The sequence below is a fragment of the Aotus nancymaae genome, unplaced genomic scaffold (assembly GCF_030222135.1).
Source record: "Aotus nancymaae isolate 86718 unplaced genomic scaffold, 86718_ANA_hifiasm-v0.15.2.pri h1tg000064l_1, whole genome shotgun sequence".
In the NCBI taxonomy this organism is placed as follows: domain Eukaryota; kingdom Metazoa; phylum Chordata; class Mammalia; order Primates; family Aotidae; genus Aotus; species Aotus nancymaae.
Window position 1 is genome coordinate 9,298,857 of NW_026988479.1, and position 72,089 is coordinate 9,370,945.

At 42.1% G+C, this 72,089-nt stretch overlaps 1 protein-coding gene across 2 annotated transcripts; it reads right to left on the reverse strand.

Moving 5' to 3' along the window:
- Positions 1 to 1,705: 1,705 nt before the first annotated feature.
- On the reverse strand, positions 1,706 to 34,560 carry PPP2CA (protein phosphatase 2 catalytic subunit alpha). Of its 2 annotated transcripts, XM_064366327.1 has the most exons (7): positions 34,429 to 34,560; positions 11,806 to 12,015; positions 7,284 to 7,457; positions 6,125 to 6,214; positions 5,474 to 5,635; positions 3,869 to 3,987; positions 1,706 to 3,285 (listed from the first exon to the last, which is right to left on the reverse strand). In XM_064366327.1, the coding sequence occupies exons 1-7, from the start codon at positions 34,528 to 34,530 to the stop codon at positions 3,213 to 3,215; spliced, it is 930 nt and encodes a 309-aa protein (XP_064222397.1). In that variant the 5' UTR covers positions 34,531 to 34,560; the 3' UTR covers positions 1,706 to 3,212. The 2 variants fall into 2 exon arrangements, with proteins under 2 accessions (XP_064222397.1, XP_064222396.1); XM_064366326.1 differs by lacking the exons at positions 11,806 to 12,015; positions 34,429 to 34,560 and adding an exon at positions 11,641 to 11,753.
- Positions 34,561 to 72,089: the final 37,529 nt, after the last annotated feature.

The following is a 72,089-nucleotide window of genomic DNA, read 5'->3' on the forward strand; positions in this document are numbered from 1 at the left end:
TCTCCTGTCTCAGCCTCCTGAGTAGCTGGGATTACAGGCGCCTGCCACCATGCCCGGCTAATTTTGCATTTTTAGTACAAACAGGATTTCACCATATTGGCCAGGCTGGTCTCGAACTCCTGACCTCAGGTTATCCGTCCACCTCAGCCTCCCAAGGTGCTGGGATTATAGGAGTGAGCCACCGTGACCAGCCGAGTTTTTAACCCTAGATGTAAATTAGAATCACTTGGGAAACTTAAAAATACCTATGCCTGGGCCCTCCTCCAGCAATTTAAATCAGAATCTCTGCAGGCAACAAAGCTGAGACCCTCAGAAATAACTATCCTTTTCCTGAACTAAGTCCTTCTTGAAACTACTCTCACATTGACAAATTTTAAAAATACCTATTACAGGCCAGACATGGTGGCTCATGCCTGTAATCCCAGCACTTTGGAATGCTGGGGTGGGCAGATCATGAGATCAGGAGATCTCTACTAAAAATATAAAAATAACTGGGTGTGGTGGCATGTGCCTGTAATCCCAGCTACTCAGGAGGCTGAGGCAGAATAGCTTAAACCAAGGAGTTTGAGGTTGCAGTGAGCCAAGATTGCGCCACCGCACTCCATCCTGGTGACAGTGCGAGACTCCCATCTTAAGAAACAACAAAAAAACACAACAAAAAACCTATACAGACTAAGAATCCTTTTTTAATTTTTGAGACAGGGTCTGGCTCTGTCATCCAGGCTGGAATATAGTGCCACAATCTTGGCACACCGCAACCTCGCCTCCTGGGCTCATGTGATCCTTTCACCTTCGCTTTCTGAGTAGCTGGGACTACAGGTGCTATGCCACCATGCCCCACTAATTTTTGTATTTTTTTTTTTTTTTTTTTTGTAGAGATGAGGTTTTGCCATGTTGGCCAGGCTGGTCTTGAACTCTTGACCTCAAGTGCTCCGCCTGCCCCGGCCTCTCAAAGTGCTGCAATTACAGGCAAGAGCCACAGCGCCTGGCCTGTTTCTTAGAATAAAGCTCTCTAAAAGTTTATTAATGAAAATCCTATTCTAATGCTACTAATTGAGAAATCAACTAACACCCAACTGTGATTCCCAACAAACCATATATATTTTAAAGAAAATTACCATACTTACCATTTTCCTTACCATAGCCATTTTAAAAGAAGGTAGGGTACTAACGCTTTCTAGTTTAGATGGCCAAAGCCCAGTCAGTCTCTATAATTAAACAATTATTTTAAACCCTATTCTAAAACCAAGCTACTCTTGTCACAAGCCCCATTATGCTAACCACAAAATTTAAGAGAATTTGTGCCTGGACGTTAACACCACATGTCAATTACAATATGCGTATTCCTTAGTCAATTCTGGTATCACAGGACCTGAAAAAGAGCTGCTTGGTGTCTAGATTACTTGGGCATTGATTAAAACCACTGCATACAGATAGGCTATTTGTTCAGTTGGAGAGAAAGGGCATAAAGTGACAGAGCAACAAAAAGACACACACACAGAGAATGTATTTCTTGTGAAAGAAAAGAATGAAATGAAATGTAGAAACCTTAATGGCCTTTTGCTTTGGAAAATTAACTCCACAAGCCACCAAAAATACTAACAATTAGGTCAGAAAAGACATTAAATATGTGTGTGTTCCTCAAGCACCTTAGAGAAAGTGGATATGCTATAACTTCCCTTTTGGTTCCAGATTCAACACAGCACAAAGGAAGAAAATTTTTATTTACTATACTCACAAGTATGATTAAGTGTTCTTCTTTACTCTGGTACGTTAAAATATCAAGTATTAGTTCCTACAGAAGAACTATTTTTAACATCTAATCCTCTTCAAAGGACAAAAGGGGGAAAAACTCATTAAATACTGAACACTGACATTTCAAGTACCATTTTTGTCTTTGGGTGAATGTACATAAGACTAAACCATGATCCAACAATAGTTTCCATTTGGTTTCACTACTATCACTCAAAGAACTTGACACAGACTAATGCTTTAACAGCTTTCTTATCTGAGACAGATTTAACTCTAAGAACATATGACTTAACAACGTACAAAGATTTGTTAGGAATTTGCCAATCTGTCAATCATTTTAAAGAGTCCATATAATATACATAGCATATAATATTCATAACCAGAAACTGCACTAAGTAAACACATCATTTAGTTTGTTAAGCTCTACCTGAAAACATGCCGTTTTATTAAAACAAAACCCAAAGACTCAAATCTCAAGTTATATGGTTTTACAATGAAGTCTTACTGAAGCAGCACAGATTTTCTGTCTTACAAACAAGTTAATATGCATGAAGAACCCACAAAGTGCACACCAACAATGTGACAAATTGTAATATGTGAAATACAAATAAATCCTGGAGTTAATCTGAAAAATGTCAAGGAGTTACCAGAGAGGTTATGTAGTACCCTTGATTTTTATTTTACCTACAAGTCTACAAATTCTAAAATTTACTCAATGGATTTAATTTTTTAATAAACAGCACCAGTCTTGCCCATTGATACAATTAAAATTTGACCTTCTCAGTTCTTAGTTCACAAGTTTATTATGAAAAACACTGCAGTGCTCTTGTGCAGTCACATCGTCTTACAGGAAGGGGAAAAAACAGTTCTGTTCAAAACAACTCACCAGGTTCTGACAATAACAAAGAACAACATAGGGCTGAGATTCGAGTAAGGAATAAACTGAGTGCAGACAAATCATATAATTAAATTAAATGGTATCCCTGAAAATAAAAAGAACAATTTCAAAACTCACAAGTAGAGGGGAGGCCTTGGTACTTATTTTTAAAAATGTTCATTAAGCTCCAATGATTGTTTGCTGCTATCCTTATCTACAGTCATGCTGAGTAAAGCTATACTAAATGGAAGTTAAATTGTATTCACGAGGTGTTAATGTTTACATCTTATTATCTGCAGTCTCTCAGAGAAAGCAAAAGTAACTACAAATAGCGCTATGCCAGAAACTGGTTTCTTGACCAACAATGTCGCTTCAGCATGCAATGAACTGGTTCATTCTAAGTGGTCACGGCTGTTGATGACAAGAGGCTTTGTATATTTATATGGCACATCTTTTGGTCCGTGTGAAAACAAGTTTTTTGAATGTTAACTATTTTCTGACACTTTGGAGTTACTGTTGCTCTTCCCATTTCCATTAGGTCAATATATGGTTCATGGCAATACTGTACAAGTTTAAAATTTCATTACAGGAAGTAGTCTGGGGTACGACGAGTAACATGTGGCTCGCCTCTACGAGGTGCTGGGTCAAACTGCAAGCTGAAAAACAAGACGCATTCATAATTTATGTTCCAAGACATCCATATATTGACAATTAAAATCAAGAACATGAGTCTTCCACACTTTACACTTCCTATCCAATTTCAGCTTGTCTCAATGTAATAGAACCCTAATGATAATGGTCTGTTAACCGTACTTCCCTTTAAAGAGTCAAGCAACTTCAGTCACAGAAACTATGCTTTTATGAAAACATGGTTTTAAAAGTGAAAAACCTAGTCATTTATACTAGGGTCTATACATAATAAGTTCCTGTTGGTGTGTTTCAATGTAAGTCCATTAAAAAAAAAAACCTTAAAAATAAAAGTTGGAATCTAGCATAGCATAATCACTTAAACTTTAAACCTCCCATTTAGAACTATGTATTCAAGCTGGGCACTGTGGCTTACACTTGTAACCCCAACACTCTGGGAGGCCAAAGTGAAAGGATCACTTCTGCCTAGGAGTTCGAGACAAGACTGGGTAATACAGTGACACCTTCTCTCAAAAAAAAAATAAATAAACAAAACAAAAACCTACATATTTACCAATTCAATCAACTGTTCAGGCAGGTAGAAGTACTTACAAAGAGTATTTTAGAGTATCGTCAAGTTCCATGATTGCAGCTTGGTTACCACAACGATAACAATAGTTTGGAGCACTGAAAATCGTTACTACATTTCGGTCATGGCACCAGTTATATCCCTACAAGGAAAAGGAGATAAATATCTTACTTTACTCCCTCATTTACAACTAAATGTTACTTCACTCGAGAGAAAATCTCTACTCATTCCCACCCCTGCCAAAGAGGCTTAAGAAATGTTAATGCTTTTTTTCTGGATGACTTACGAATTTGCGGTAATAATAATCCCTTTTCATATAACCTGTAAATATCCCTTTTTATTCAACCTGTAAGACACACATGATTTGTTTTCCCCCTAATTACAAAACTCAGTTTTTTAGTACTAAAAAGAAAAAAAGAAAAAAAAAGCCTTTAACAAACAGCACAACCACCAAAGAATAAACTGCTTCTTATGTATCTGACTTGCTGAAAATGGTACTGTCTCATTAGCCTCTTCTACTGCAGCAGCCTTAAAACGTGATTTAAGAGTAAGTATTTATGTGGCCATTCCCTAGAGAGGTAGACACCTAATCCTGGAGACCAGAAACTCACTAATTTTCTTGTCATAGGTAAAGGCCTATTAGTGTGGTTCACTGCCCAGGAACAAATAAAACATGCCTCTAGTCTTTCCAGCTTTGCTTCCTCAAAGTCCATCCATCTGAATGTACAAGCTACTGCTGTTACTTTTTGTTTTGTATTGTTCACAAATTTATCTTTAGCAAAGTCAGATTTTATCGATACCCACAGAGTTGTACTGGTATTAAACTAATTAGGACTTTATTTTTTTTAAATATGCTCATCAGTGTGCCATGTCAAGAACCTTAGCCTTGGTCGGGCACGGTGGCTCCCACCTGTAATTCCAGCACTTTGGGAGGCCAAGGTGGGTGGATCACAAGGTCAGGGGATCAAGACCATCCTGGCCAATAAGGTGAAACCCCGTCTCTACTAAAAACACACAGATTAGCTAGGCGTGGCAGTACATGCCTGTAATCCCAGCTACTTGGGAGGCTGAGATAGAAGAATTGCTTGAACCTGGGAGGTGGAGATTGCAGTGAGCTGAGATGGCGCCACTGAACTACAGAACTACAGCCTGGCAAAAGAGCTAGACTCCATCTCAAAAAAAAAAAAAAAGAAACGTTAGCCTCTTTCCCTGCTATTTTCTTCTTTCAACTCACCTGTAATCCTACCAACCAAAGGACCATTTAAAACATTTTAGTGTATTTCTTTCCAGTCTCTCCTACATACATACATGTTAAATGTATGAAATAAACAGTGGGATCATAAAATATTATACACACACTCCAACTCCCTACATCTTACTTTCCCACTCTTAAATCCCAAGCACTTCCATTCAGAATTCTCTGAAAACATGTTAATGGTTAATTAATTGTAATCAAAAGCTTGAGCTTTTAATTCTAGTGTGCATCTACTGAAAAGGCTAAGGCTATAATGGCAAACTTATCAGAAGGAATAGACGGAATTTCTCACAAAAGTCATTGATTTAAAATCCCTAATATCTTTCCTTAAGTTTACTAAGAAGCAAGTCATATTTCAAAGAACAGAGCATACCTCCATCACTAGCTGGTGAGCTCTAGACACCAACGTGAGGCCATTGGCATGATTAAATGTCTCAGAAATATCTTGTCCAAAGGTGTAACCAGCTCCCCGAGGAGATATACCCCAACCACCACGGTCATCTGGATCTGACCACAGCAAGTCACACATTGGACCCTAAAAAGTAATTTCAAGTTATAAACTGCCTTTTACAAACATGGTTAACACAGTATTTGAGTAATTCAACAGAAGCAGCACCTAAGTCACCTTTTTTGAGTGATGTTTGTGGAAAATGCTAATAGATTGTACAGCTGAAGTCAAACAGCTGCATCAAGTAAGATGTATTTTCTAGTAGTCTTTAGAGACACAGCTGACATCCATAGGACCCAACAGCAACATGCCCTAATTAATCTGCCTATATTATGCAAATTTCAGAGCTACGAAGACAGACAACCTAGGTCCTAATAAACCCAGCTCCATAGCTGTTGTGATCTTGGCAGGTTTCTTAATGTCAGCTTCTTCTGAACAGGGAAGACAAGAGTGCTCACACCTCAAGTTGTTTTTGAGAATTAAATGAGAGAATACATATAATGAACTAACTTACAATTAAACTTCTCCACTCCCTAATACATTTTCTGAAAAGATTTTATCAAATAAAAGTCATACCTCATGGGGAACTTCTTGTAGGCGATCGAGTGCTCTGATATGATCCAGTGTATCTATAGATGGCGAGAGACCACCATGTAGACAGAAGATCTGAAATGAGTGGTTTAAAAATGTTAACCTCACCTAGAAAATTGGTAAACATTCTTGGCTGGGCACAGTGGCTCATGCCTGTAACCCCAGCACTTTCAGAAGCTGAGGGAGGAGGACTGCTTGAGGCCCAGAGTTTGAGACCAGCCTGGGAAACATAGCAAGACCCTGTGTCTCTATAAAATTTTTTAAAAATGAGCTGGGCGCCCCCATCACTTGGCCCCACTGGTGTTTCTGTGCTCTGCCTGAATGAGGGTTGACTCTGCAGGGTACATCTTTGCTCCAGCCCACTCTAAACTACTGAGTACACTCCCATTCTTCCTAACAGACCATTGCTGTCACACCCAGACTCCACCTTAAACAGCTCCTTTGAGAAAACTTCTTGGATATTAATCCTACTCCCTGCCAGACACTAATGTCTTCATACTCAAAAAATTTTCTTTTAAGTTATTTTGTGTACATATCTACCTAAACCAATAATTAGCTCCTTACATCTCCCAGGCTTGTCCAAAAACAGTCTGAGAGGATACATGGGTTATACCATCCACCTCTGTGATCCCACCATATAGTTCAGTGCCTGATGCAAATAATAAATTGGTCAAATTAAAATTTTTTTAAAGTTTGAATGAATGCTATCAATTTCTACTAAAATACATTCCCAAAGGGGTGTAAGAGTGGAGTCAGCTGGGTACAGTGGCTCACGCCTGTAATCCCAGCACTTTGAGAGACCAAGGTGGGTGGATCATGAGGTCAGGAGTTCAAGACCAGTCTGGCCAAGATGATGAAACTTTGTCTCTACTAAAAAAATACAAATAAATTAGCCAGGTGTGGTGACAGTTAACCTGGAATCCCAGCTACTGAGGCAGAGAATTGCTTGAACCCAGGGAGGCAGAGGTTGCAGTGAGCAGAGAGCATGCCACTGCACTTCAGCCTGGGTGACAGAGCAAGACTCTGCCTCAAAAAAAAAAAAATAAATAAAAATAAAAAAGAGTGGAAAGGGTCATGAGCACCTCAACATTAAAGAAAGCAGAGTCTCTGAAATAACCAGCAAAGAGTTTTAAGATCCACATACCTGCCCATCCACCAAGGCAGTGAGAGGAAGATAATCAAAAAGATCTGTAAAATATTTCCAAACATTTGCATTTCCGTATTTTCTTAAACACTCATCATAGAAACCATAAACTTGTGTGATCTGTCTGCTCTCATGATTCCCTCGAAGAATGGTGATGCGTTCACGGTAACGAACCTAAAACAACAAAATGGAAAACATAATCAACTAGCTTTCAAGAACCAATGACAATCCAGGAAACTTTCTATAGAAAAAAATCCAGAATTACAATTTTGTTGAAGAGCCAGCACATATCCTCTATCATACTGAACCAAAACCGCAGCTCTACAAAGTTTTTAAATCCCCATGGGGTGTTTGCTCACCTCATCTCAACTAAAATCAAACTCCCTCTATCACCAACTTTATACCAACCATAATCAATGGGATATAAAACCCCACATATAAATTACTTTACAGTTCAATAATTTTTCAAAAATTTATGGTTATGCAACAATCACCACAATCCAGTTTTAGAAGCTTTCCATTATCCCGAAAAGATCCCTCCTGCCTGTCTGTAGTCACTCTCCACTCCCACTCTAGCTCCTGGCAACCACTGAGTTACTTTCTGTCTTGAGTCTGTCTTTTCTAGAAATGTCATATAAATGGAATACAAAATGTAGTCTTTTGTATCTTTTGGCTAAATATCACTTAAATATTTTTGAGGCTCACCATGTTGTAGCATAGATTAGTGGTTTGTTCCTCTTCATAGTGCGCAGTCCTTCAATGTATGGCTATATCGTTTCTTTTGTTTCTCTATTCACAGGTAAGATACCAGGGTTTTTGGCTAATATGAATAATGTTGCTATAATCATTTGCATGCAAGTTTTCCTGTGGACATATGCTTTCATTTCTCTTGGAAAGATTCCTACAAATTTAACTGTTGGGTCATGTGGTAATGTTTAACTTTTTGAGAAACAAAGTTTTTCAAAGTGGCTAGACCATGTTATACTCCCACCAGCAATGCACGAAGATTTTAATCTCTAGTACTAACCAACACTTGGTATTATTTACCTTACTGATTACAGCTATTCTAATATGTGTGAGGTAGTATCTCAGTTACTTTAATTTTCATTTCCCTGATTACGAAAGATATCAAGTATCATTTCATGTGCTGACTGGCCACTCATGTATCATCTTCTTGGGTCAAGTATCCATTCAAATATTTTGCCCATTTAAAAAGTATCTATCTTATATTGAGCTGTAGAAGTTTAATATATAATATTTGAGGCCGGGCAGGGTGGCTCACGCCTGCTGTCCCAGCACTTTGGGAGGCCGAGGCCAGAAGATTATGAGGCCAGGAGTTCGAGACCAGCCTGGCCAACACAGAGAAAACCAGTCTCTAGTAAAGATACAAAAAATTAGCTGGGCGTGGTGATGCACGCCTGTAATCCCAGCTACTTGAGAGGCTGAGGCAGGACAATCGCTTGAACCCAGGAGGCAGAGGTTGCAGTGAGTGGAGATCACGTCACTGCACTCCAGCCTGGGTGACAAGGCGAAACTCCATCTCAAAAAACAAAAACAACAAAAAAACTGAATACAATTACTTTTTTTCTGGTGTCATATTTTGAAGAAAAATAATCTTAATTTTGATTAAGTCCAATTTTTCCATTTTTTATGGATCATCCTTTTGTTATATCTAAGAATCTTACCTAACCTAAGATGACAAAGATTTTCTGATTTATTCTAGAAGTTTTTTTTATAGCTTTAGCTCTTACGTTTAGTTCTACCATACATTTTGATCCATTTGCTTCAGCACCATTTACTGAAAGAACATCCTTTCCCCAGGTATTCTTTTGCTAAGGTTGCCACAATAAAGCATCAAAAAATAGGTGGCTTAAACAACAGAAATTTATTTCCTCACAGTTCCAGAGGTAGAAGTCCAAGATCAAGGTGTCAGCAGAGTTAGTTTCTTCTGAAGGCCTCTCTCCTTGATTTATGGATGCTTATCTTCTCCATCTGGCTTATCTTCTTCCCCATCTGCCTGTGTCCTTACCTCTAGTAAGTACATCACTTATACTGGATTAGGGTCTACCCATGTGACCCCACTTTACCTTAATTAACTGTCCAAATACAGTCACATTCTGAGGTGCTGTGGGTTAGGACTTAGACAAATGAATTTTGGGGGCTATAATTCAGTCCATTACACCTTCATGAATTAGTCTTTTTTTTCCTCCAGATAGGGTCTCACTCTGTCACCCAGGCTCAAATGCAGTGTGATCATAGCTCACTGCAGCCTCAAATTCCTAGGTTCAAGCAATCCTCTCACCTCAGCCTCCAGAGCGGCTAGGACTATAGCACATGTCCCTGTGTTTGGCTAAAATTGTTTTCTGAAGAGATAGGGTCTCACTAGACTGCCCAGGCTGCTTGCATAAACTCTTAAAGGTAGCACATTCATTCGTCTTTGAGCACTAGAATTCATCCTGGGTTTTTAGCACAGGTTAGCTCCTTTCATAGTATTTAGTGTCACTGCAGAAATGTTCCACCATCTAGTCCAACTCCTTCATTTTACAGATGCAGAAAATAATAACCTCCAAAACTGTTTTGTAGCACTCTACACAATTCAGATATTCATCACTATACATTCAGCTCTTGCTAAATCCACATCTCATTGCTTCTCTAATATTAGAAAAGTCTGTGACAGCCGTTTTATCATTTTGAATATTCTTAAATAAAAATGAATCTGTTGCCAAGGAAGAGAAAAAAAAATCTCCCCAAGATTTTCGGGTAAAGTCAAACAATTTATTTCAAAGGAAAGGCAGAGAGGCCTGCCACCCTAAAAGCTGTTTACCACTTTTTGCTTCATGTTCAGATCATCGGTACATTTTGCAAAGCTACAACTGGTATGTAACACATGTAAATCTGGAACTTGCTTTCTTCAGTTCTAGATTTTTGGTTTTTCAGAAACACAGGGGTCTTGCTTTGCCACCCGGCTGGAGTACAGTGATGCAATCACGGTTCACTGTAGCCTTGACCTCCCAGGTTCAAGTAATCCTCCCACCTCAGCTTCCTGAGTAGCTGGAACTACAGGTGGGTAGCACTGCACCTGGCTAGTTTTTTGTTTTTTTTCCCCCAAACTTTTTGCAGAGATGGGGTCTATGTTGACCAGGTTGTTCTTGAACTCCTGGACTCAACTGATCCTCCTTGCCTTCCCCAGCCTCACAAAGTGTTGAGATAACAGGCGTGAACCACCGCACCCAGTCTATTCTAGATTATTGCATCTTTATTAATGGCTGAAAACTATTCAACTTAGATAAACCATAATGTACATATTCACTGTTAAGTTTTAGATAAAATGTTTTCTTGAATTTCTTCCTCAGAAAAATTCTTTTTTTCTTGAACTTCTTCCTCAGTTTTTTTTTTTTTTTTTTTTTTTTGAGACAGGGTCTCACTGTCACCCAAGCTAGAGTGTAGGGTGGCAAGATCACGTCTCACTGCAGCCATGACTTTCTGGGCTCAAGCAACTCTCCCCACCTTAGTCTCCTGAGTAGCTGGGACTACAGGCCTGTGCCACCCCATTCAATTTTTTTTTTTTTTTGAAGATGGGATCATGTTGCCCAGGCTGGTCTCAAACTCCTGGACTCAAGCAATACGCCCACCTTGTCCTAACCACGCAAAGTGCGGGATTACAGGCATGGGCCACTGTGACTAGCTGATGTACACATTTTGACATTTGGTATGTTTATACATTTACAATACTTCAAAAGTTATCTAAAAACACAAATATAATTACATTACCTCTCCATATCTCAATTTACTGACCTTAAATATCTATTTGATCAGCCCTCTAACATTTTTCTTTTCTTTTGTGAGATGGAGTCTCCCTCTGTTGCCAGGCTGAAGTGCAGTGGCACAATTTCAGCTCACCAAAACCTCCGCCTCCTGAGTTCAAGCAATTCTCCTGCCTCAGCCTCCAGGGTAGCTAAGATTATAGGCACCTGCCACCACACCCAGCTAGTTTTTGTATTTTTAGCAGAGGTAGCATTTCACCATGTCGTCCAGGCTGGTCTCAAACTCCTGACCTCAGGTGATTGCCTGCCTCAGCCTCCCAAAGTGCTAGGATTATAAGCATGAATGAGCCACTGCACCGGCCTATTTTTTCAAATGATATGACTGAGACAATCATTCCCTTCCTTTTGATTCTGTACCATCCCCTTACTCAGAATGCAGATGCCTATGATTTGTAAGTCCAAAACTCAAACATATATATTCCTAAATGTAGAATTTTAAAATTTAACATTCAGATAGAGAAAATAATTGGGAAAAAAACATTCAAGAGAACTGTCTTACCCATTTCAACATGCCCCAACAAAACTGAAATTACCTTAAGAGCTACAAGCAGTGTAACTGTTTCAACTGAATAATATCCTCTGTCAACATAATCTCCCATAAACAAGTAATTTGTATCTGGGAGAAAATAATTAGGAAAAAACATTCAAGAGGACTGTCTTACCCATTTCAACATGCCCCAACATAAAACTGAAATTACCTTAAGAGCTACAAGCAGTGTAACTGTTTCAACTGAATAATATCCTCTGTCAACATAATCTCCCATAAACAAGTAATTTGTATCTGGTGATTTGCCACCAATTCTAAACAGTTCCATGAGATCATGAAATTGCCCATGTACATCTCCACAGACAGTGACTGGACATCGAACCTCTTGCACGTTGGATTCTTTCGTCAGGATTTCTTTAGCCTATGGATGGGAGACAAAAATAAGGCAATACATTTGGCATTAAACAATATTAACAAAGATATGTTTACTTACACTTAATGTAGCTTAAGGGGCAGACTCAGTATCAGTATAAGATAAAATTGCAGACATTTATGATCCCATTATAATAAGTGAGATATGACTATAATCCGTTAGCTAATCTTACCCTGTTAGCTAGGAAAACAAATGTGCGTAAAGGTGCACAACCTATTCCTATCATCAAGACCAGGAGTTTTCTTTTTTTAAACCTATCAAATTGCCATCTAATTAAATACTAACGAGATCATTATTAGCAATCATATAAAATCAATGAAAACAGAACAGGACATTCAGGTAAGTACTTCTTTACCTTTAGAGTTCTAATATAATGTGGCACTCAAGGATTCTTTTTTTTTTTTTTTTTGAGACAGAGTCTTATTCTGTTCACCACCCAGGCTGGAGTACAGTGGTATGATCACAGCTCACTGTAACCTGGACTTCCCGGCTCAGGAACTCCTCCCACCTCAGTAGCAGGGACCACAGATACACACCACCATGGCTGGCTAATTTTCACAAACTTTTTTGTAGAGATGGGGTCTCACCACATTGCACAGGCTGTTCTTGAACTTCTGGGCTCAAGTGATTCTCCAGTCTCATCTTCCCTAAGTGTTGGGATTACAGGCACAAGTCACCTCATCTAGGCCCTGTTTAACTTTTTAAAAACATGTTTTTAACCAGGCACAGTGGCTCATGCCTGTGAGAAAATCATGTGCTCAACCATCTGAGTGACTATTATGTGCCAGGCCCCGTGCTAGCAACTGGACATATAGTGGTGAACAAGATGGCTCATTCCTACTGCAGTAGAGGGGAAAAGGACCACAAACAAGTAACCAAGCAAAAAGTACACTGTGTTAAGTGGCACAAAGGAAAGGGAGAGGGTAACTGGAAGAGACCATTTTACATAAGATATCAAAACAAATTACCACAGAGAATTGTTGCTAAAGAGCCAGGACAACCACAGATGACAAGAACTGGGTTCAAGACAGTGGTATACACTCTTAGCTGTACATTAAAAACCCTAATGGTGACCAGGTTCAGTGGCATACATCTGTAATCTCAGCACTTTGGGAGGCCGAGGAAGGTGGATCACTTGAGGTCAGGGGTTTGAGACCAGCCTAGCCAACATGGTATAACCGTCTCTACTAAAAACACAAGAAAACTAGCTAGGCATGGTGGTACATGCCTGTAGTCCTAGCTACTTGGGAGGCTGAGGCAGAAGAATTGCTTAAACCTGGGAAGCGGAGGTTGCAGTGAGCCAAGACTGTACCACTGCACTTAAGCTTGGGCAACAGAGCAAGACTCTGTCTCAAAAAACAAAAACAAAACACCAATGCCTGTCCCTTCCCCTGATCAAGTCAGAATTTCAGTGAGTGAAATCAAATCATTAATAATTTTTAAGCACCCCCACCCCTCCTTTCTTCAACGTGCAGCCAAGTTAAAGAACCGCTATTTTCAAGTCTTCAAACATTTTTGGGAGCCTATTTCAGGACACCCACCAACCACTGACATCTCTAAAGTGATCTAACATTTTACCAAGTTTAGAAGAAATTTCCACTGTGCTTCAAAAAGAGATATCTTTTTTCGGCTTACACTGTGATTCACGCTTGTAATCCCAGCACTTTGGGAGGCTAAGGCGGGTGGATGGCTGGAGCCGAGGAGTTCGAGACCAGCCTGGAGTACAATGGCATGATCTCAGCTCACTGTAACCTCCACCCACCAGGCTCAAGCAATCCTCCCACCTTAGCTTCCATTAATAACTGGGACCACAGGTGTGTGCCACTATGCCTGGCTAATTTTTTGTAGAGATTAGGTTTCACCATGCTGTCCAGGCTGGTCTCAAACTCCTGAGCTTAAGTGATTTGCCTGCCTCTGCCTCCCAAAGTGCTGGATTATAGGCGTTAGCCACTGCACCCAGTCTGAGATACCTCTTAAGAAATATGTACAACCCATTATTATTAAATTCTACTTCATTTTGAAATTTTTCTCTCCAGAGTAATTCCAACGTCCCCTGATTTATTATCACTAAAAAACAAATTCACTAGGCATATTCCATTACAAAATCTGTCTGGCATTAATAATTAATACCACATCTAGTGTTTTTAGCACTTATCGTGTATTAATGAAAATAACTGAATGAAATGGTAAGTCCTACACTGTGAATAAACTTCAAGTTATTCAGAAGTTTTAAAAGGGCATGACGTAAGAAAACAGATGACAGGCCAGGTGTGGTGGCTGATGCCTGTAATCCCAGCCCTTTGGGAGACCAAGACGGGTGGATCACGACGAGGTCAGGAGTTCAAGATCAGTGTGGCCAACATAGTGAAACCCCATCTCTACTAAAAATACAAAAATTAGCTGAGTGTGATGGCACATGCCTGTAGTCCCAGCTACTCAGGAGGTTGAGGCAGGAGAATTGCTTAAACCTGGGAGGCAGAGGCTGCAGTGAGCCAAGATCACACCACTGCACTCCAGCCTGTTGAGAGCAAGACTCCGTCTCAAAAAAAAGAAGAGAAAAAGAAAATAGATGGTTACGTAGCATGTAAATCTTGCCATCATGTAATTTTCACATTTAAATCTATTAGAAATTAAATGTTAATGTACATCGGTGTATACCTGTTTACCTGTAAGGGTAGTTTCTGTATGAATAATAAAAAGTTGACTTTTAGGACTGCCTGAAGTTCCTTACTACAATTGACTCAAAATTTCTATTCAAATCATGAAAGGAAAATTAAGTCTAAATGCTGTTACTTTTATTTGAATTTAGGCAAATCACAATGATAAACAGATAAAAAATTTTGGCACAGACAAAAAAGAAATGCCCCCTCTACACAATCCCACCCCCTTTGGACAAAGTAACCAATGAAATTTTAATGTATAGACGCTCCTCAATTTATAACACAGCTGCATCCAGATAAACCTATCATAAACATAAGCAAGTCAAAAGTGCATTTTCAGCTTACAATGTTTTCAATTTATAATACATTTATCTGGATATAGCCCCATCATAAACTGAGGAGCATACTGAATGTCTATCATTTTCTCACCATCATTAAATGGAAAAATCAGATTGTATATCCTTTTAAAACGTCGTTTACAAATTTTACATATATACTGCATGTCTACAAAAACAATAGTTTTCCTTGCATTTTTAAACTAGAAACAATATTGTTCAGCAGCCTGCTTTTCTAACAATATTTAATAATATATAACATTTATCGAGAGAGCTAGTTAATTTATCATAGTGGATGCAGAGTATCCCCTTACCGATTACAAAGCAGAGGTGTGTGGAACTACAGCAATATATCTCCCTAGTATTTTCTCCTCTGTATACATATGCAGCACATTTCCTGAGAGAAGATACTATGAGTAAACTTAACTAGTGTATCTACAAGTTTGCTTTTTAAATGTTGAATTAGCAAACTGTCCTTTAAAATTAAAAAAAAAAGTTAACTCAAGTGAAAATTTTAACGTGTGAATCTAGGGCAGCCAATCAAAGCTCTTTCTTCCCTTCCTGCCAAAATTCACAGACCAGAACAAGTATAATTAAATACTGGCGATAACAGTGGTATGTAGAAGCAATCATCCCTCAGACCAGGACAGAGTGAAAAAAAGAAAAATTAAAAAAAAAAAAAAAAAAATCACCCAGCCAACTATTAAGTAGATTTTAACAAAAATGCAACCTTGGAAAGAATCAGTTTTAAGCATGATTTTAGGTTTTTTTTTTTTTTATGGTCTCAACTTACCAGCTCTCAGATAGTTACTACAATAAAACAGACTACACCAGAACACAACAACAATAAAACCTACAGATGTTCATTTAAAAGATCAAGCGCTGGGCGCGGTGGCTCACGCCTGTAATCCTAGCACTCTGGGAGGCCAACGCGGGTGGATCACCTGAGGTCGGGAGTTCAAGACCAGCCTGACCAACATGGTGAAACCCCATCTTAAAAAAAAAAAAGATCGTTTTGGGCCGGGAGCGGTGTAATCCCAACACTTGGGGAGGCTGAGTCGAGCGGATCACTTGAAGTTCAAGACCAATCTGGCCAATATGGTTAAACCCCGTCTCTACTAAAGATACAAAATAACTGGGTGTTGTGGTGCATGCCTATAATCTCACCTACGTGGGAAGCTGAGGCATGAGACTCACTTGAACCCAGGAGGTGGAGGTTGCAGCGAGCCAAGATCACACCACTGTACTCCAGCCTGTGTGACAGAGCAAGACTCCATCTAAACATTTATATATATATATATATATATATCTCATTTTGGCAAGTGCAGTGACTCACGCCAGTAATCCCAACACTTTGGGAGGCAGAGGCGGAAGTACTGCTTCACAAACTCAGGAGCTCAGAGACCAGCCTGGGCAACAACATAATGAGACCCCTCTCTACAGAAAATAAAATATAAAATTAGCCATCCATGGTGGTGCACACCTGCAATTTCAGGTACTCAAAAGGCTGAGTTGGGAGAATTGCTTGAGCCCAGGAGTCCAAGGATACAGTCAGCCATGATCACTTGACCCCAGGAGGGTCAAGGACACAGTGAGCCATGATCACATCACTGCACTCCAGCCTGGTAGACAACTCTCTCAAAAAAAAATTTTTTTAATAAAACAAGATAAGCTGTGCTATTACAAGGAGTTAGGTCTTGTAAATCCTGAAAGCACCTATTAAGAGTGGCTTTATGGACCACCCCCAGACCTTTAGCAATCATCATTTTCAAAGGTGGCTATACAATCTCAACTCTTTAATCTCTTTAATATTCAAAATAAATGGTAGAACCAGACTTTTAAAACAACTTAATTGACATTTGAGATTTTTTTATTTTTAATAACTACCTTTCTACTCTGGCACTTTGACTTTTTTTTTTTGAGACAGAGTTTTGCTCTTGTCACCCAGGCTGGAGTGCAAGGGCTCAATCTCGGCTCACTGCAACCTCCGCCTCCTGGGTTCAAGCAATTCTCCTGCCTCAGCCTCCCGAGTAGCTGGGACTACAGGCATGCGCCACCATGCCCAGCTAATTTTTGTATTTTTAGTAGAGACGGGGTTTTACCATGTTGACCAGGATGGTCTCGATCTCTCGACCTCGTGTTCCACCCGCCTCGGCCTCCCAAAGTGCTGGGATTAAAGGCGTGAGCCACCGCGCCCGGCCTACTTTGACTTCTATAAAGTCTCACGTCACCTGTTATGAACTAAAAGACAAGCAAAAGCAAAACACACATACCAAACCTTTTGCTTCCCTTAAAATATTTTTCCAGGACCTCGAATATCTTAGCTAATACGATTAACATCTGGGAAAAAAATCATTTTTAAAAAATGAAATTAGGGCCAAGATCAGTGGCTCACACCTGTAATCACAGCACTTTGGAAGGCCAAGGCCAAGGATGGATCACTTGAGGTCAGGAGCTCAAGACCAGCCTGACCAATGTAGTGAAACCCCAGCTCTACTAAAAAGTCAGGAATGGTGACAATACACTTGTAATCTCAGCTACTCCAGAGGCTTAGGCAGGAGCATCACTTGAACCCAGTGAGCTGAGATCGTGCCACTGTACTACAGCTGGAGTGACAGAGCAAGACTCCGTCTCAAAAAAAGAATGTAATTAGTACCATACTGGTTTTGATTTATCAGAACCCTTCTGAAATTCAGTCAAATGGTATAGACTAAAATGAATAAATTCAAGCAAAGATTTGGTACAAACTTCTGAGAACAAGGTTAACACTGGAATGAGGCTATTCTCTTAATAAGATCTTATCACAATTAACTGTGGGAAGTTAACATTCTGCCCTAGAATCCAAAAAATATGCAGATTCACTTGAAGGAAAGCAATCTTTGAGGATACTTTAAAAATTTTTTTTTTTTTTGCGACAAGGTCTTGCTCTGTTGTCTAGGCTGCAGTGTGGTACCATCATGGCTCACTGCAGCCTTGATCTTCCAGGCTCAAGTAATCCTCCCACCTCAGCCTCCAGAGTAGCTGGGACTACAGGTATGTATACCACAGAGGACACTATCTTATTACCGATGTCCTCTCAGCATTCTGGTTTGGATTCAGAAATCCCATAACTTTATTTCCAATCTACTATAAAACAATCAAGTTGTAAGATAAATGACCCACGGACTCAACATTCTTGAATACAGGCCATCATCACCACCATAGTAACATGAAATTACAAACAAATCAAGCTTAAACTAGACCTCATAAATCGCTAGACCTCATAAATCATCCATGCTATTTTTCATGGAAGACATTTTTTTTAAGACACAGTTTTGCTCGTCACCCAGGCTGGAGTGCAATGGCGCAATCTCACCTCACTGCACCCTCTGCCTCCTGGGTTCAAGCAAGTCTCCTGCCTCAGCCTCCTGAGTAACTGTGTTTATAGGTGTGTACCACCGTGCTCAGCTAATTTTTTTTTTTTTTTAAATAGAGACAGGATTTCACTGTGTTGGCCAGACTGGTCTTGAACTACTTACCTCAGGTAATCCACCTGCCTCGGCCTCCCCAAGTGCTGGGATTACAGATGTGAGCCACCATGCCCAGTGACAGACGATTCTGAAAAGTACATGAACCGGCTAGGCGTGGTGGCTCACGTCTGTAATACTAGCACTGGGAGGCTGAGGCCAGCGGATCACAAGGTCAGGAGTTCGAGACCAGCCTGGGCAACATGGTGAAATCCTGTCTCTACTGAAATACAAAAATTTAGCTGGGCCTATGCCCAGCTACTCGGGAGGCTGAGGCAGGAGAACCACTTGAACCTGAGAGAGGCAGAGGCTGCAGAGCCAGACATCAACTCAAAAAAAGACATGAACCAACAACAGATTAACCAACCACTTATTCATAATTTTCAGCCAGGCACAGTGGTACACACCTGTAATCCTAGCACTTTGGGAGGCCAAGGCAGATGGATCACTTGAGGTCAGGAGTTCGAAACCAGCCTGGCCAACATGGTGAAACCTCATCTGTACTAAAAATAGAAAAAAATTAGCCAGGCATGCTGGTAGGCGCTTTTAATCCCAGCTACTTGGGAGGCTGAGACAGGATAATCGTTTGAACCCGGAAGGTGGAGGTTGCAGTAAGTAGATACCATGCAACTGCACTCCAGCCTGGGTGACAGGGACTTGGTCTTAAAAATGATAATAGTAATTTCCTTAAGAGCATACAATTAACTACAAGCATGCCTCATTTTACTGTGCTTCACTTTACCGCACTTTGCATATACTGTATTTTTTATAAATCAAGACTTTGTGGCCACCCTATGTGGAGGAAGTTTATCAGCACCATTTTCCCACCAGCATGTGCTCACTTCTTGTCTTTGTCACATCCTGGTACTTCTAAAATTATTTCAAACTTTTTCATTACTATTGTATCTGTTATGGTGATATGTGATCAGTGATCTTTGATGTTACTATTGTAATTGCTTTGTGGCACTAATGAAAGAAGACGTCACCTAGGACTTTACTACAAACTGTGCCCATAAGACAATAAACTTAATGAATGTGTGTATTCTTACTACTGCTGATCAGCCATTCTGTCTCTTCCTCTCTTTGAGCCTCCCTATTCCCTGAGACACAACAATATTGAAATTAGGCCAATTAATAACCCTACAATGGCCTCTAACAAGTGTTCAAGTGAAAGGAAGAGTTCCATATCTCTCACTTTAAATGAAAAGCTAGGAATAATTAAACTTAGTGAGGAGAGGACATATGGAAACTCAAGACAGGCCTAAAGGTAGGTCTCTTGCACCAAACTGCCAAGGTATAAATGCAAAGGAATAGTTCTTGAAGGAAATTAGAAGTGCTACTTCAGTGAACACATGAATGGTAAGAAGGCCAGTTGTGGGTAACCCCCCATATGGGCACCGAGGAAAGAGGCCTAAGCAGAACCCTGGCACAGTTAGGGCTTGAAGACTATCTCACTTTATAGTGTTACTACTCAGCTATTTCCTTTTATATAATCCTTTATATAACCATATATTAGTTTATAAAATTAGGGCTTGAAGAATCCCTTTATATAATCCTCTATATATAATCATGTAATAGTTGATAGTATGAGTGCCTAAAGAATATTTCCCTACATATATATATATATAATTGTATCTTAGTTCATAATCGGAGGAATGCCTAGACTAGACACAGTACAGAGCATGAATTAAGGACTAAGCAGCTTATAATCGGAGAAATGCCTAGAGCAGACACAGTGCAGAGCATGACATAAGGGAAAAACAGTTATACCAGGACAAGAATCCATGGCCCAGATGGCAGTGTTCAGTATCGTAAAGATACTCACTGTTTGGCAGGTTTGGGGCAAGAGCCACTCCTCCTGATAAAGGAGTTGTAGGACCTTGCTCCAGTTCTTGTGGAAGGCTGCCCTCAGACCAGCAATCGACCTTGGTGACTGTGAACTTTATCAGTTCTTGCTACTGTGCTACTCAAAAAGCATCTTCCTATAGAACTCATTGGAAGCTGACAGCAGGTGGCAGTAACCTTGACAGCTCTGTCACTACTGTGAGACTTAAAGCATCCCCCCATAAATCTTCTTAGAAGTAGTTTGCCCATAGATAGAAGTACTGCACACTGCACGCTCTTCGCTGCGTACAGTCCACCTTCAAGCCTTGGTGACCTAACGGGGGAGGATCTCTTACTGCACACGGCCCTTGTCTTCATGGGAATGGGCCCCTTGCTGTGCACTGTCCACCTCCTAGCCTAGGTGACCTAATGGGGGTGGATCCTTGTTTTATTGCTCACGAACCTATCACTAACCTTAAAGATGATTTCACTCACTGCCTTGCCCCCTCCCCTGTGGGGATCTCCCACCAGCGTAGAGGCTCCTCCGTGTCTCCGCCATGACGGGGTCTCCCCCATAAACAATAAATACTCACGCTTCTGGACATTCGGGGCCTCGCCTGACTCCGCTCATAGATGGTGTGGCCCCTCGAGCCCAACTGCATTTTCCTTTACTTCTGTGTCCTGTCTCTTTATTTCTTGGATCCTGCGCCTCAGCACAGCATAAGGCACACCCCACGACTCTGTGGAGCCATCAACCCTACACCAGTCTTACTGCTGATATGGACAAAGTTTTAGTGGTTTGGATAGATCAAATCAGCCACAACATTCACTTAAAAGCCAAAGCCTAATTCAGAGCTAGGTCCTAATTCTTCAATTCTATAAAGGCTAAGAGAGGTGAGGAAGCTGCAGAAGTTAAGCTTGAAGTTAGCAGACTGGTTCACAAGCTTTAAGAAGCCATTTCTATAATATGAAAGTACAAGATGAATCATCAAGTACTGATATAGAAGCTATAACAAGTTTCCCAGATGATCTACCTAAGACAGTGATGAACATGGCAACACTAAACAACAGGTTTTCAATGTAGACGATATAGCCTTCTAGTGGAAAATGTCACCTAGGACTTTACTAGTTAGAGAAGTCAATGCCTGGCTTCAAACCTTCAACGGACAAACTGACTCTTGTTAGAGGCTAATGCAGCTGGTGACTTTCAGTTGAAGTCAATGCTCATTCACCATTCTGAAAAGTATTCTCAAGTGCTAAACCGTTCTTTAGCACTTAAGAATTACATTAAATCTACTATGTCTGTGCTCTATAAATGGAAGAACAAAGCCTGGATGACAGCAAATCTACTTACAGCAAGAATTACTGAATATTTTAAGTGCCTCGTTGAGATCTACTGCTCAGAAAAAAAAAGATTCCTTTCAAAATTATTGCTCAGCCTGGGAAACATACCAAAACCCCATCTCTACAAAAATAAAATAAAATATTAGCTGGGCATAGTGGTACACACACCTGTAGTGCCAGTTACTTGGAAGGCTGTGGCAGGAGGACTGCTTGAGCTCCGGAGTACAAGATCAGCCTTGGCAACTTGATGAGACCCTGTCTCCACAAAAAATAAAAATTAACTAGGCATGGTGATGTACTCTGTGGTCCCAGCTGCTAGGGAGACTGAGGAAGAAGGATCGCTTGAGCCCAGGAGTTCAAGATTCCAGTGAGCTATGATGATGTCACTGTACTTCAGCCTGGGCAACAACACCATCTCAAAATAAATAAATAAAAGCACAAAATGATTACAACCATGTCAAAATTCTTTGCATTGAAAAAGGCTGAAAAGGCCAGGCTCAGTGGCTCACGCCTGTAATTCCAGTTACTTGGGAGGCTGAGGCATGACAATTGCTGAAACCCAGGATGTGGAGGTTACAGTGGGATGAGATCATGCCACTGTACTCCAGCCTGCGTAACACAGTAAGACTCTCTCCAGAAAAAAAAAGGCGGGGGGGGGTTGAGAAAACATTAAAATGTTAAGAGATTATTTCAATGAAAGCTGTAAGATACGTAACTAACTTATTCTTACCAACCAGAACTCTTCTCCTTTCTATTATCTTTCAGTTTTTACTCACGGAGGTCTCTTATTTATTCAGCATCTCATTTTGTGTCCTAAAATTTCATACTCACTAACTCAACTTTCTACATTATATCCTCCTAAATAGACCAATATGTGTCCAGTATTATTGCTTATCTGAATTATTTCCTTTCAGAAAGTTTTAAATTGTGGGATGACAGGGCAAAATAGCATTAACTTTTTTTGTTTCACATGTACTATAAAACTCAATTATGCCAATTTGTTATGCAATAAATGAAAGAATATACTTATTCTCAGCTATTTCAGATATAAAATGTGATCTCACCAATTTAACTGGCATTTTTCATTTCTGAATACAAACTTTTTATTCCATATTTATTTACTATCAGTTATTTCTCCTCTTATAAAAGTTGTGCATGCATGCTTCTGATCATCTAATCATTGAGAGCTAGATGATGTTCTTAAGAATTTGCACAAACTATTTTAAACTGTTATTTAAATAACTTTTTGGTTTTCTCTCTCTCTCTCTCTCTCCCTCTCTTTTTTTAGACAGAGTCTTGCTCTGTCACCCAGACTGGAGTACAGTGACACAATCTCAGCTCACTGCAACCTCGGCCTTCCGGGTTCAAGCGACTGCCCTGCCTCAGCCTCCCAAGTAGCTGGGACTTCAGATACATGCCACTGTGCCCAGCTTATTTTTGTATTTTTAGTAGACATGGGGTTTCACCATGTTGGTCAGGCTGGTCTTGAACTCCTGACCTCATGATCCGCCCGCCTCGGCCTCCCAAAGTGCTGGGATTACAGGCATGAGCCACTGCGCCCAGCCTGCTTCTCTCATTTTTAAAATATATAGTCAAAAATTTTCTATGCCCATTTTTGCTTTGTAATTTTTCTCCTACAATTGTTAAAAAAAAGTTATCAAATCTTGCCATTTTCAGAGAGTTTTTCATTTTAAAATCTATACGTTAATCCTAGGATTACACGACAACTACTCAAGCTTCTTTTTATATCAGCATCTTAAACCTGCATAGTTAACATTATGATATTAACTTTAAATGTTTAATAATGACCTTGAAGTATTCTGGAATCCTACATAAAAAAAAAAGTAATGAAATGGGACCTAAGGCTTGAGAGGTATCTAATTTTCATTTATGTATTTATTTTTCTGAGACAAGCTCTTGCTCTGCTGAACAGGCTTGGAGTGCAGTAGCATGATCATGGATCACTGCAGTCTAGACCTCTCCTGGACCCAAGCAACCCTCAGCCTCAGCCTCAGAGTAGCTGCAACCACAGGCGTGCCACCACACCCAGCTAGTTTCTTTTTAAAAATTATTTGTAGGGCCAGGTGCGATGGCTCATGCCTGTAATCCCAGCACTTTGGGAGGCCGAGGGAGGCGGATCACTTGAGGTCAGGAGTTCGAGACAGGCCTGGCCAATGTGGTAAAACCCCATCTCTACCCAAAAAAAATACAAAAATAATCTGAGTGTAGTGGTGCTTGCCTGTGGTCCCAAGCTACTTGGGAGGCTGAGGCAGGAGAATCACCTGAACACAGGAAACAAAGGTTGCAGTGAGCCAAGATCATGCCACTGCACTCCAGCCTGGGAGACAGAGCAAAACTTCACCTCGATAAATAAATAATTTTTTTTTTTTTTTTGTAGAGACAGGGTCTCACTATGTTACCTAGGCTGGTCTTGAACTCCTGGGCTCAAGATATCCTCCTGCCTCAGCCTCCCAATGTGCTGAGATTAAAGGCGTCCTAAGTCACCAGGCCTAACCTCTAAATCTTTAAAAATCGCTGACCAATGTTTAATGTATACAATAATTCCTAAGCAGACTCTCATTCCTTGAAAACAGATAACATTTCCTGAGCACGTGCTTTCTCAGAGAAAAGATGAAACTGAGAGAACAATTCTTATTCTTCAAGTCTGGAGGACTTGGGTACTCCAACCAAATCAGATTATGCCATTCAACAGCAAGGCCATCTGAGAGCAGCAAGCGGCTTTGATGGACAACAGAGTACTCTTGCCACTATACTCCAGGGAAAACACTCAATCACCACTCTTTTTTTTTTTTTTTTTTTTTTTTTTTGTTTAAGACACAGTCTCACTCTGTCACCACGCTAGTGTGCAATGGCATGCTCCCTGCTTACTGCAACCTCCGCCTCCCAGGTTCAATCAATTTTCCTGCCTCAGCCTCCAAAGTAGCTAGACTACAGGCGTGCACCACTATGTCCAGCTAACTTGTATTTTTAGTAGAAACGGGGTTTCACCATGTTGGTGAGGATGGTCTTGATCTCTTGACCTCATGATCTGCCTGCCTTGGCCTCCCAAAATGCTGGAATTACAGGCGTGAACCACAGCACCTGGCCCCAAGCTCGATTTTTAAGATAATTTAATCAGATTTCCAGCAAAATTTTTTCTAGTCTCAAAAACAGTTAATCACATAGCAGTACCAATTCTGGCACTAAAGTATACCAAGAAATAACTTGCTTCAAATGCTACTTCCCATCTTTAGGGTTAAAATTCATTTTTGTTGTTAGCTACGTGAAAGACATCATGATGTAACTAAAAGCATTTTCCTAAAGATGTAATATATTAAAAGTGGTTTCAGCCAGGCACAGTGGTTCACTCCTGTAATCCCAACATTTTGGGAGGCTAAGGTGGGGTGGATAGCTTGAGGTCAGGAGTTTGAGGCTAGCCTGGGCAACATGGTGAAACCCCCCTGCCCTCACTAAAAATATAAAAATTAGCCAGGCATGGTAGAGTATACCTGTAATGCCAGCTATTTGGGAGGCTGAGGCTGGAGAATCAGTTGAACTCAGGCGGAAGTTGCAGTGGGCTGAGACTGTGCCACTGCACTCCAGCCTGGGCAACAGGGTGAGACTATCTCAAAAAAAAAAAAAAAAAAAAAAAAAACCAAAAACATAAAAGGCAGCTCCCTGCAAAAGAAAAAGATATTCAAACACAGAATATCCTGAGGGAAAAGTGTTCAGGTTCATCACAGATCAATGATCTATAATTAACTAAAGAAACCTACTTTTTTTTTTTTTTTCTGTAGAAACAGTGGTCTCACTATATTGCCCAGGCTGGTCTTAAACTCCTGGTCTCAAGCGAGCTTCCAGCCTCAGCCTCCCAAAGCACTGAGATTACAGGTATGAGCCACCATGCTTAGGCAGACATCAAGTTTTTGTATCATAAATTTTGCCCTTGGTGGAAAATATCAATGCTGGCCTAACGTGTCTCCTCCGCAGGATCAAACTCAACAACAGACACAAATAACCTCTTTACAATGTTAGTACTAGTTCTATTTGACAAAGGAATGTCCATTTTTGAAAGTAATTTTACTGTTACAAGTCCAACTACTGGCTAGGCACAGTGACTCACGTCTGTAAGCCCAGCACTTTGGGAGGCCGAGGCAGGTGGATCACCAGAGGTCAGGAGTTCGAGACCAGTCTGACCAACATGGTGAAACCCCCATCTCAACTAAACATACAAAAAATCAACTGGGCATGGTAGCAGGTGCCTATAATCCCAGCTACCCAGGAGGCTGAGGCAGGAGAATCGCTTGAATCTGGGAGGCAGAGCTTATAGTGAGCTGAGATTGCTCCACTGCACTCCAGCCTGGGGGACAAGAGTGAAACTCCGTCTCAAAACAAAAACAAAACAAATAAATATCTGATTAATTCTAACATCCACTGCAACTTTAGTTCAAGTAAATTTAACATTTCATATCCTTACCATATAGTTTGACACTTCTACCAACATAAAGACATAGAAGAGAAGCTGGAAAAAAAGGAATTAATCTTGCTTTCTTTTTCTTTCTCTCTCTCTCTCTCTCTCTCTCTCTCTCTCTCTCTCTTTCTCGAGCTGGAGTTTCGCTCCTGTTGCCCAGGCTGGAGTGCAATGGCACAATTTTGACTCACTGCAACCTCTGCCTACTGCCTCGGCCTCCCCAGTAGCTGGGATTACAGGCACATGCCACCATGCCAGCTAATTTTGTATTTTTAGTAGAGACTAGGTTTCTCCATGATGGTCAAGCTAGTCTTGAACTCCGCGCCCAGCTGCAATTAATTTTTGAATTTTGTTTTTCAGTTTAAGAATTAAAGATGTATGAAAACTAATTTTTTTTTTTTTTTTGAGACGGAGTCTAGCTCTGTCATCCAGGCTGGAGTTAAGTGGTGCACTCTCAGCTCACTGCAACCTCCGCCTCCTGGGTTCAAATGATTCTCCTATCTCAGCCTCCCTAGCCAGGTGGCTGCCACCATGCCCAGCTAATTTTTGTATTTTTCAAAGAGACGGGGTTTCACTGTATTGGTCAGGCTGGTCTCAAACTCCTGAACTCGTGATCTGCCCGCCTCAGCCTCCCAAAGTGCTAGGATTACAAACGTGAGCCACCGCGCCAGATGTGAAAACTCTTAAGTAAGATTACTAAATTCACAGGCAAAAAAAACTTTCAATATCCCAAGAGATTCTTCTGAAAGCAGACAGAAAAAAAAAAAAGGAAAAAAAAAATCCCAAGAGAATTTCATTTTGCCTCATACTGTTTTTATGTCAAGATGAAAGGTTGTTGGTTTCTTTGATAGGTCATTTTGATGACTGTGCAAAAAACCCTAAGAGTGGCGATAAATTAGTGTACAGGGCTAGAGTTTGAGGGGTGGGGCGATACATAACGTAGGACACATTACTAGCCCTGGAAGCAAATGAGTCTTGAGTTAATTTCCTTCAACTATCAAGCCATTCTTCATATTAATTATGTGTTATTGTTTAACCATGGGGACACATCAAATGATTCAGTTGTGTGAACATTACAAAGTGTTCTTACACAAATTTTGATGGCATAGATTACTACAAACCTAGGCTATGGGATAGCCTATTGCTCCTAGGCTACAAACTTGTACAGCATTTACTGTATTGAATACTGTAGGCAACTGTTAACACAATGTTATTTGTATAACTAAACATAGACAACATGAAGTGTTACACTATGACATTACAGGGTCACTACAGGTGATAGGAATTTTTCAGTTCCCTTATAATTTTATAGGACCACTATCATATACAAGTCCACCACTGACTAAAATGTCATTATGCAGTGCATTGACTACTTGTCTTTCATTAATCACACTGAACAGACACCAGCAATATTTCATAAAACATTTCAATCTTCTTTAAGACCAGTCTGGTTATACTTTAAAAGTTTACTCCTCCAGGTAATATTCTAGGAACTAGTATTTTCTGTTTTGCTCTAAGGCTTAGGACCTAAATGAAAGAAAAATGTTGGGAATGAGGGATTATTCTAAAATTGTAATTTGTGAGTTTCCCCATCTGTTTCTGCAATATAATCACCTTCACCTCTGACCAAAAGGAAAGATCCTTAAAGCCCTATGTCTCATATACACAACAGACTAACCTCAATCTTTACCAACTAACCTACATATGTGAATGCATTAAACATTCCCAATCATTCCTGCATAGGAAAAAAAGATTTTTAATCTACTATACAACTGAGAAATGTTGCTATATATGTAGTTATTTAAAAAGTGTCACAATAATACATCATGAACAAGATTCAACCACTCTGGGTCTCAGTTTCCTCTCTCATCTGTATAAGATGAATTAGCCTAGATGGTCTATAAGGTTGATTTCATTACTAAAATTCTACTCCATCCTAAAGCATTTCTTAAGCCTATTACATTAAAGCCAACCAAAAGAATTAGATACTGGGCATTACTGTTCATTTACAGATGAGTGGCAGAAAAATAAGTTATGTGATCACCACTGGCTCAAGCATTTCAAAACATTCCCTATCTAGAATTAACTACGAAGTCAATCTCCTGACTAATCTAACACTGTTATTAATTAGAGCAAAACCAAACTAAGAAATCCAAATCCTTATACACGAGAATAATGTAATGCTTTTTAGACAAAGCTCAATGGTGACAATAATGCATACAATGGGGGGTTTATTAAATATTGGTTCCAAAAACAAATGTACACTGTCACACAATAGCATCACTGACACTCCATAACTTCTGTGAACCACACTTTGCATGCCTTTGCCCAGGTAAACACATTCTACTGCTTGCCTCCCAGAAAAAATCTAGGACAGAGGTTTGCAACCTTCTTCCAGCCCCAATACCAGGAGGGTGAAAATTCCCATCTGTAGAAGTAATTAAATGACTAAGGCAGAAGTGGCAACACAGGGTGCAAGAGGGAATGACCTACTGGTCAAGCATAGTTTAGAAAATACCCGAACTCAGATATACACCTATCTGTGCCACTGCCTTGTTCATCCATTCTAAACCACAATCCACATCAGACCAATAAATAAATAAGCAATAACACTGCACTGTGAAGAAATTAAGCGGTTAGGTGGGCACAGTGGCTCACACCTGTAATTCCAGCACTTTGGGAGGCTGAGGCAGGCGGATCACTTGAGGTCAGGAGTTTGAGACCAGCCTGGCCAACATGGCAAAAAATTAAAAAATTAGCCAGGTGTGGAGGCACACACCGGTAATCCCAGCTACTCAGGAGGCTGAGGCAGGAGAATTGCTTGAACCTAGGGGACAGAGGTTGCAGTGAGCCGAGAACGTGCAACTGCACTCCAGCCTGGACAAAAGAGCAAGACTCCCATCTCAAAAACAGAAAAAAAGGAAAAAAAAATAAGCAGTTAATCTCAGGTTGTTCTCTACCATTCTTTCAAACCCCACCTCCCAGCCATTTATTGGCAACTAGAGACCTCTCCCTTCTTCACCTGGTCTACCACTTCTGCCCCAGAAGCCAAAAGAAAACCTATTTAAAATAAAAACAAGCTGGGCCCAGTGGTTCATGCCTATAATCCCAGCATTTTGGGAGGCAGAGACGGCTGGATCACTTGAGGTCAGGAGTTCGAGAAAAGCCTGGCCAACACGGTGAAACCCCGTCTCTACTAAAAATACAAAAATTAGCTGGGTGTGATGGTGCACACCTGTAATCCCAACTACTTGGGAAGCTAAGGCAGGAGAACCACTTGAACCCGGGAGGCGGAGGTTGCAGTGAGCTGAGATCATACCACTGCACTCCAGCCTGGGCTACAGTGAGACTATGTCTAAAAAAAACCAAAACACTCACAAAAAACAAAAATCATCCCCCTTCATAGGTCTCATCCAATACAAATCTGCGCATGTATTAGAGTGGAGGTTGACAGCTTTTTCAGGCAAGGATAATGAAATAAGAGAAATGGGTCAAAGTATTAAGAGTAAATAGTGCCTCCCTGTCACATATAACCTTGCCTCTCTCCTCAGCACTCTGATAAAAGACTCCACCAAACCCAGCCTCTTGGTTTTCCTAACTTATCCCTTCCAAATTAAGCAAAGGATATCCCACAGGTAACTCGGACCTGACTTAACAATGAAACAGGGAACATATCTGTCACCATAAAACAGGGCCATACCAGACTGGTATAAATGTCATCCCACATAGTCCTCAAGGGTCCATCACTCTTTCTACAGTACACAAGCTTCAACTTAGTCCTATTGCCAATTTTTTGAAAACATGGAATTCTGCCCAATGGAGAACACAGGGAGGAGTGGGGAATCTGTGTATCTGACGAGTAGGAATGTTCACCTTTTCTGTTACCTCACGAAGTCAACCCCAAACTAACTGTATTACTGCTTCCTGCCCAGGAGACCAGGAAACAAATACACACATGCATGACAACTGACTGTGGAAGCTATGAGGATGAAAATAAGCTTTTTTTTTTTGAGATGGAGTCTCACTCTGTCCCCAAAGACTGGAGTGCAGTGGTGCGATCTCAGCTCACTGGAACCTCGGCCTCCCAAGTAGCTGGGACTACAGGCGCATGCCACCACCTGTGGCTAATTGTTTTGTATTTTTAGTACAGACTGGGTTTCACCATGTTAGGCAGGATGGTCTCGATATCTTGACCTCATGATCTGCCCACCTTGGCCTCCCAAAGTGCTGGGATTATAGGCATGAGCCACTGCGCCCAGCCGAAAAGAGACATTTTATAAGCTGCAATAAACAATATAAAAAGTCAGTTATACTTTATTAGAATACTTTAGAGCTCCGTCTCTGGATCACGATTTATACTGAGAATACAAGAGAAATGCTCTAGGGTTTTCATCTCACCAATCTTATTTGAGGGGCAAATGTTGTCAGCTACATCCTAAACTGAATAATAATTACTGTTTCCAGGACAAAGTGGGACAACAGTACGTGACATGAATAGGAAGCTTTCAAGAAACTAAAATAAAAATAATGTTTTGGCCTGGCACAGCAGCTGAAGCCTGTAATCTCAGCACTTTGGGAGGCTGAGGCGAGTGGACCACCTGAGGTCAGGAGTTCAAGACCAGCCCGGCCAACATGGTGAAACCCCGTCTCTACTAAAAATACAAAACTCAGCCAGGCACAGTGGTAGGTGCCTGTAATCCCAGCTACTAGAGAGGCTGAGGCAGGAATATTGCTTGAACCCGGGAGGCGGAGGTTGCAGTGAGCTGAGATTGCACCACTTCACTCCAGCCTGGGTGACAGAGTTAAGACCTTGTCTCAAAAAAAAAAAAAAAAAGTTTCATTTTACGAAAGTGTTGACTTTACAATTTAACTTGCTCCTAATTCACCTACATCTTTCATTATTAACACTACCTCTGAAAAGAGAAGGGGATCTGTGAAGCAATACCAAAATATTATGCTTAGACTCCATAAGCCTTGGCAATCTCACTTTTAGCCCCTGTAGTCAAGTCACTTTACCTTTCTGAGTCTTTGGTTTATATCTGTAACTGAGAATAACAACTATCCCATAAAAATATGATGCAAATAATGTTCTGTAACATGCTTCTCCCACCTGTTTGTCCTCAAAATTCAAATCAATTCTATGGAAATGAGCCAAACAGCCTTTAAAATGAAATGCACATATTCACACAAACATATTACCCATTTCATTTAAGAATGTCATCTTGGTCAAGTACCTTTCAGCTCATCTAATTAGAAGCAAGCAGTTTGCTTTTTCTATATTCATGTAACGAATGTTAAAACTAGCATTTTAATGACTAATGACAGCATTTTATTTATAGTGCTTGCAGAGCAGTGGAAAACAGCATACCTAGGTAAAGAACTTTGGGAAAAAAAAAAAATCTGGCTATCAAACAACATTCTCCACATGTTTGGTAAGCACAAAGCCAAGAATCATACCCAAGCTAAACCAAAGCTGAAGTCACACAATAAAAGATTGATCATTATAGTCAATGCCAAAACAAGTTGATACTATTTACTCCTTTCAATCTGTAGACTGAAACATACCAGGCCAGTTATACAGATGTAACAGACAAAACTGCACACCAAATGATTAAACTATCAACAAATCATGACCCTTAAGATGACAAAATCTACTATACACTAACAGCCTTGGCTTTTATATAAACCTTAATCACATCTTAGATTCTTTTTAGCTAGTCAGTAACATAAAAACCATGTTTGCCTTTGTCTGTAAATGCATACTTAGATTCTCCCGGTTTGAACATGTAACACTAATTGTTGATGGGATAACAAAATAATGGCCTCAGGATTTTTTTTAGTCACAATGACTTCTTATAGTATACATCTACCTTTACTATTAAAGTATTTCATTTAAATCAGGCATTTTTACGTGGGTAGAAGGCTTTTACATTATTATTCCTTCTTGTAACTGAAGAAATTGCCAACTATTCTCAAATAACTATCTTTTCCCCCCAAAATACTACTATTATATACTAATGAAAAAAAATTAGCCCTCAATATTTTCAAAATTACTCTTTAGAAGACAATCACACCAAAAAGCATATATGTACCTTTCACCCAGAGATGCCACTGGCACACAAATATTAATAGTGAAAGACAGCTTTTGTTTTACTAGAAAGACTTGAACAAAAAATATCAGTTCATGGATTCCACATACCCAAAAACCTGTCTTCAAATTAATTTAGTTTGGATAAACTCCTGAAAGTTGAAATAATTACAAGTTATAAACAGTATGAAGGTTGTATAATGATATCCACCAAAAAGGATCCATTCCATGGAAACTTTTATCTAACACCTACTCTCAAATATTATTTCCATCTTTTTTGGCACTCAGAACTAAAATCTGCGTAAGCTGAGGAAGCAATGGAGATTTACTTCACTATATCTTAGTTTTACAAAGATGTGGAAAGTAATAACGGATGCATTAGCTTCACCCACCCCACTTTAGCATCCAGTATTATCTTATTATCCTCCACAGTTTCCAACACAAACCCTCTACTTCCATGCTCTATCTCCCACACATTTTCATACCATGCTTTCCCTTCCAACTAGATTCATAGCTCCTCGACAATAAGCATACTTATTCTTCATTTATTTTCATTCTGCTCAAAATAGTATACAATCTTGGAGATTCAATAGGTGTTCAATATTAAACACACTACTAATTTAAAATGGAATTGATTGTATAATCTCAGGCCAATTTTAAACCTTTAAAATAAATACCAACCTCATTTGATGTGAGGTATTTATTTATTTATTTATTTGCTACCATTAAAATCCATCTCCAAGATGATGTGCTACCTTATCAACTAGTAATAGTTTTGTTCATGCTTGGGAGAAATAAATCTAAATCCGACGTACTTAAATTCCAATTGTTCACAACATGGTTTCTAAAACATGGAAACGTATACACCAAACTCATGAACCTAATTTTCACATCACACCACAAACAAATCAGGATAATAGTTCTCCATTAATTCTTTTCACTAATACAAAATGCTAGTATGATACTCCACTATTCTGTACTAAAGTGACATACTGCAAAGTTATTTTTGAAAAGAGAAGTTAAAAGTGTTCACAGCAGAGATCAGCATTTTTGTGTACTTTAGAAAAGTGAGTTACAATAATTTAAAAATACAACATACAGCTAATAGCTAAATTGGCTACCTGTTTCCCCAACCCCCGGGGAAAACAAAACAGAATTAGCTAATACAAAATATAAAATTTAGTGTTATTAAGTGGACTACAACATTCTATTTTCAATGTATGTCAGACATTATTTAAACACTAAGCACAATGTCTGGAATACAATCTTAGTCGACAGTTATTACTACTACTAGTACTTGCAGCCACAAAATTCTATCAAGTAACTTTTGCAACAAAGAGAAGATACAAAATTTACCGCTCTTCCATTTTATGTCGACTTTTAAAATAAATGGCAAAATGCCAAGTGTGTTAAGCTTAGAGAAGGCTTTGAGTCAGCAGATAAATCATAGATTCAACTGACACTTGATTTCCAATCCAAAAGCTCCTTATGTATTATGACTCACCAAATTCCCCATTTCTTCCAACTATGAAAAATAAGTTACACTCCTCTAACTACCATGACCTTCACAGAAATTAGGTTAAGGAAATAATTTTAAAATTCTTAAGGACACCCTCACCTTGGTTTCTGGAGAAGACCGCTTGGTGAGTTTAATACAAACCACCCAGGGGTACTAAAGCTGTGTGACCTTTACATATGCTCTGGGATATGGCCTAACAAGACTACCTTTGGGGATCCCCTGGACAGCTTTGGACCTAACTAGGCCTGGGTACAAGTGGAAAGCCTCTTACTCAGTCCACCGTAGAAGTCTAGGTCCCATTCCCAGGCCGCAGAATCCAAGCCCGCTCACCCTCAAAACCGTCCCTGACGCTGACCCACAGGGTCTCCACTCCCCCAGCCACCTCGTCTGGCGCCAAGGCAAGGAGACTCAAAAGCCTAAGACCCGGGTGAACGGCGCCATTTTAGGCGGCGTTGGCGGCGACAACCAATCCCTGCGCGGGAGGCAGGGGGCGCCGGGTCGCTCGGGAGCCGCCGCCGGCCGGGCTGGGCGCCGGTCTCGGTGATTCGGGGGGCCCGGGCCGGCGGCCTCCGCCATGTTGCACCCTCCTCACAGCCGCATTTTCTTCGAAGGGTCGGCCCCAAGGCAGCTGCCTGGAGCCCGAGTACAGCTCACCTTCTCGCAGAGGCTCTTGACCTGGGACTCGGACAGCTGCTTGCACTCGTTCAGCTGCTCGATCCACTGGTCCAGCTCCTTGGTGAACACCTTCTCGTCCATGATGCCACCCGCCCCAGCCGGCTGCCGCTCCGCGCTGCTCCCGCGCCGCCGCCCGCACACGGGCCACACGCACACGCCGCCGCCGGTTCCTCGTGTACTTCTGGCGGCTGCTGAGGCTGACGCTGGCCCGCTGGCTCTCACCGCAATACTCGGCCGTCGGCCGCTGCGCCTCCTCCGCTCGCTCAGGCACCAGAGCTCGGCTCTCTGTAATGGCGGCCGCCTGGCGTGGTGACGTCACGCCGGCGTCAGGAGGCGGCGGGGAGCGGACGGGAAAAGGGACGGGGAGCGAGCTGCGCAACTGCGGCGCCCAGCCCCGGCGGCCGCACTACCGGAGTTGGGGCGCAAACTGTGGGTCAAAGCGCAGGCGCGACGTAGCCGGCTGGTAACTGAGTCGCCTTCGCTTTTAGGGCGTGGCTGCCGGAGGGCGGGTGGTGGGGGAAGGGATGGAGCTGGAGCATGCGCAATGCGCACAGCGGCGAACCGGACTAATCCCTTAGCACTACGCCCCGAGAGGTGAGGGATTGGGCCACGCGCAGGCGCAGACCGGATGGAAGCGGGGGCTACTGGCTGTTTGTAACTGGTTCCCTTGGGAAGGCCGTTCTGATGATGAACTCAGCTCCTCGTCTGGGGCCTGGCAGCCGGTCACGGAAACGAGAATTGCGACCCCATGGCTCCTCCGGGGTGCAGCAGCGCTGGAATTGTGTGGGTTTCCCGCATCTTTGGGGCAGGAACGGGCAGCGAGTGGCCGCCTGGTTGGAATAACCACCCCCACCTCTGGGTGCGGCTGGTGTAATTAGGTCACTAGTAGGTGGAGGCGCGTGTACCTACCGTGGGAGTGCCGCGCAGTGCACCTGACTTCCCCGGCACACACCGGTCCCCTGACCTAGGTGTCTCGTCGGGCGCGATGGCGGTGGCGAGGTTTGGGCTTTTCTTTGAGCCTCAGACCGCAGCTTGGTTCCACGTGCCCCGCTCCTCGGCGATGGTTGCTTTCCTCCAAGTTTGATTCCCGCTGGGAATGAGACCCTCAGCCCCTGCGCTCCCTGGCCTACTTTCTAGAGGAGAATCCCATAGAAGATGGATGCACCTGTCCTGACCGCGTCCCGACGGCGTTAGAAGCAGCTGTGATCCACGCTTAAAAGAGAGCTTGCATAACCTGGGATTGGACCTCTGTCTGGTTATGAATCTCTTTGCAGTTTGCGAAACGTTTTCACACTCCATTGTCCCTGCTTTTACATACACATCTGGTTCCATAGAGCGCCAACTATGTGCCAGATCCAGAGGGGTCATCCAGACGGATGACCCCCAGAATTTGACAGATACAGAAGCTTTCCAAAGAACATTTAGCCAAAAAGGGAAAGGCAAGAGCTGAACCTGGTCGCCTGTCTTCCAGGCGCCCCACCCTCAGTATCAGCCAACCCTTCCACACGCAAGTGCTCAGCGATGCTCGGGAGGAGAGTGCTCACTCTGTGGCTCTGAGGGCATCATCCCGACCAACAGGCTGAAGAAGGCACTGGAGGCCCCAGCAGCCAATAGCAAGACTGAAAATCCTCCTTTATCCAATACAACCTGTTTGGCGAGGCCAACTGGCTTGGCTTCCTGGGCTGGAAATTGTAATTCTGCTTTCCCTTCATACCTCCCATTAGTGTACACAAAAGAAACTACCTCAGATCTACTCTTCCAGAAGTCTTCTCACATACTTAATTGACCCGACTGGGAAAAGACTCTTTAGCCCAAATTCCGTCCCTGTTTTGCGGTTAACATCCCCAAACAATAGAAGGGTATGAGTTAAGACCAAGTAGAATGAATGAGGAAAAATAATCACTTGGTGCCCATGATTATAAAGCCATACCCAGTGTGCTATCTAATCTTATTCTTTACCGTTGTCACGAACCTATGTGAGAATTGATCCTGTCTGATAGGACAAGAAGCAGGCAGGCACTCAAGAAAGAGAAGGGACTTGCCCAAGGTGGTGGTCAGGATTTAAAACTGCATACTCCCAAGTACAAGGTCTCAGTCATAGTCATGCAGTTGTCAGTTCCAAGATCTGACATATAGAACAGAAGCAACATAATTTCTCTTTGCCTAGATTATCTTACCTGGAAAGGTGGTAGTGATGTTAGTTTGGTAGATGAAGTATGGAACACCCACTATATGCTAAAATTATAATGAGTTTTTCCAAAGTACTGTGAGCTCCTTGTTGGTAGCATTAGTGTAGGTGTTATTTATTTTCTTTTGATGCAGATTACTTGGCTCACCACCATCACAAAATGGAGGGAACATATAATAATTATATGTACTTAAAACATCCTGTCAAATAATTAAATGCCATGACTTAACTTCTTAAGGAATGTATTCTAGGAAGCCCTTTTTTTTTTTTTTGAGGCGGAGTCTCACTCTTGCCTGGGCTGGAGTTCAGTGGCATGATCTCCGCTTATCACAACCTCACCTCCCGGGTTCAAGCGATTCTCCTGCCTCAGCCTCCCAAGTAGCTGGGACTACAGGTGTGTGCCACCATGCTCGGCTAATTTCTTTATTTTTGGTAGAGATGGAGTTTCACTATGTTGGCCAGGCTGGTCTCAAACTCCTGACCTCATGATCTGCCCACCCCAGCCTCCCAATGTGCTGGGATTACAGGTGTGAGCCACCATGCCTGGCGAATTCTAGGAAGCTCTTGGCATCAGACAGTGAAGCAAAACATACATGATTATAAACAATACAGAACTAATCAGGATATCTTTTTCTTTAAAAGAAATCCAGAATGTTTGTGTATTTTGTAGAACTCAAAATATCTAATTGACATGAAAATGAAAATGAAAATTCAGTTTAACTTATCTGTTATTGACTTGTTTGACCTCACTGAGTGAATTCTAGAGCTGAAGAATATTTGGAATAAAAATGTTAAAGCAAACCAAAAAGAATTGTCTTTTTAATTTCTTGGCAAACACCAGAGTAAATAAAGCAAATATGCTTTGAGAAAGAATCTTTGCTCAGATGGCAAATTCAGTATACAGCAAGTCTGAGTGTTGCCCGATGTTTAAACATAGCTAGAAATAAAAATCATCTGATGGTGGGGTGGGGTAGGAGGAGGATAACCTTGAGTGAATAGCTTTATAATAGGCACTCTTAGTCAAGATATACAAATTGACATTAAACCTAGAGTAGGAATGAGATGTGTCTTGTCAGCAATTCTATTCGCATTAAGTTTATTTTTTTGTTGTTCCTTCCAGTTCCCTGACTGCTAAACTTACTGAGACAGAAAGTAGAGCAGTGTTGGAAACGACTCTGGAAGCAGATGGAACTGGGTTTGAATTCTGGTTCTGCAACTATCTAGATGTGTGAAGTTTGGCAAGTTACCTAACTTTTCTGACTCTTGGGTTTCTCGTCTATAAAGTGAGAATAATTGTAATAGACAATAAGGTTCTTCAGATAATTAAATGAAATTATAAATGAATAAAACCAGGCTGGGTGCAGTGGCTCCTGTCTGTAATCCCAGCACTTTGGGAGGCCAAGGCAGGTGGATCACCTGACGTAAGGAGTTCAAGACCAGCCTGGCCAACACAGTGAAACTCCATCTCTACTAAAAATACAAAATTAGCTGGGTGTGGTGGTGTGTTCATGTAATCCCAGTTATTCAGGAGGCTGAGGCAAGAGAATTGCTTGAACCTGGGAGGTGGAGGTTGCAGTGAGCCAAGATCCCGTCACTGCACTCCAGCCTGGCAACAGAGCAAGACTCTGTCTCATAAGTAAATAAATAAATAACACCAAAATAGTATGAATTAATGTACAATAAGTGCTAGATGTTATTTTTATTATTATAATTTCTAAATGGGCTCAGATTTTAAATACATATCCTCTAATACCAGTTGGAGTCCCTCATGTCTGCAGTGAAATGCATAGTGGTGTTTGGAAACAGAACATAGGGGTATCAAAATATCATGTAGGCAGGGCACAGTGGCCTGTAAATCCCAACACTTTGAGAGGCCAAGGTGGGTGGATCACTGAAGGTCAGGAGTTTGAGATTAGCCTCGCCAACTTGGTGAAACCCTGTCTCTACTAAAAATACAAAAATTAGCCGGGTGTTATTGGGGGGGTGCCTGTAATCCCAGCTACTCGGGAGGCTTGCTTCAGCCTGGGAGGCGGAGGTTGCAATGAGCTGAGATCACATCACTGCACTCCAGCCTGGCTGACAGAGTGAGACTCTGTCTCAAAAAAATAAATAAGTAAAATAAAAACATCATGTAGACACAAAGCCATTGTGAAGTGGGGATGGGGGAAGAAATTCAAGGAGAAGTAGAGTTGGAACAAAAAGAACAACTCCCAGCTGGGCGCAGTGGCTCACACCTGTAATCCCAGCACTTTGGGAGGCGGAGGCGGGCAGATTACCTGAGGTTGGGAGTTGGAGACTAGCCTGACCAACATGGAGAAACCCCGTCTCCACTAAAAACACAAAATTAACTGGGCATGGTGGCGCATGCCTGTAATCCCAGATACTCAGGAGGCTGAGGCAGGATAATCGCTTGAACCCGGGAGGCAGAGGTTGTGGTGAGCCAAGATCATACCATTGCACTCCAGCCTGGGCAAGAAGAGCAAAACTCCATCTCTAAAACAAAACAAAACAAAACAAAAACTCCTCTCTTGCTTTGTCATCCATTCAGACTTGTTATATAGAGAGAAAGTTACTTAGGAATAAATCCAAGAATTAACACAATCAGTCTCACGCTCCTTTCAGCTCAGAATCTTACATCTGAAAAGGGTATCATGGTTGAAAAAGATAACATGCTCTTTGTACCAAGGCCTTTTATGCCTCAGAAGCCCCAAAATGAAGTCTGAGTAGTCAAAATCTTACTGGCTTTAGCCATAGAAGACCTGTCATGCTCTGGCCAACAAGGCCTGCCCAGCTACCAGATTTCTGCACTCAGCTTACACAGTGATGTCTGCAATTCATTGGTATCCTTCTCTGTTCTTTGTAGTTTTCAGAAAAATTAAGTTTATTTCCCCTTTCACCTGGAATTAGAATTGTATAAATGTAGCCAAAATTTTATGACCAGAAACTTTGCCATAGATATACAGCCCTTTCACCCAGCTACCACAGTCTGGCTAAAGAAAAAGGAGAGAAATGACCATGTCTCCTGGTGATGCCCATGATGTCTGGAAGTGCTCCCAGTTGCAAAAAGAGACATTTTTCTGTTACAGGGAAAAAAAAAAACAGCAACCTCTGAAATGGAAAGCAAAGTTCATCACTCCAGAAGGCTGGGTAAACCTTAATAATACTGTCACCAACTCTGTAGCTATGAAAAATTCTATCATAGAAGTATGTTTGCTATAGAATATTATTCACAGTATATTACTAAAAATACCTTATAAAATAGTATGCGTGATATAACCTCAATTTCATTGACATATATTACGAATATATGTTTATAAGAAACTTTAGAAAGCCACACAGTAATAGTGGTTACTTCCAGTAAGAAGGATTGTTTTTTAGTTTCTTCTTTTTACTAACTTGATTTTTCTGTAGTGAATACATAATACTTTTATAATTATGAAAGAAAATGTCCAGTCCTAGTGGCTCACACTTGCAATCCCAACACTTTGGGAGGCCAAAGTGGATAGATCACCTGAGGTCAGAAGTTTGAGACCAACCTGGCCAACATGGTGAAATCTCATCTCTACTAAAACTACAAAAATTAATTGGGCTTGGTGGCAGGCACCTGTAACCCCAGCTACTCAGGAGGCTGAGGCAGAAGAATTGCTTGAACTCAGGAGGCAGAGGTTCCAGTAAGCTGCAATCACACCACTGCACCCCAGACTGAGTGACAGAGCAAAACTCCATCTCAAAAAAAAGTGGGTGGGGGGAGCCAGGCACAGTGGCTGGAGCTGCTAATCCCAGCATTTTGTGGAGTCCTAGGTGGGTGGATCAGGAGGTCAGGAGTTCAAGACCAGCCTGGCCAAGAGACCAACCTGGCCAATATGGTGAAATCCCGTCCCTACTAAAAATACAGAAATTAGCCAGGTGTGGTGGCGAGTGCCTGCAATCCCAGTTACTCAGGAGGCTGAGGCAGAAGAATTGTATGAACCCAGGAGGGAGAGGTTGCAGTGAGTCAAGACGGCGCCATTGCACTCCAGCCTGGGCAACAGAGTGAGATTCCAACTCAAAAAAAAAAAAAAAAAGTCCAGGCGCAGTGGCTCACACCTGTAATCCCAGTACTTTGGGAGGCCAAGACAGGCAGATAGATCACGAGGTTAGGAGTTCAAGATCAGCCTGACCAACATAGTGAAACCCTGTCTCTACTAAAAATACAACAATTAGGTAGGTGTGGTGGCACACACCTGTAATCCCAGCTACTCAGGAGGCTGAGACACAAGATTTGCTTGAACCCGGGAGGCGGAGGTTGCAGTGAGCCGAGATCATGCCAATGCACTCCAGCCTGGGCAACAGAGCAAGACTCCGTCTGAAAAAAATAAAAAAGGAAAATGTCCAGGATATGTGAATAAACGTGACAAGGCATCTCTTGGGAGAATCGCAGGCCTAAGAACATGTAGCCAATAGTTCTGCTAAGTATTATACTATTCCCTGCAATGTTACTCATGGGTCCTCACTTTCTTATAGAAAGAAGTCTGAGCTCTCCTATGGCCTTCTCACATGGCCTTTTCTCCTGCCTTCTCTCTCACTATAAGCTCTCCTCAGCTTAGCTGGCCCACTCCCCAAACCAATTCTGTACTCATCCAATTCCATTCCTTCTTTCACCCTTTGCTCACCCTGCCTTGGATCCCTGGGTTGCCCCCTGGTATCTATATGAACCTTATCTGTCATTTAAGGTCAGTTCAGGCCCCACTTTTCAGAAAAGACTCTGAAAATCTTCTGTGGTGACTCTAGGTCCCTATTGATCAAGAGTACTTAGTAGATTAGCAGGAGACTCTTAGAAACTGGTGGAAACGCACAGAGACCTGGTATCTGTCAGGGCAGAAGGGTGTAAATGGAGGAAAACTTGTTGGTGAGCCCATGTGAGATGTTCCCTAGAGACTTACAGAAACACTGTGGAGGACAGAGATGCTTTGGAGGGAACCAGAGAGGAAATCTGTTTATATTTTGTTCTTTATTTTCCGGATTAAGCAGTTTACCAGTGTTCTACCTTGATTCCTGACAAAATTTAAAAATCAGATTCACCAAAGCAGATGAATTTGCAAGCACAGAAGTATCTAAACGGTGCTATGAAATTCATTTGCAAAGATAGAAACATAATTCCATACTGCTTTCCTGTCTAATGGAAGAAAAAGAAACTCTTCCCTCATAGGAGTGTTTGTTCTCTGACCAATAGAGGGAACACCAAGCAGGAAGACCCCTCCAATACCAGGTACTTCTATACTCATGTTTAAATTGTGATTCTGAAAGATGGTAATGGAGTTGGGTCCCCAAACAAAAGAAGGAACAGATGGTACAAACAGAGGAGAGAAACTGATGGGTGATTCAGTGTCTACAAGCTGATGGTTTGTTCTTAGAGGAAGGATTGCTAATCAGCTGTCTCCGTCTTTGCAGGAACAGGCAAGGGGAAATGAGCCTCTGTCAAGGAGTAACGATAATAAGAACCAGCATTTATTAAGCACTTACTACATGTCAAATACTCTTCTAAGTGCTTTCCATATATTCTTCCATTTTTGTTTGTTTGTTGAGTCTGAGTCTTGCTCTATCACCCAGGCTGGAGTGCAGTGGCACAATCTCGGCTCATTACAACCTCCGCCTCCCGGGTTCAAGCGATTCTTGTGCCTCAGCCTCCCAAGTAGCTGGGATTACAGGAGTGTGCCACCACATCCGGCTAATTTTTGTATTTTTAGTAGAGATGGGGTTTCACTATGTTGGCCAGGCTGGTCTCAAACTCCTGACCTCAAGTGATCCACCCACCTTGGCCTCCCAGAGTGCTGGGATTGCAGGTGTGAGCCACCCCACCTGGCCATGTTTTCCATGTATTAATACATTTACACCTCACAATTTATGAGGTAGGTACTATTATTATCCTCCTTTTACAGATGGTGGAACTGAGGCACAGAGTAAGATTAAGTCACTTGTATAAGGTCAAATAGTAAACAAAGGTGCTGGGATACAAACTCAGTCTCGCTTCAGCTCAGGAGAAGCACCAGACTCTTAACTGCTGGAGAGGCTTTAGCATCAGATCACAAGTGATTTTCATGAAAGAAAGATCTTGACCTTTGACCACCTGACAATTCCAATGCCTAGCAATCTCCAAGGACAGCACAGATAATTCATGTCCTTACAGGTTCTGACTTGGCGAGCAGCCTGTGGCCCAGCCCACCACATAAGCCCTCTACTCCCTAAATATACTTGTTCTCTCTTCCATCGTCTTCTCCCGATACCATCCTCTTTTGCCCTCTTTTCCCCTGATATACCCCCTTTCTTTTTCATCTCTTTCTTTCCCTCCTATTCCCCCACATGTCCAGCCTGCTGGGATAACTCATAGGCACTATTTGGCTCCTCTTTTGGTACTCAGAATCAAAGAGGCTGCTGGTCCCCGACCTACACCTTTCCGAGGCACCATTTTCGGAATGAGATCATCCATAGTCCACCACCGGCTGAGCACAGCCAACCTAGGAAGCAATGGAATAAAAAAAATCCTAAAAACAAATTTCCCTACCTACACTCAGTGTTCTCTGCACACATCAGGGAATATCAGTTGCCTTGTTATATTGATTTGTCTTGCCTTTTTAAATCAAGTAAACAACACAATGTGAATAGCACTCTCTTCCTTCTAGCAACCAGTTATAGCTTAAGGAAAGGAAAGCTGGGCTCATCCTACCTTGCCACCGTCAATCTGAATGACTTTGAACACATCCTCTTCCATCAGTTTCCCCAACCATCAATGCAGAAATTGGACTATATTAGAGAGTTCTCAATTTAGGATTCCTTGGTAGGTTCAGCTGGGGTCCACGAACTCTCAAAACATAATGTATGGGAATTTTATGTTTTTTAATTGAAATTTTTATTGAGATTATTTATTTATTTATTTTTGAGAGGAAGTCTTGCTCTTGTTGCCCAGGCTGGAAGGCAGTGGCATGATCTCGGCTCACTGCAAACTCTCCCTCCCGGGTTAAAGCAATTCTCCCACCTCAGCCTTCCAAGTAGCTGGGATTACAGGCGCCCACCACCACACCCTGATGATTTTTGTATTTTTAGTAGAGACGGGGTTTCACCATGTTGGCCAGGCCGGTCTTGAACTCCTGACCTCAGGTGATCTGCCCACCTCAGCCTCCCAAAGAGCTGGGATTACAGGTATAAGCCACCGGACCCGGCTGAGATTATATTATTTTATCTATCTATTTATTTATTTATTTATTTGAGACAGAGTTTTGCTCTTGTCACCTAGACTGGAGTGCAATGGCACCATCTTGGCTCACTGAAACCTCTGCCTCCTGGGTTCAATTGATTTTCTCACCTCAGTCTCCTGAGTATCTGGAATTACAGGTGCACACCACCATGCCTGGCTAATTTTTGTATTTTTAGTAGAGATAGGGTTTCACCATGTTGTCCAGGCTGGTCTCGAACTTCTGACCTCAGGTGATCCACCTGCCTCAGCCTCCCAAAGTGCTGGGATTACAGGCGTGAGCCACCACACCCAGCCTTATTGAGATAATTTTAGATTCACATGCATTTATAAGAAATAATACAGAGAGATCCCAGTTTCTCAGTGGTAACCTCTTGCAGTATTATAGTAACATAATCACAACTTGGAAATTGATATTGATTAAATTCCCCTATCTTATTCAGATTTCCCCAGTTTTACATGTATATAATTGTGTAGGTGTTAGTATGGGTATTTAGTGCTATACAATTGGGAATTTTCTTTTGCATGTGCTTTTTTTTTTTTTTCTGGGGAAAGGCTCTTAGCTTTCATCAGATTCTCTCAAGCATCAGAGATCCACAAAGGGGTTTGAGTCCCAGCTCTGGGAATTCTAAGAAGACCATTCCTGAACCTCACTAGCTATTTCAGCAATCAACATTTAATTAGCAATTACCCCATGGCAGGCATAGGAATGCATGTGAGTGAGAGGTGTTAGAGAGGGGCGCTGGGAAAGGAGGGGAAGTTGCATACTACACAGTCCACTGAGCTTGTGCTCAGGCGAGACACACAGTCCAATAGGCAAGCAAATCATTTATTAAACATACACACAAGAGGGATGGCCTTGTTGCTTGGGGAAGCTGGGCAAGTATTTCCACAGAAGTTGATGCTTGAGTCACATCTTGGAGGATAATCCGTAATTTTTCAGCTGAGGAGAGAAGAACTCATTGTTAAAATCATTCCCTCTAATCACATCTATTCTAGAAGTTTTGAAGAAAACATAGGAAACCATGCCTACATTTGTTTATTGTACAATGTTAAGGTGTCAGATTCAACTCCCGTGTGCTGGTGCTGAGGCCAAGAGATTTTTTCCCCCTGAGTCTGTTTTCCACTATCTTGTCCAAATTGGATACCAGATCCTGTTTGCTTAGCTTGAGAAAGGCATTTTATCTCTGGTGCCTTGATGACATCAGAGCTTATATTTAAAGCATGAGTGATGAGAAGAGACCAAAGCTAAGACCTTGGCTCTGTCCCATCCCTAGAGCTCTCTCCTCTGCACTGAAGGCTCTAGAAGCTAGTCCTGCGATGGCTGGTGGGAGCCAGAGAGGGTCAGAGCCGTAAGTAAAACATCTCTGCCCTCCAGTTGATTCTCTGGTCACTGGGATCATCTCCTATTCCCTCAAAGTCTCATCAGAAATCCTCAAGGGGACAAGAAATAAAAATTTAAAAAAAGAAAAGAAAACCTCAGGGGGTTGCTGGGCGCAGTGACTCTTGCCTGTAATCTCAGCACTTTGGGAGGCCAAAGTGAGCATATCACTTGAGCTCAGGAGTTTGAGACCAGCCTGAGCAACACGGCGAAACCCTGTCTCTACTAAAAACACAAAAATGAGGCAGTCGTAGTAGTGGGCACCTGTAGTCCCAGCTACTTGGAAGGTTGAGGTAAGAGGATTGCTTGAGCCCGGGAGGTGGAGGTTGCAGTGAGCCGAGATGGCACCACTATACTCTAGCCTGGGAAACAGCAAGACCCTGTCTCAAAAAAAAAAGAAGAAAAAGAAAGAAAAAAGAAACCCTCAGGGGCTTGGGCACCGGGACTCCTCCATATCTGCTCTCTCTATATTCGCTGGTTAGCTGCCTTGAGTTACATCTTGGAGGATAATCCAGAATTTTTCAGCTGAGGAGAGAAGAACTGATTGTTAAAATCATTCCCTCTAATCACATCTATTCTAGATGTTTTGAAGAAAACACAGGAAATCATGCCTACATTTGTTTATTGTACATGTTAAGGTGTCTCATCAGAAACGTGTAGGCTCTGGCTCAGACATCCCAAGGGGGCCTCTTTCTCTGTGTGAATTTCAGATTCCTCATCAGACCATTCAGTTCTCAGTACTGTTCTAGGAGAAATGATTGAATCTCAGAGAAATCTCTGGTGTAGCCATCCGTGGGTTTAGGAGACCAAGACTCTACCATTGTGTACCCTTTGAAGAACCCTCTAGAAACCCGATTCTACAGGGCACTATTTCCGCACCAATTCTTATCATCCATGTTCTCCTGCAAGCTATTTAACCCCTTAAATCTTAGTATCCTCATCTGTAACATGGGGGTCATAATAGTACTGTCCTCATAGAATTATTTTAACTAAATTAATCCCTGTAAAACTCTTAGCATATAAGAAGTACCCTATCTACATTAGTTATTACTAACATCTATTTTTATAATGTGATTATTTTTGGTTGTAAAAAAATCTTCACAGCCGGGTGCAGTGGCTTACGCCTGTAATCTCAGCTCTTTGGGATGCCAAGGCAGGCGGATCAGTTGAGGTCAGGAGTTGGAGGCCAGCCTGGCCAACATGGTGAAACCCCGTCACTACTAAAAAAATATGAAAATTAGCCGGGTGTGGTGGCGGGCATCTATAATCCCAGCTACTTGGGAGGCTGTGGCAGGAGAATTGCTTGAACCTGGGAGGCCAAAAAGAGCAAGGCTCCGTCTCAAAAAAAAAAAAAAAATCTTCAGTATAGCAAATGTGTGAACTACTGCAAGTTTAAGGAAGAAACAATCTTACTTGGTATATTCGCTGGAGTTATTAGTTAAAAAAAAAAGAAAAAGGAAGAAACAATCATAACATTCAGAGATATGTGCTATTATCATTTTATAATATGTGCTATTATTAACATATAGTATTCCCAGCTTTTTTTTCTTGCTTTTTTCTTCTCTTTTTTTTTTTTTTTTTTTTTTTTTTGAGATAGAATCTTGCTCAGTTGCCCAGGCTAGAGTGCAGTGGCGTGATCTCGGCTCACCACAACCTCTGCCTCCCAAGTTCAAGCAATTCTCCTGCCTGAGCCTCCCAAGTAGCTAGGACTACAGGCGCACGCCACCATGCCTGGCTAATTTTTGTATTTTTAGTAGAGATAGGGTTTCACTATGTTGGCCAGGCTGGTCTCAAACTCCTGACCTCAGGTGATCTACCTGCCTTGGCCTCCCAAAATGCTGGGATTAAACATGTGAGCCACGGTGCCCCGATTTTTTTTTTTGAGACATGGTCTTGCTCTGTTGCCCAGGCTGAAGTGCAGTGGTGTGTCCACAGCTCACTGCAGCTTTGACCTCCTAGGCTCAAGCGATCCTCTAACCTTGGCCTCCTGAGTAGCTGGGACCACAGGCACTCACCACCACACTTGGCTAATTTTTGTATGTATATATATTTTTAATAGAAACAAGGTCTCACTATGTTATCCAGGCTGGTCTCGAACTCCTGGGCTCAAGCAATCCTCCACTTCAGCCTCCTAAATTGCTAGGATTACAGATGTGAGCCACTGTGGCCAGCCCTTCCCAGCTTTTTTTTTGGTGTATATATATACTCAGGGAAAATAAAAAACCGTGTTCATGTTGTGTAACCTGTGTTATTCAATTTAGATATTATGAGCATTTGCCCATATACTTAGATACTATTAGAAAATAATATTTTTAGAGACTACCTAGTTTTCTAGCACATTGATATAACCCAATTTACATAACTAATCTATTAGTTTGGTACTTAGATTATTTCCTATTTTTATATTTATAAATACTGTGGCAAATGTTCTTGTTCATAAATTTTTATATGTATCTCTGCTTATTTCCTTAAGATAAATGCTTAGAGTTGGGCGCGGTGGCGCGTGCCTATAGTCCCAGCTATTCGGGAGACTGAGGCTGTAGGATCTCTTGAGTCCAGGAGTTTTGGGCTGTAGTGTGCTATGCTGATCGGGTGTCCGCACTAAGTTCAGCATCAATATGGTGACCTCCTGGGAACGGGGAACCACCAGGTTGCCTAAGGAGGGCTGAACCGGCCCAGGTCGGAAACAGAGTAGGTCAAAACTCCCGTGCTGATCAGGAGTGGGATTGTGCCTGTGAATAGCCACTGCACTCCAGCCTGGGCAATGTAGTGAGACCCTATCTCTTTAAAGAAAAAAAAAAAAGATAAATGCTTAGAAGTGAATTGACTGACTACATCCAAAGTTATACCCTGTTTTTTTTTTTTTTTTTTTTTTTTTTTGAGACGGAGTTTCGCTCTTGTTACCCAGGCTGGAGTGCAATGGCGCGATCTCGGCTCACTGCAACCTCCGCCTCCTGGGTTCAGGCAATTCTCCTGCCTCAGCCTCCTGAGTAGCTGGGATTACAGGAACGCGCCACCACGCCCAGCTAATTTTTTTGTATTAGTAGAGACGGGGTTTCACCATGTTGACCAGGATGGTCTCGATCTCTTGACCTCGTGATCCACCCGCCTCGGCCTCCCAAAGTGCTGGGATTACAGGCTTGAGCCACTGCGCCCGGCCTCTGTTTTTGTTTTTTTAATGTCAGGTAAACCGAATTAGATTAACCAGAATGCTTGGTTCATGGTCCACTCTCATTAATTGGTATATGGATGGCCTGGTTTTGTTAATTTAGGTGGTAAATTCATTAATTTAATAATGTAATTAGTACTTGCGAATTTATAACCCCAAACAAAAGCTAGGACCTTGACAAAACCAGTATCAACCACAGCTCCCCTGACCCCCACTGCCCCAGCTCCTTTCTCCCCACCCAAGACAACCATCCTGAATCCTGTGCTCATTTCCTTGCTTTCCTTTTTACACAGTTTTATTATATCTGTATATATTCCTTTTCTGTGTGTGTGAGACAGACTCTCACTCTGTTACCTAGGCTGGAGTGTAATGGTGCGATCTCAGTTTACTACAACCTCCACCTCTTGGGTTCCTGCCTTAGCCTCCCCAATAGCTGGGATTATAGGCATGCCCCACCACATCCAGCTAACTTTTGTAATTTTTATTTTTTTCGAGACGGAGTCCTGCTCTGTCACCCAGGATGGAGTGCAGTGGCGCAATCTCAGTTCACTGCAACCTCCGCCTTGCAGGTTCAAGCCATTCTCCTGCCTCAGCCTCCCGAGTAGCTGGGATTACAGGCACACATCACCACACCTGGCTAATTTTTGTATTTTTAGTAGAGACAGGGTTTCACTATGTTGGTCAGGCTGGTCTCAAACTCTTAACCTTGTGATCCCCCTGCCTTGGCCTCCCAAAGTGCTGGGATTACAGGCGTGAGTCACCACGTCCGACTCCTAACTTTTGTATTTTTAGTAGAGATGGAATTTCACCATGTTGCCCAGGCTGTTCTTGAACTCCTGATCTCAAGTGATCCACCCACCTCAGCCTCCCCAAGTGCTGGGATTGCAGGTGTAAGCCACCACGCCTGGCCAATATCTGTATATTCCTAAAGAATAGTTTTTAAATTGTTCTGAGTTCCATAAAAAAGCATATTATGTTGTATGCAATCTTTCAGGATTTCTTTTATTTTTCACTTAATATTATTTTGCTAAAATCCATCCATATCATTGCATTTCACTGTAGCTTATTTGTTTTGACTGAGGTAAAATAATCCAATACATAAATATACCACAGTTTATCATCTACTCTCTTACTGATGGGTAACTGCATTGTTTCTAGGATTTTGTTCTTGCACACACTGCTATTATTAACATTATTGTCAATGTCTCCTGTTGTACCTGTTCGTTTTTATCTAGAAAATCAATTGACACTCCCCCCAGCCATGGATGAGAGAGTCCCTGGATCTGCCTCCACTGGTATTGATGTTTCTATCATGGTTTAGGATCCATGTCGTCGGGTTGCTTTCCAGGCGGTTAGATCAGTTTGCCTCACCTCCAGCAATGCAGGAGAATGCCCCATTGCCCTAAAGTCCTTCCAACACTGGGAATTTTTTTTTTTTTTTTAGATGGAGTCTTGCTCTGTCGCCCAGGCTGGAGTGCAATGGCGTAATCTTGGCTCACTGCAACCTCCACCTCCCAGGTTCAAGCAATTCTCCTGCCTCAGCCTCCTGCTGAGACTGCAGGCAGGCACCATCACACCCAGCTAATTTTTGTATTTTTAGTAGAGATGGGGTTTCGCCATGTTGGTCAGGCTGGCAGGCTGGTCTCGAACTCCTGACCTCGTGATCCACCTGCTTTGGCCTCCGAAAGTGCTGGGATTACAGACGTGAGCCACTGTGCCCAGTCTAATGTTGGAAATCTTTAAAAGATTTTTTGACCATTTGATAGGAGAAACATAACATCTCCCTGCTGTTCAACTTTGTGGTAAGGTACTGACAGCTTCAAAGCTGAGCAAGAAGGGATTTGGTTCAGAGAATCGTTCCCAGTCTGGTAATTTCAGTGACATTTCTGGAACTGATTACCCAGTGGTTCAGATGCTTTCCCATGTCCTAAAAGAGGTGACACTGTTGGAAGGAGGGAGTGAGGAGGCCAGGATGGAAACAAGCCCAGTCACCACAGTGCAAGCTTGTCTTCTGGTCCCAGCCCCTGCTAGTGTCAGATCACTTTTTCTCCTAATGAAATAGACATTATCTCCCCCTACTCCCCACCCGAGAAGAGCCAGTATAATTCTACCCTTTGTTATTTGAATTGATAAATTTAAACCTCCTTCCCTCTCTGCAGTAAAAGAACTTTCTATTTTGGGCTCGGTGACATAGCCAACACCAAGCAGAGAGCAGCAGGCTGCAGCATGAGTTAATAGTTTTTCTTCAAGGGAGAGAGAATCCATAAGCAAACAGAAGGCCCTTCCAAACTGTGTCGTCTGCATAGCAACATGCAGCCCATTTGCCTGTCTTTATGCTGACGAATATATTTCCGAAAGGCTGAAAATTGAACACTACCTAATCTTCAGAGGAAGCTGGTGCATTAATTCTGAATTAATCAGGTTTCTTAATTCAAATCAATTTCCCCCTCCCCCGACCCTCTGCACTGGATTAGGTACTGTCAGGGAAGGGAATTCTGTTTTCAAGTGGATTTCTAGTCACCAAAAATTTGAGGAGTACCCAAAACACTTTCCTAAGAATATGATTTCCTCTGCTAATCTGTTTCCATGCATGAAATCCCCCATATTGGGGTAGGATCCTGGGTCTTAGAACCCCCCAGGCAGGCACAGAGGCATGTTTAGAAGAGGGGAATCTATTTAAACCATTGGCACCTGTTTGTATGTAACTACAGCCTGGAAAAATGGGACAGAGAAGTAAGTCCTCCTACCCTCTCCTTTGTTAAATTTTTTCTTATGGAAAGTTTCCAATACTCACAAAAGTAGAAATAATGATATGATAAAACCCATTACCTATTACTTGGCCTCAACGATTAACAATATATGGCAGTCTTATTTTATCTGTACCCTACCCCTCCCTCATCATCATTGTAAAGCAGATTTAAAGCAAATCAGTTACCTTCGTATTTAAATACCATAAATTCTGTAACAAATAAGGACTTTTTTCAATAGCCACCATGTCACGTATAAAAAAATTAACAATAATTCCTAATGTCAACTGGTAGACAGCCCAAAATCAAATTGCCCTGACTTTCCTAAGTGTCATTCTGTAACAGTTTACTCTAATCAGGAGCAAAACAATGTCATTTGCATTTGTTATATCTCTTATGTCTTTTTTAGTTTATAATGTATGTATGTGCACAGTGGTTCATGCCTGTAATCTCTAGTTTTGGGAGGCCAAGGTGGGAGGATCACTTGAATTCAAGAGTTCAAGGCCAGCCTAGACAACAAAGAGCCTGTCTGTCTCCAGAAAAAATAAAAATAAAAAGTAGCTGGGCATGGGGGCACGTGCCTGTAGTCCCAGCTACTAGGGAGGCTGAGGTGGGAGGATTGCTTAACCCCAGGAATTCGAGGCTACAGTGAGCTATAACTGTGCCACTATACTTCGGCCCTGGCAACAGGGAGAGATGCTGTCTCAAAAAACGAAAACAAAACAACAACAAAAATAATACACACACACACACATAAATATATATACATGCCCACAAGCACACACACACATTTATAGCAATTCTTTTTTTATTGCTCTACTTTTTGGTGTTGTTGAAGATAATGGATCTTCTAGTTATTAGTGCCATGTAACAAACCACCCCAAACTTAGTGTCATAAAACCACCACCAATTTCTTGTGCTTACAGATTCTATGCGGCAGGAATTCAGAAATGGTGCAGTTGGGAATGGCTTCTCTCTGCTCTAAGCTGTCTGGGGACTCAGCTGGGAAGATTCAGCCTGAGGATGACTTCACAATTGGGAAATAGAAGGAGCTGAAGGATTGTTTACTCACGTGTCAGTGGCTGGGCCTGATGCATTCAGAAACTAGGACTGCTGACCACAGCACCTACACATGGCCTCTCTCTGTGTCTTGGCTTTCTCGCAGAATGGCAAGTCACACTTCTTACATGGCAGCTTAGGGATACAAATGCAAGTGTTCCAGCCACAAGGTAGGATGCTGTATCACTTTTTTTTTTTTTTTTTGAGACAGAGTCTTGCTCTGTCACTGAGGCTGGAGTGCAGTGGTATGATCTTGACTCACTGCAACCTCCGCCTCCCAGGTTCAAGCAACTCTACTGTCTCACCCTCCTGAGTAGCTGGGACCACAGGCATTGCCACCACGCCTGGCTAATTTTTGTATTTTTAGCAGAGATGGAGTTTCACCATGTTGGCCAGGCTGGTCTCGAACTCCTGACCTCGTGATCCACCTGCCCTGGCCTCCCAAAGTGCTGGGATTACAGGTGTGAGCCACCACACCTGGCTGTTTTTTGTTTTTTGTTTTTTTTAGACAGAGTCTTACTCTGTCATCCCGGCTGGAGTGCAGTGGCATAATCTTGGCTCACTGCAACCTCCACCTCCCAGGTTCAAGAGATTCATTCTCCTGCCTCAGCCTCCCAAGTAGCTGGGATTACAGGTGCTACCACTACACCTAGCTAATTTTTTTTTTTTTTGAGATCGAGTTTTGTTCTTGTTGCCCAGGCTGGAGTACAATGGCATGATCTTGGCTCACTGCAACCTCTGACTCCCAGGTTCAAGTGATTCTCCTGCCTCAGCCTCCCAAGTAGCTGGGATTATAGGCATGAGCCACCACACCTGGCTAATTTTGTATTTTTAATAGAGATTAAAAATACAGGGGTCTCTCCCTGTTGGTCAAGCTGGTCTCAAACTCCGACCTCAGGTGATCTGCCTACCTTGGCCTCACAAACTGCTGGGATTACAGGCATGAGCTACTGTGCCTGGCAAATTTTTTGTGTTTTTAGTAGAGACAGGGTTTCACCATGTTGGCCAGACTGATCTTGAACTCCTGACCTCAGTTGATCCACCTGTCTGACCTCCCAAAGTGCTGGGATTATAGGCATGAGCCACCATACCCGGTGCCACCAAGGCCCCTTTTTAATGTATGTATGTATGTATGTGTGGATGGATGGATGATGGATGATGGATGGATGGATATCCTTCTATCCTCTTTCTTGTCCTTCCCCATAGGCAACCATTCTCATATATTTAATTATATATATATGTGTATATATATACACATATATATACACACACACACACACACACACATATATAGATTTTTTTTTTTTGGCTTGTATGTATGTGTTCATGTGAAGTATTATCATTCCCAGTGTTAGGTTCTGGCCCATGCTGAGGTCTCAAGGCAGATAATGGACAGAAGAACACTCAGGGGTCTGCAGGCAGATGAAGTATGATTTTATTGAGCAGCTCTCTTACACTGTCTGTCTCTGTCTTGGCTGCTTGCTGTGGCGCTGTGGCTCCTGCCACCCTGTGCACAGCTCCACAGCCAGCTCTCCCTACAGGGTCAGCAGCTTAACTCTTTCTTTCTCTAGGCACAAGCCAAGCCGAGCCCTGGCTCCCCACTGTCCATCTACAGGATGGACAGCTCTGGCTCTCTTTCCCTGGGTGCATGCTGTATTCACAGTGTCAGCAGGGCAGTTATACCTTTTACAAACAATAGTGACTCCAAGCCAGGTGATGTGCCTTCCCATGTTATGGCTACATAGCTGCAATTATATATAACAAGTGGAGTTATGTGCCTGCACTCCAATCCCACTGAGTCATGCAGGATGTTTACCTTGGCCTATCCTTGACCAAAGCACATCCATGTACCTTACAAGTGTGTTGTTTGGTTTGTGCGTATTTTAATTTACATTAGTATTATTGTGTTATATATCTCATTCTGTCTTTCTTTTTTTCACTTCTTACTTTGTTTCTAAGACCTATACATGTGGGCCAGGTGCAGTGGCTCATGCCTGTAATCCCAGCACTTTGGGAGGCCGAGGCGGGTGGATCATGAGGTCAAGAGATCGAGACCATCCTGGTCAACAAGGTGAAACCCCATCTCTACTAAAAATACAAAAATTAGCTGGGCATGGTGGCGCATGCCTGTAATCCCAGCTACTCAGGAGGCTGAGGCAGGAGAATTGCCTGAACCAGGAGGTGGAGGTTGCGGTGAGCCGAGATCGCGCCATTGCACTCCAGCCTGGGTAACAAGAGCAAAACTCTGTCTCAAAAAAAAAAAAAAAAAAAAAAAACACCTATACATGTTAGGCTGGGCATGATGTTCATGCCTGTAATCCCAGCACTTTGGGGGGCCAAGGCAGAAGGATCACTTAAGCTCAGGAGTTCAAGACCAGCCTGGGCAACATGGTGAAACTTTGTCTCTACAAAAAATACAAAAGTTAGCCAGGCGTGATGGTGCCCGCCTGTAGTCCCAACTACACAGGAGGCTGAGGTGGGAAGACCAGGAGGTCGAGGCTGCAGTGAGCTGAGATCATGTCACTGCACTCCAGCCTGAGCAACAGAGTATACATGTTGCTATGTACACATCTAGTCCATGATTCTGACTGCTGCAGAGTACTCCATAGTGTGCATCCACCACATTGGTCCTCTCTGCTTCCCCAGTACTGGGGAAAGTTGGAGGCACCCCCAAGTGCCTCCAACTTCCCGCCACCAAGACAATGCTGCCATAGCAGCGGCATGTGTGATTTACTTTAGGTCCATGTGGGAATCTTTAGTCAGTCTCTCGCCTATATGGTGTCTTTATGTGCCTCAGAAAAGGCACCTTTTCCTCCTGGAAGATGCAGTCCCAATAGTAAAGCTGAAGGTTCAGCAATGTGGAGCTCAGGTAAGTAAAACTGTGGGAAGTGGCCCTGCAAACAAACATCCTCCCGTTCTCACTTCACCAGACTTCACCAGGTTTCTGTTGTTTGCAACATCCATCCTGGTTGGTATAGGAAAGGGGAGGGTCCCAAGTGACTACAGAAATCTCATCATAGGATGTGCATATACTTAATTTGACCAAGTAGTGCCGTATTGCAAGAGCGCTTTATACATGGGCAGATGACACCATTTGTGGGAGTTCCACGGGAATTGGAAAGTCAAGTATGGCTGCAGCACACTGGTGGTAGAGCAGATGTGCCTGCCTGAGGCCAACATACTGCACTCGCCCACTTTGTCTTGGAGATGGCAGGGACACATCTTTTCCCTTAACACTACTGACTTCTCATGTGTAGGACACAGGCAATGTGACTGGCCTTGTAAACCCAGGCCAGCAGCTCTGACTGACTCTGCCACAAGTGGTGGAGCTCTGGTCCTGAGCTGTCCTGCCTCTGCCCTTTGGTGAGCAACCTGTGCCAGACACAAATAGGGACTAACAGTTCCCACTGAAGGACACCAGGACAGGCATAGATTCAGCCATCCAGGACAGCTCTATTCAACTGGTAAGGTTTAAAACCCATCAGAAATTCTTAAAATTCTTGAATTGATCTTAATTCCATTCAGATACATTTAAACTCTCTTAAAACAACCATGTGTGGAGGTAAATGAAACACCCAAATTATAAAGAAAGCTGTTACTCATTTTCATGCTGATGTTTTCTCATGTCCAATGAGGATAATCGCAATGAGAACTTCTACAAGGAGACAGAAGACACAGTCCACGATTTTTTGGGAAGGAATCAATGAATTTTTCAGGCGATTTCTGAAAGACGATCCCAGAAATCAAACAATGACTATCTTTCTTGTGCTTGTGAACTTAGAATTACACCTCAGGACTTATAATAAGCCTGGGTAACAGCCCATTATGCAAGGATGTGAATCACTCTGAATACCATAGCTATGACCATTATTATGGGCAATTATAAGTAAGCAAGGAGGTGGGCTTTGAAAAACAGTACAAAGGAACAGAGGGAGAAATGTATACACCAGTGTGTGCATACACAATCAGGATCCAGAAGATACTTCCCACTGAAGGGGCCTAAACATAAAAACCATAACATACACGCGGCATTCCGAAAGATGAGCACAGGGTAAAACCTGGAGGCAGCTGCTATGTGACAAGACAGACCCAGAGATTCACAAACGGACTGGATGGCTCCCCTAAGACAAAGACATCCACTATCCAGTGGTGCCTGATTAACCCTTTTTGAAGGGCTCAGCAGGCTTTATTCCCTTCTATCCCTTGTCCCAGAAATGCATCACCCGCTCAGGGTCCTAGAGCCTACCTGTTCCTGCCGTGTCTCTTTGTTAGATCCCCATCCCTATATCCTCGGAGTCACTAACTCTCATCTTTGGGCTCTTGATGTTCCCTTTAAAGAGGTCAGCATTGGCTTCTACTCCATGTGAATCCAGAGTCAGCATCTTTCCCTGCTGTGTCAGCCCGGGCCCTGCTCTTTCATCATAAAGAATGATATAAACCAGAATCGGCTCCTGTAGCTCATTGCTAGGTCTCAGTTTGGGTTTGGATTCTCAGGCAACCTTTACTATTGTCCCCCTGCTACTTGATTCCAAGTCTAAGGTATGCCCAGTCTGTTTATTTGTGTATTTATTTATTGGATTTAAAATATTTTTCTTCTGAGAGGCTCAAAGCTCATAAAATTTTTTCAAGGAGCAGCTACTTAATAATGATTAAGAAGTTATTATGCTACCATATGACTAATCCAGAAATAGGTACAAATTAAGGCAAATATTTCAGTTGGCTCCTGAGGAAGTAGTTGATAAAAGAGGAAGCACAAAGTAGGACTAGGCCATGGGCACATGGCCGGGAGTTCATCTCATCCTGGAGTTCTTCAAGGAGCAGACAGAGCAGTAGATCTCACATAGTCTAGACTTGAGGATCACCTGCCTGCAAGCAGGGTAAAACCAGGGCTCCTTTTATATCAGGGAACACTTTAGAAGGGTGGCTAGGTGTTGTACTTGCAAGCTATAATTCTGTATTCTTAATGATTGAAAAGCACCTATTTCAGAGTAATAATTAGGACTGACAGCCTGCCTAGGATTCCAAGAGCTCAAATGGCCTAACATGTCTGGCCTTCTGGACCCCTGGAGCATGGGTCTGCCTGTTCACTACTCATTTTCCTAGCCACTTTTATAGGGCCAAGGAAGTGGAATCTTAAGTGCTAATGTCCATTTAGTTAAAAAAAAAGCTTCCAAATAATCAAATCTGACCTGCTGTATCCAAGCCACACTTGCCAGTTATCCATTCCCAACTACTATAGAAGGTTTCTACTACTATAAGGACACATGCACATGAATGTCCACTGCAGCACTGTTTACAATAGCAAAGACCTGGAACCAACCCAAATGCCCATCGATGATAGACTGGACAGGGAAAATGTGGCATATATACACCATGGAATACTATGCAGCCATAAAAAATGATGAGTTCGTGTCCTTTGTAGGGACATGGATGAACCTGGAAACCATCATTCTCAGCAAACTAACACAAGAACAGAAAATCAAACACTGCATGTTCTCACTCATAGGCGGGTGTTGCACAGTGAGAACACATGGACACAGGGAGGGGAGCACTGGGGTCTGTCGGGGGGAAATAGGGGAGGGACAATGGGGGGTGGGGAGTTGGGGAGAGATAGCATGGGGAGAAATGCCAGATATAGGTGATGGAGACGAAGGCAGAAAATCACATTGCCATGTTTGTACCTATGCAACAATCTTGCATGTTCTTCACATGTACCCCAAAACCTAAAATGCAATAAATAATATATATATAATAAATAATAAAAATTAAAAATTAAAAAATTTAAAAAAAAAAGAGAAGATCTAACGTCTCTAGAATTCCCATGAGCTGCTCAGAATGCACAGGTGAACAGGCCAGTCCCAACAATCAGCAGTGCCCCACCCCTTCTCAGCTGGGGCCTGAGAACACGTGAGTGACAAAGTTTCACTCTGCTGCCTCAGCCAACAGCTAGGGAATCCTAGCGCGCATACCAGGCTCCTTAAGCAATGATAAATCTTCTTCACTTCCTCCTTTATTTCCTTACCAAGAGGGTAGTTCCCAGTTTCAGTGTGGAGGCCAGAAAGAACAGATGACATCACCCTGCCCCCACAGCGATTTGCTCAGTCATCTTAGCAGGTTGCTTAAGAGATAAGTCACCCTCCCTACATTTCTTTTTGAAAGCCAAAACTAGAGATTATAGTTCTCAATATAGGGCAGCTGTTAAGATATCCCTTGATTCCTATCTGCCTAAGATAAGCCCCCAAGGTATATCTCTAGGACTTGGGTGGAGGTGGAGAGTTGGCTAATATACTGAACTCTAGGTTGAGGAGACCTGGCTTCTAGTCTGAGCCTTGGTGTATAACTATGAACTTGAGCAAGTCCCTGTACAATCAGAGCCTTTGGATCACCTTTAAAATAATGCTATGATCTTTCTCAACGATAACATTTTCCTTCTTTCTTAATTTATTGATTTTTTTTTTTTTTTTTGAGACAGAGTCTCACTCTGTTGCCCAGGCTAGAGTGCAGTGGTGCAATCTTGGCTCACTGCAACCAAACAATTCTTGTGCCTCAGCCTCCTCAGTAACTGGGATTACAGGCATGCGTCACCATGCCTGGTTAATTTTAGTATTATTAGTAGAGACAGCATTTCACCATGTTGATCAAGTTGGTCTTGAACTCCTGACCTAAAGTGATCCACCCGCCTCAGCCTCCTAATGTGCTGGGATTACAGGTGTGAACCACCATGCCCAGCCTAAAATTTCTTATAGAGGTGTGAGGGTGCTCTCACTGTGTTGCCCAGGTTGGTCTTGAACTCCTGGCCTCAAGCAATCCTCCTACCAAGGCCTCCCAAAGCATTGAGATTACAGGCTTGAGCCACCACACCTGGCAAAATTTTCTACAACTCTATGCTAAAAGAAGAAAATAGGCTACAGCTGCTGCATAAGACTTCCGGTAGCAAGTTCGCCTACTCAGAAGAGCCACACCAATAAGAGACAGACCCATAGTGGTGGCCCAGCCACCTGAGGATAGGTCCATGGTCCCCATCACTTGGGAAAGACTGGGTCACGGGAGAACATGGCTACCATCCCCAACCCTGTTTCTCTATTTCTCTCCTCTCCCTTCTCTACCCTGAGACTAGATTATTTCTACTTTACAGGGAGAAAAAGTGTGATACATTCTCCTGAGCTTCAGAGGGAATCACTGTCGGTGACTGAATTGAACTCAGATGTTTCTGACACATAAATCAACATTTATATAATCACCATCTCTTTGCCAGCCTTTTGAAAAATGTTGACTTACACTGTTTGATCTCATATTTAACAATTTATTTTCTCATATTTGAGACATCATAATACTTAGGGTCATAGGGTGAGGGGCCAATTAAATAGAACCTGCCGTGATGAGATTACTAATCTAATGAAAGAGAAGTCAGAGGTGAAAAAGCTCTAAGAACACAGATAAAAGGCACAGACAAATGCATCCACAACTAATCACAGCTCTACAGAGTTAGTGTAGGCTTGGAGACAGTTGATGGATTGAATAGAGTATTATGCATTAAGAAGAGAAATTACTGGTTAGGCAAGGTGGCTCATGCCTATAATCCCAGCACTTTGGGAGGCTGAGGTGGGTAGATCACCTGAGGTCAGGAGTTCAAGACCAACCTGTCCAACATGGTGAAACCCCATCTCTACTAAAAATACCAAAAAAGTATCTGGGTGTGGTGGCACGTGCCTGTAATCCCAGCTATTTGGGAGGCTGAGGCAGGAGAATCACTTGAACCAGGGGGTCGAAGGTTGCAGTGAGCTGGGATCGCGCCACTGCACTCCAGCCTGGCAACAGGGTGGGACTCCATCAAAAAAAAAAAAAAGAAAGAAATTATTACTGGGCATGCACGTTTTTCTAGAACAATTCATTAGCATTTCACAACCTATTTCACCGCCAAATCTAAACATTGCTAATTCTGCTGTATACCTGAAGAGTGATCATTTTTAAGTTATAATTTCAAACATTAGACAATAGCAAACCTTTTGTAAAGTTAATAATTATTCACTGATTTATATAGTGAATAGTATAATAATTCCCCATGTATCCATTATCCAGCTTCAACAATCATCTACTAAGGGCCATTATTATTTTATCTGCACTACAACTGACTTCCTCCATCCTGTGCTGTTTTGAAGCAAATTTCAGGCATCATCATTTCAACTTTAAATCTTTAATATTTCTCTCTAAAAGATAAAAACTCATTTTAATGTAATCACTCCAACACTTAAAATTAATAACCCTATAATATCCAAGCGATCATGTTTTAGGCAGCAAGTGAAAACCGTTGGCCACTGGAGAGATGTGAAGTACTGTCACTCTCATAGGCTCTGTGGTTAAATGGGACATGTTTCTAGCCTTGCCGATAAGACCCCAGAAAGTGGGTGATGAGATTTCACAGCAAATCTAATTTTTTATTATTTGTTTATCCGGCAACCTCTGCCTCCCGGGTTCAAGCAGGAAATCATGAGAATGAACTCTCCATGAAAGGAAGATTAGAGAACCTGACTCCTCATGAACAATTCAATTCCCCTTTGGAGAAGTAGAGACTCCATGTAATGAGCCAATGCCATGGTGTCACACGTTATGTCAGAGCTACACACATAGCTCAGGAATGTGAGTGAGTGCTGAGGACAAGGAAGTGCTTGTACAGCCAGAGCACAGGCCAGAAGCCACAGTCTATGGGAGTTTCCCCATGCCTGATGCAGTTGGTTTCTGTTTTGTTGGAAATATTTTAAGAACTTATTTGACATTTTTACTTATAGGTTTATTTAACCTATTCAGTGCCATTCACAAGGGTTAGAAGAAAACATGGAGTCATGTAAGAAAAGGTTTTGTTGTTGTTTTGTTTTTATAGATTTGGGGGGTGTTACGTTGCTATGTTACATGGATATAATGTGTAGTGGTGAAGTCTGGGTTATGTCAGTACATCAGGCTCATTAAGTAATTTTTCATCCCTCACTCCCCTCCCAACCTCTCACCCTTCTAAGTTTCAAAAAAGAGTTTTAGTTATATGGGATATATGCAAATTTGCCACATTCCTTTGTAACAATGGATTGGTGATGTTCCTTTAAAGAATGTTATATAGGCCAGGCACGGTGGCTCACACCTGTAATCCCAGCACTCTGGGAGGCCAAGGTGGGAGGATCACCCGAGGTTAGGAGTTCGAGACCAGCATAGCAAAACCCTGTCTCTATTTAAAAATGTAAAAATTAGCTGGGCGTGGTGGCATGCACCTGTAATGCCAGCTACTTGGGAGGCTGAGGCTGGTGAATCACTTGGACCCAGGAAGTAGAGGTTGCAGTGAGCCGAGATTATACCACTGGACTCCAGCCTGGGCTACAGAGCAAGACTCTGCCTCAAATAAATAAATAAATAAATACATAAATATATAAATACATAGTTATATAAACAGAGGTCAATTTATGCAGTTCCTACAGTTTCATGTGCAAAAAATGTTATAAACCAAATCCTATTTTAGAAGCTTTAAAATAGAGCACATAAAAAGCTAATAATTGTTCCCTAATTTATGTTGTTTGGAGTCTAGATTTTTGAACACACTTTTTTTTTTTTTCTTAAAATGAAACAATCTCAACTAGGCTTGCAGGATTGCATATCCTTGGGGCTATGCATGCCTTTTCACTCCTGCAATAGCCACCCAACTGGTTTTTATATCTCTCATCCCACCCTCTCATAATGAGTTGTCATCCTAAAGTACATATCTGGTCCTGCCACTTCACTGATAGGCATTTAATGTTTCCATCACCTTCCCAAAATCCCCTAGTTCCTTAGCATAGCACTCAAGTTCTCTGTGACCTGTCCCTGACTTACCAAACAACCTTATTTCCCTCTGTTCTCCACCCTCCACATACTCCCTCCTCCAGCCATATCACTAGTAAATGCTTTTAGAACATAGTCCATATTTTTCCAAACACTGAACCACTGAATTCGTTTCTAGAACTAGGGTCAGTATAGCCCAGTATTTAAGAGCTACAACCGCAGGCCGGGCACGGTGGCTCACACCTGTAATCCCAGCACTTTGGGAGGCCGACGCAGGCAGATCACCTGAGGATGGGAGTTCAAGACCAGCCTGACCAATATGGAGAAAACTTGTCTCTACTAAAAATAAAAAATTAGCCAGGCATGGTGGCACACACCTGAAATCCCAGGTACTCAGGAAGCTGAGGCAGGAAAATTGCTTGAACCCGGGAGGCAGAGGTTGTGGCAAGCATGTCAAATGCTTTGCCAGTGCCTGGCACATAATAAACATTCAATATATAGTAACTCTTATCCTCTACATTTCAATCTGTTAAGGTCCAGCTATCTGTCAAGACCTAGCTTAGCTGATACCACCCTGTGAAGCCTTTCCAGCTCCTCCAGCTGAAAGTCACCTCCTATCTTCTGGGATCCCACAGCTCATGCATACTCTCTTTCTCAGCCCTAACTGCTTTCTGCCTTGTACTATAATTATTTATATATACATCTCTGCTCTGCTTTACTGAATCCCTGCTATGTGCTAAGTGCCATAAGTTCCATGGGGGAATAAAAGATGAAGAAAACTTGGGTCTTTGCTGTACAACTGCTCACATTCTAGTTAGCAAACAGGGCAATTCAAATACAATTCACCAATGTTTGTTGAACAAAGTTGAGACTCATAATCATCATTAGGGTGTCCTGTTTCTCTGAGGTTCCCTTTTACAGAAGAATCTCAAAGTGTAAGCTAGATTTTAAGCCCAGGACCATTTCCGTACTATTAAGCAGAATTTATCTCTTGAGGGCAAACACAGTGAAATATAATTGAACATAGCTGAGTTTAGTGTATTATCAAGGGAAAAGTAATATTGGTGATGTCAGAGACAAATGATGCCATTGTACTATGACTTCCTTTGCTCCTAAAGCTTTTGCCAAAATAAATACACAAAGTGTTGGACCTAAAATACTGCATAGGGCTATAAATCACTTCTAGCCTCCTTTTCCTGAGGAGGTAGTTGTGATGAGCATTCTTGGTGTACTTGTAATTCAAGGCAGAGCAGATGGTAAAAAAGGCTGCATGCCCATACTGCATCCCCTGATCCTGTCTGTCTGCAGATGTTGAAGGCCATGAGGTAAACAGCCCCCTTGGGCTTCCAATCCTAACTGCTGAAGGAGTCCTCTGTATTGTATTAAATGACACTTTAAGTCACTGCCAGGTTCTGAATGTCAACAAGACTTCAAATGAGGTTGTTCAGGCTCCTGCCTCACCCAAATACCAAAAGATGACACCTGTAGAGCCTACTGCACAAGGAAACAGAGCAGCTAGACAGCATATTTTCACCATGTGAATAGGGCACATGTCATCAAGTTGGCTTCTCATGAAATGACTGTCCTGGGCTGCCAGAGAAAAAGTGGCTTATTCTCCTGGGCAAGGTATCTACTCCCTTTCTTCTCTGCCCTTCACTCCAGGCCTGCTGAGCATGACAACCTTGTGAAAGGCCTAGGCTGGTTTCCTCACTCTGTCTCCAGAGTTGTAGTTCTATGGGTAACTGTGAGAGAGGAAGCTTTACTCACATATGGGCCCTTCCATGTTTCTGAACGTAATGTGTTTCTGAAACATTGAAAAGACAAATGTATGAAAGTCAAACAATAGGCTTACATATGTTAAGGGCAGTTCATTCCCAGAAAGCAAAAAATATTATAAAATGCCCAATTACATTTCACATTTTAATCACAGTATTGAACAATGTATTTTTAGCATTTGTAGTTCTTTTTTTTTTGTTTTTGGAGACAGGGTCTTGCTCTGTTGCCCAGGCTGGAGTGCAGTGATATAATCACAGCTCCATGTAGCCTCAACCTCCTTGGGCTCAGGTCATCCTCCCACCTCAGCCTCCCAGGTAGCTGGGACTACAGGTACACACCACCACAGCTAGCTAATTTGTTATATTTTTAGTAGAGACAGGATTTTGCATGTTGCCCAGCCTGGTCTCAAACTCCTGGGCTCAAATGATCCACCCGCCTCAGCCTCCCAAAGTGCTGGGATTACAGGCATGAGCCACTGCACCCAGCCTCTTTTTATTCTTAACAACTGAATATATGTCAGCTGGCACGTGACTAAGAGTTCAGATGAGGCTAAAGATTCATTGCTCTCAGTGCCTCTGAGGAGCTTGTCTCTGTCTTCTTTCGGCATACTTATGAGAGCAATGCTTCCAATCACTAGCATCTGCAGCCTCATTTATTTTCCCAGTTCTACTCATTTTTATTCTTAATAAAAAGAGGAAAATAGGCCAGATGCAATGGCTCATGCCTGTAGTCCCAGCACTTTGGGAGGCTGAGGTGAGTGGATCACAAGGTCAGGAGATCGAGACCACCCTCCTGGCCAACATGGTGAAACCCCCTCTCTACTAAAAATAAAAAAATTAGCTGGGTGTGGTGGCACGTGCTTATAATCCCAGCTACTCAGAAGGCTGAGGCAGGAGAATCACTTGAACCCAGGAGGCAGAGGTTGCAGTGAGCCGAGATTGCTCCCGGCAACAGAGTGAGACTCCGTCTCAAAAGAAAAAAAAAGGGAAAACAGAAATTGTCATTGAAACACCAGTGTGCCAACAACACTGAGAGCAATTGGCAAGACAGCATGCATTAGACGTTCATTGTCTAATGCCACACTTAAGCAGTCTAAATGGTAGATGAGAGCCTGGATGTAAGACTAGGCTAAGAGGCTGTCAGCGCTGTACAGTACCATACAGGTCACAGTCTACTTGCGTGGACACTGTCTCATTTGGTCATTACCTCACTCTTTCATCTCACCCCATACCCTTCACTTTTAAGGAAGAGCAAGGATGGTAAGATTATGGAAATCAGTATTTGCTCACCATGAATTATTAGTAAACAAGTATCATTTATCTTACTCAATATGGTAAATACTGAGTAACTGCATAACCATCTAATAAGATGTTAAGAAGAAAGATGTTAAAGGAGCTCTTTACACAAGGACCATAGGAAGCACAAAAAACCAACAATATTACAGAGTTAATAAATATCAGTGATGAGGCTAGGCTCACTGGCTCACGCCTGTAATCCTAGCACTTTGGGAGGCTGAGGTGGTTGGATCACCAGAGGTCAGGATTTTGAGACCAGCCTGGCCAACATGGTGAAACCCTGTCTTTACTAAAAATACAAAAATTAGCCAGGCATGGTGCTGGGCATCTGTAGTCCCAGCTACTCGAGAGGGTGAGGCAGGAGAATCGCTTCAAGCTAGGAGGTGGAGGTTGCAGTGAGCCAAGATCGCACCATTGCACTACAGCCTGGGCGACAGGAGCGAAACTTCATCTCAAAAAAAAAAACAACAAAAAAAACAAAAAACAGTGATGTACAAACTAGGCGTCTATGAAAAATGCTGTTGGGTCCTACAAGTGACCTGAAGAAGTCTAGAATCTTAACCCATCAATGGAGAGAGCCAAGTGCCCTTCACTGAGACTGTGCTCTGAAGAGTGAGATCTTCTGCACGGGGTAGCACACCAGCAAGTAAAAAAAATAAAAATAAAAATAAAACAAAGACTTGGCCAGGCACAGAAGCTCACTCCTGCAATTCCAGCACTTTGGAAGGCTAAGGTGGGCAGACTGCTGAGGTCAGGAGTTCGAGACCAGCCTAGGCAACATGGAGAAACTCTGTCTCTACTAAAATACAAAAAATTAGCCAGGAGTGGTGGTGTGTACCTGTACTCCCAGCTACTCGGGAGGCTGAGGCACAAGAATCACTTGAACCTGGGAGGCAAATGTCGCAGTGAGCCAAGATTACACCACTGGACTCTAGCCTGGGTGACAGAGCGAGACTGTGACTCACCAAAAAACAAACAAACAAACAAAACCACACAACAACAAAACAAAAATAAACACTTGATTCAAACAGAATGTAAAAAACGACACATAAGAATTTGGGAATTCAAACACTGGATATTTGATGATACTGAGAAACTGTTGGGCGGGGCGTGGTGGCTCATACCTGTAATCCCAGCACTTTGGGAGGCTGAGGTGGGTAGATCACCTCAGGTCGGGAGTTCAAGACCAGCCTGACCGACATGGAAAAACCCAGTTTCTACCAAAATCACAAAATTAGCAGGACATGGTGGCATACGCCTGTGATTCCAGCTACTCAGGAGGCTGAGGCAGGAGAATCACTTGAACCTGGGAGGCAGAGGTTGCAGTGAGCAGAGTTTGCACCATTGCACTCCAGCCTGGGTAACAAGAGTGAAGCTCTGTCTCAAAACAGAAAAAAGAAAAGAAACTGTTGGCTGGACGTAGTGGCTCATGCCTGCAATCCCAGCACTTTGGGAGGCTGAGGCAGGCGATCACCTGAGTCAGGAGTTCAAGACAAGCCTGGCCAACATAGTGAAATGCTATCTCTACTAAAAATACAAAAATTAGCTGGGCATGGTGGTAGGTGCCTCAAACAGTCAAATTGATCAAGCAGAAGAAAGGATATCAGAGGTCAAAGATTAACTTAATGAAATGAAACGAGAAGACAAGATTAGAGAAGAAAGAGTAAAAAGGAATGAGCAAAGTCTCCAAGAAATATGGGACTATGTGAGAAGACCTAATTTACATCTGAGTCATGAAGAGAATGTCATGAAGAGAATGAATCCAAGTGGGAAAATATTCTTCAGGATATTATTCAGGAAAACTTTCCTAACCTAGTAAGGCAGGACAATACTCAACTCTAGGTAATACAGAGAACACCACAAAGATATTCCTCAAGTAGAGCAACCGCAAGACACATAATCGTTAGATTCACCAGGGTTGAAATAAAGGAGAAAATTCTAAGGGCAGCTAGAGAGAAAGGTCAGGTTACCCATAAAGGGAAGCCTATCAGACTCACAGCAAATCTCTCAGCAGAAACCCTACAAACCAGAAGAGAGTGGGGGTCAATATTCAATATCCTCAAAGAAAAGAATTTTCAATCCAGAATCTCATATTCTGCCAAACTAAGCTTCATAAATGAAGGAAAAATAAAATTTTTCATGAACAAGCAAGCACTCAGAGATTTCATCACCACCAGGCCTGCTTTACAAGAGCATCTGAAAGAAGCACTACACATAGAAAGGAACAACTAGTATCAGTCATCCCAAAAACTTACCAAAGGTAAAGAGTATCTCCATAATGAAGAATCTATATCAACTAATGGGCAGAATAGCCAGCTAGCATTAAATGACAATATTAAACTCACAAATATCAATATTAATCCTAAATTTAAATGGATTAAGTGTCCTAATCAAAGATACAGACAGGCAAATTGAATAAAAAGTCAAAACCCATCGGTACGCTGTATCCAGATCCATCTCATAAGCAAGGACACACAAAGACTCAAAACAAAGAGTTGGAGGAAGACTCACCAATCAAATGGAGAGCAAAAAACAAACAAACAAACAAAAAAACAGGAGTTGTAACTTTTGTCTTTGACAAAATAGACTTTAATAGTAACAAAGACTAAAAGAAACAAAGAAGGACATTACATAATGTTAAAAGGATTAATGCAACAACAGGAGTCAATGATCATAAATATATAAGCACCCTATACAGGAGCACCCAGATACATAAGACAAGTTCTTAATGACTTATAAAGAGACTTAGACTCCCACACAATAATAGCGGCAGACTTTGACACCACATTGTTAATATGCAATGGATCAACGAGATAGAAAATTAACAGGGACATCTATGATTTGAACTCAGACCTGGAACAGGTAAACTCAGTGAATATTTATAGAATTCTTCACCCCAGGTCCACAGAACATACATTTTTCTCAGTAACACATTACACCTATTTTGAAAGTGCCCACATAATTGGAAGTAAATCACTCTTCAGCATTTGCATAGCATTTCACAAACTTAAACGAAATATTGGTTGGCTGTTTGTTTGTTATTTTCTTCCCTTATTCCTTCCTGTTTCTGCTGTTAAGCACAATTATCGGCATAAAAGAGGTTTTTAATACCTATTTCTAGATTGCATTCCAGCCTGGGCAATAGAGCAAGACTCCTGGTTCTCTCTCCCCCTTTCTCTTTCTCTTTCTTTTTCTTTTAAAAAAAAAAGTATTCACGTAACAGAACTATGGTTTTTTTGGTTTGTTTGTTTTGTTTTTTTGTTTTTTTTTTGAGATGGAGTCTCGCTCTGTCACCAGGCTGGAGTGCAGTGGCGAGATCTCGGCCCACCGCGGCCTCCGCCTCCTGGGTTCAGGCGGTTCTCCTGTCTCAGCCTCCTGAGTGCCTGGGACTGCAGGCGTGAGCCACCATGCCCAGCTAATTTTTGTACTTTTTAGTGGAGATGGGGTTTCACCATGTTGGCCAGGATGGTCTCAATCTCTTCACCTCAGGTGATCCGCCCGCCTCGGCCTCCCAAGGTGCTGGGATTACAGGCGTGAGCCACTGCGCCCAGCAGAAGGAAAAATAAAATAAAACAAAATGTCCTAAGACTTTGGAGTCATTCATCTGAGGAAACCAAATTCCTAGCTCGCACTTTTGTTGCATCTCTCATCTAGGGGATTTAGAGCAAAAAGCACAGACATATTAGTACCCCGTCTTCCTACATTCATTAGTTCAGTCCAACAGGAGAACAAATGGTGTGTCCTCTGTTAGGGACAGGTTGACTTCAGCTTCTGAAAATGATGGACTGTGGACTCCCTCTGGCGGAGACTATGATAATCTAACTTCAAAGAGAATTTCAGAATCATCCTTACTCTCTTGAGCAAGAGGGGCATATAGACCATGTAATAGCTACTGGAAACCGACAATCAATATAAAGTACTGTTATCCAGAAAATAAAATTAATACTAACGTGATACAGAGAGCATATTCTACTCCACCGGTAAAATTACCTCATATTTCATTCTTCTTTTTTTTTTTTCCTCAAGTGACTTACTATGTGGGGTGCTTAATAAATCCATTCATTCATCACACGCAAATGTTATCGAGTGCCAATATATGCTAGGCATTGTTCTAAGCATGGAGAATATAGAAGCGAACAAGACATTAAAATCTTGCCTTCGGGGAGTCATTTTAGTGGAGGGACACAATTGACAACAAAGATTCAAAAGTAACATGTGGCCAGGCATGGTGGCTCATGTCTCTAATCCCAGCACTTTGGGAGGCTGACGTGGGTGGATCGCCTGACCTCAGGAGTTTGAGTCCAGCCTGGCCAAAGTAGTAAAACACTGTCTCTACCAAAAATGCAAAAATTAGCTGTGCATGGTGGCAGATGCCTGTAATCTCAGCTACTTGGGAAGCTGAGGTAGGAGAATTGCGTCAACCCAGGAGGTAGAGGTTGCAGTGAGCTGAGATCAAGCCACTGCACCTCAGCCTGGGAGACAGAGCGAGACTCTGTCTCAAAAAAAAAAAAAAAGTAACATGTATAGCTTGCCAGATAGGGAAATGCTATCTGATACAAACAAACAAACAAAAAACAGAAAAGAGAAATAGAAATGGGTAGAGTTATGATTTTAAGCAGGGTGGTAGAGGGCTTTGTACATGAATAAAGAGCATTAAAGAGTTTGTCTTGAACTGGAAGGAGGTGAAGAAAGAAATCATGCAGATGCCAGAGGAAAGAGATTTCTAGGCAAAGGAAAGAGCAAGAACAAAAATTTTTTTTTTTTCTAAATGGCTCATGCTTTTCTTCATTGTTCTTTTTTTTTTATTATTATTTTTAGAGAAAGAGAGAGAGAGAATGGGGAGAAGGAAAAAGGAAGAGAAAGAGAGAGAGAATGGGGAGGAGGAAAAAGGAAAAGAAAGAGGGAGAGAGAATGGGAGTATTGCTTTCTTGCCCAGGCTAGAATGCAATTTAGTAATGGGTATTGAAAACCTCTTGTATACTGATAATTATACTTAATGATGTAGTCAGGAAGGAATAAGGGAAGAAGATAACAAACAAACAGCCAACCAATATTTCATTTAAACCTATGAAATGCTATGCGATTACTGAGGAGTGATTTACTTCCAATTATGTAGTCACTTTTGGAATAGGTGTGAGGTGGTAATGTATGTTTTGTGTATTTGAAGTGGAGAGTTCTATAAATGTTTATTAAGTTTACTTGTTCCGGGTCTGAGTTCAAGTCCTGAATATCCTTGTTAATTTTCTATCTCGTTGATCTATAGAATCGTTAGCTCTTCTTGTTACATTGATCCTTTTGCCATTATGTAATGTCCTTCTTTGCCTCTTTTGATCTTTGTTGCTTTAAAGTCTACTTTATCAGAGGCGAGAATTGCATCTCCTGCTTTTTGTTTATTTGTTTATTTTTACTCTCTGGTTGGTAAATCTTCCTCCTTCTCTTTGAGTCTTTGTGTATTGTTGCATGTAAGATGGGTCTGGATGCAGCATACCGATGGGTTTTGGCTTTTTATCCAATTGAAATATATATAAGTTTAATACTGGCGTTTGATGCTAGCTGGCTGTTTTGCCCATTAGTTGATGTAAATTTTTCATTGTATTAATGTTCTTTGCTTTTTGATATATTTTTGGAAAGGCTGATATTGGTTGTTCCTTTATATGTATAGTGCTTCTTTCAGAAGCTCTTGTAAAGCAGGCCTGGTGGTGGTGAACTCTCTAAGTACTTGTTTGTTCGCAAAAGATTTAATTTTTCCTTCGCTCATAAAGCTTAGTTTGGCTGGATAGGAAATTCTGGGTTGAAAGTTCTTTTCTTTAAGGATGTTAAATATTGGTCCCCACTCTTTTCTGGCTTGTAGGGTTTCTGCTGAGAGATCTGCTGTGAGTCTGATAGATTTCCCTTTGTGGGTAACCTGACCTTTCTCTCTGGCTGCCCTTAGTATTTTCTCCTTCATTTCAACCCTAATAAATCTGGCAATTATGTGCCTTGGGGTTGGTCTTCTTGAAGAATATCTTTGTGGTGTGCAAGAACAAAATTTCTAAGGCAAAAGCATAACCATGTGCTGTAGGAACTGCAAAGAGTCCAGTGGGCCTGGAACATAATGAGCAATAGGGAGGAAAATAACAAATGGTGTCAAAGAAGGAGCAGAGGCATACTGGGTAGGGCCATGTAAGTTATTGTAATGTCTGTGGCTTTTACTCTGAGTGAAGTTGGAAGCCATAAGGGTTTTGGGCAAAGCAATGACATCATCTGATTTAAGGGTTTTAAAAAAAATTTTTTTTGTATAGGTGAGGTCTCACCATATTGCCCAGGCTGATCTCAAACTCCTGGCCTCAGCGGATCTTCTCACCTCAGCCTCACAAAGTGTTGGGATTATAGGTGTGAACCACCACACACGGTCTGATTTAAGTTTTATTAAGAACACCCAGGCGAGCCAGGCATGGTGGCTCATGACTGTAATCCCAGCACTTTGGGAGGCTGAGGTGGGTGGGTCACGAGGTCAGGAGTTCAAGACCAGCCTGGCCAAGATGGTGAAACCCCATTTTTACTAAAAATAAAAAAAATTAGCCAGGTGCAGTGGCAGGTGCCTGTAATTCCAGCTACTTGTGAAGCTGAGGCAGGAGAATTGCTTGAATCCGGGAGGCAGAGGTTGGAGTGACCCGAGATCACCCCACTGCACTCTAGCCTGGGCGACAGAGTGAGACTCTATCTCAAAAAAAAAAAAAAAAACATGCAGGCGAGGCTGAGGCAGGAGAATTGCTTGAACCTGGGAGGTGGAGGTTTCAGTGAGCCAAGATCGCGCCATTGCACTCCAGCCTGGGCAACAAGAGCAAAACTCCATCTCAAAAAAGAAAAAAAAAAAAAGAACACCTTGGTAAAAAACTGAAGGTTGAACAGAGGTGAGGTCAGGAGATCAGTTAGGAGACTTCTACAAAATCCAGACAACAGATGATGTGAATAGCAGTGAAGCGGTATAAGATGGTCAGATCCTGGAAATATTTT

Coding starts and splice junctions, on each gene's coding strand:
- PPP2CA (XM_064366327.1), bottom strand. CDS start 34,530: ATGGACGAGAAGGTGTTCACCAAGGAGCTGGACCAGTGGATCGAGCAG. Junction 7,458..11,805: donor CACTGCTTGTAGCTCTTAAG/GTAATTTCAGTT, acceptor TTGTTGTTTTAG/GTTCGTTACCGTGAACGCAT. Junction 6,215..7,283: donor CTGCCTTGGTGGATGGGCAG/GTATGTGGATCT, acceptor CACTCATTTCAG/ATCTTCTGTCTACATGGTGG.